Below are 72,089 nucleotides of genomic sequence, written 5' to 3' on the forward strand. Positions count from 1 at the left end.
CTTTCCTCGAATTACACGCTGACGTGCAAGATGTTCACATGGCAAATCACTCCTCATCAAGATGGCCATGTAAAAACACACAGAAGACCACGCTCCTGCCCAGAAGGCCGAATTACTGCCTCCCAGAGCCCCGAGCACGCTCCCACCTGCCATCTGCTGCTGCCTGCCTGCCTGCTGCCCACGTGCCCTGGTATTTGGTGCCTGCACATCAGCCAGGGTTCCAGTTGCTGTGTCCACCCCTGCTGGAACAGAAGACTCCTGACTGGGATACCATCGCTCCACAGCCCAGCCCCAGGATCCAGTTGCCCACCCACGCTTGCCGCGGGGGTCGCCATGTTGGGGCAAACACCATCTGAGACCACTGGCGACCCCCAGCCAGAGAGGCAGAGGGCCACTAGCTTCAGTGTGAAGGAAGTTGGTGTCCTGGTGGAGCATGTCCTGGGGCAGTCTGGTGCCCTCTTTGGAACATCACGCGCCAACAAGGAAGGACGGGAGAGGATCTGGGACGACATAGTGGTTGCCATCAACGCGGAGGGGGTGACAACCCGCGACATCAAGCACGCCAAGAAGCGCTGGGAGGACTTCAGGTCCAGGACCCTCCACAAGGCCCGGCGCCTCGCGGAGGGGGGCCGGGTCAGCATGAGTGACATCCAGATGAGGGTCCTGGAACACGTATGCCCAGCACTCCACGCCCAGATCCTTCGGAGGAAGACCCGTCTGGAGTTGAGCGGTAAGTGGCCAAGCATTGTTGTGTGAGACAGGGCATGTTGCAGTGTGCTGGTAGTCTGATACATTCCTGTATGTGTGACATTGGCCATGTATGGATGTGTGTGTGCAGGGAAATCATGTTCATGCATGTGAGACCAGTAATGTGCTAACCACATGGTTGGTGCATGAGTTCCAATGCAACATGGGGAGCTCTATGGCAAATGCACACATGAAAGCATGCCAGTATCTGTTCTTGCACATGGTGGGGGTGTGAGGGATGGGTGCTGCTGTCATGTATATGTATGGTGCACATGTGTGTGTGTCTGAGAAGTGTTTCTGTGACTTTGATACGCCATGGAATCATGACACATGTCCATGATGATGTGTGCATTCACTCATGCAGTGCGGTTACCGTTGTATGCACTGTGTCTATCCAATGTGTCTGTGGTGTACAAGGCATGATGCATGACCCTCCGGTGATGTGTGTGCATGGGATCAGTGTGAGCCATGATGCATGTGAGTTTGAAGGCAACATTTGGATTAATAGAGGCCCTTGTACATGGATGCAGATGTTGATTGCAGACGCCTTGACTGTTTATGCATGTGTGTTGCGTGCATTCACCCATGTGTTGTGGAGGGACAGGATGGAAGTGACGTTAGACACTGCCACTCATGTGTTATTGTTTCCTGTCTAGGCGAATATTGTACTGTACCCTGATGCTTGTGTTCTATGTCTCCCTCTACGCAGCATCAAGTGAAAAAGAGGGCTGTGACGGCGCTGTGGAGCCAAGCGTTGGGGATGCCTCCACTGGGCGGCGATGCAAGGCCCAACCACCCTCCTCGGACTTGCCATCATCCGGGAGTGAGGGGGCTGGTGCCGCGTCTGCCACTACGGCGGTGGCGGAATGGCCGGGTGAGCCCCCACAGGGTCTTGCAATGGCAGAAGATGGTACGGGGACATCCAGGTTGGTGGTCTCCACAGAGGAGGAGGAGCCTGCTACTGAGCCGCACATGGGGCCTGGTGAGGGTAGTACCACTGGTGCAAGTGGTGCAGTCCAGGGCCAGGGTCAGGAGGCAGCACAGGTCACTGCGGAGGGGACTGTGCATGTCCCTGTCCTGGACCCTGTGACTGCACCACCATGCACCAGCAGGGATGCCCCGTCCCAGGCCCGTATGCAGGTAGGGGAGAGTGCCATGTCATCTGCCTCTCCACTACCTGTGGACGAGGGGTCCAATGAATGTATGGGCTCCATCCTGATTGGTGTCGCGTTGCGCACGCGTGACATTCGTGATGACGTGCATTCTTCTTGGGCGGAGAACGCACGCCATCTCGAACAGCAGCGTCGTGACATGGCACTGTTGGGAGGGGCCCTGGTTGGTGGGTTCCTACATGTGATGCGCACTCTGGCAGACCTCTCCTCCTCTGTGGAGACTATTTGCCAGTCGTTCTCCCTGCTGTCTTCCAGGCCAGATTCCACCAGGGCCCCCTGTGTACCTTGCCTGACCAAGACAGACAGCTTGGTGGAGATCTCATCCCTGCCACAGTCGGGAGTCGGCGGTCCAGCAGGGGTGGACAACACAACTGGAGACCAGCTGATGGAAGATGTGCAGGCATCATCGGACAGGACACATGGACAGCAGCAGCAGCAGGCTCTAGGTGGGAGCAATGATGGCTCAGGGCCATCGACATCAGGGTGGCAGGCATCGGCCAGAGGGCAGGTGAACCCTGGAATGGATGTGTCTTCCGTGTGGCTGCGGTTGGGCCAGCGTATAGGTGCGGAGCGGCGGCGGGCGGAAGAGGCGCGGCTCACCATGGTCAGGGCGGAGTTCTCCATGCGTCGGGCTTTGAGGCGGGCAGAGTGCCTCAAGGCGATTCGCAGGGAGTTGGAACAGGCCATGAGTGCCTCCCTGCGAGACCTCGGGGCCAGGACAGAGGCCCGCCTCCAGCAAATAGACACGGAGTTCGATGATGCCCTGGCCGAAAACATCACTGAGTGAGCCGCAGGACTTGCCCGTCGCCATTGTAAATAGTTTATAGTGTTAGGTTTCCTTTTTTTTCTTTATTTTGGGGCTTTTGGACTATGCCCCACACTTTTTGTAAATAGGTTTTTGTTAGGTAGGTTATTTGATAGGTTTCATTTGTTTCGTTGGGCTCATGGACCCTTGGAAATTTGATTGTACATAGTTGGACGTTGGATTGATTTTGATTTTGTACATGGATTAATGGATTTTCTTTTTGGACAATGGATTGTACATAGTTGGACAATGGATTATTTTGAACTTTTTCTTTTGATTTCACCATGAATCAATGGATTTTTTTTTTACGTTTCCTCTGGATTTGCATTGGTGGAGGGAGAGTTTGGACTATTTTTCTTTTGGATTTCTTTGTATTAGTTATACTTTTCATTTACTCTTCTTTTGCACATGCTTTTCATTTCATGTTTGCTATTTTGTTATGCTTTCATTTCATTGATTTATTTTTGTGAAAATGTGGGTTTACACAATCAATGCCAACGAGTGTGTTTGTGTGATGGACATATATTGATGTACATAGTTCACTTTTGGTTTGTGTCTTGAGATGGGCATGTCAGTGTGGGTTTGATTGGGAAATCATTGCACCTCAGTAATGGGGTGGCGTGCTGTGGTATTTTGGTGTAGAAGTGGGCCATGATTGTGCATCTTTATTTCATGTAGTGGGGGGCATGAGTGGGGGCCTGCTGGCAGGTGCCCCTCACTGCTGGTGGGTGGGGGTGCAGGGGGGCATGAGTGGGGGCCTGCTGGCAGGTGCCCTTCACTGATGGGGGTGGGGGTGCAGGGGGACATCTGTGGGGGCCTGCTGGCTGGTGCCCCTCACTGATGAGGGGTGGGGGTGCAGGGGGACATGTGTGGGGGCCTGCTGGCAGGTGCCCCTCACTGATGGGGGGTGGGGGTGCAGGCGGACATGTGTGGGACATGAGTGGGGGCCTGCTGGCAGGTGCCCCTCACTGCTGGGGGGTGGAGGTGCTGGGGGACATGAGTGGGGGCCTGCTGGCATGTGCTCCTCACTGCTGGGGGGTGGGTGTGCTTGGGGACATGAGTGGGGGCCTGCTGGCAGGTGCCCCTCATTGCTGGGGGATGGGGGTGCAGGGGGACATGTGTGGGGGCCTGCTGGCAGGTGCCCTTCACTGATTGGGGGTGCAGGGGGACATGAGTGGGGGCCTGCTGGCAGGTGCCCCTCACTGATGGGGGTGGGGGTGCAGGGGGACATGTGTGGGGCCTGCTGGCAGGTGCCCCTCACTGATGGGGGTTGGGGGTGCAGGGGGACATGAGTTGGAGATCACTAGTGCAACGTGACACGTGGCCTGGCTGGGGGGCATGGCCATGGTGGACGGGCTGCCTGCGGGACATGTCCAGGGGTGCAGGGTAGTCCCCTGTGGTGTGGGCTGCCTGCAGGGGCCGTGGAGGGGGTAGAGGGGCCACCTGGGAGGACCCACACTGCCAATTCACATGTAGGACTCCCTGTGCACCACACTGGATACACGTAACCCACTCTGACGGCAAATTCACGTGTAAAAGTTCCCACGCACCCCAGTTATACACGTACCCCGCTCGCACAGGGCCAATCGTGTGTGAAAGTTCCCGTGCACCCCAGTAATACACGTACCCCGCTCGCACAGGGCCAATCGCATGTGAAAGTTCCCACGCACCCCAGCAACACACGTACCCTGCTCGCACAGGGCCAATCGCGTGTGAAAGTTCCCGTTCACCCCATTAATACACGTACCCCGCTCGCACAGGGACAATCGCGTGTGAAAGTTCCCACGCACCCCAGTAACACATGGACCCCGCTCGCACAGGGCCAACCGCTTGTGAAAGTTCCCGGACATCCCAGTAATATACGTACCCCGCTCGCACAGGGCCAATCGCATGTGAAAGTACCCGCGCACCCCAGTAACACACGTACCCCGCTCACACAGGGCCAATCGTGTGGGAAACTCCCTGCGCCGGGGTGTACATATATTCGGAGGGGTGCGCGGGGAGTTTTACTGGCGTTTTCGTGGTTCGGGGCCTGTGCGCCATGTACGGGATTTGTGCGCTGTGCATGGCGCACGGGGAGGGGTTGGGGGCGTAACTGGCGCTGCTGCAGGGTCGCTGCGCCACTCTGCCCCACGGCTGGTTTTGGAGGCTAAAATCCATGAATACGCTGTGCGCGGAAATGGATTTTAGCGCACGCAGCTGGTGCAGAAAGTCGCACGCGCACACTGTGGGCCAGCCGCGTGCAACACTTGTGCGCTGAATTCTATGAATTACCCTGAAAGTGTACATAGATGAAACAGTTATGGCATGAGACATAATATTATTTATAAGTTCTCTTTTAAAAACTTTGAATTTCTTAATAACAATTAGCCTATGATTGCAGAAGTCACACTGTGCACACACTGACTCAGTTGCTGATGTAAACATCTGTGGCTCTTTTGGATAAGCAGATAGTAAGTATGAGTAAATATTTACAGCTTTATTTGTAGTGGAAACTCTGAGAGTGCATTTGTTGTTTTATTTAGAGTTTGCTCTATGATAAACTATTGTTTACCCTGCTACAGATTTCTATTTGCAGATTCCAGAAGATCTATATTTTTAACTTTTTTTTTTCTACACATATTACTTTTCAATAAAAAAGAAGAGCATGTAAAGAAATCAATTTACACATGGGTTTGGGGAATTAGTGTCTAGTCATTCTAAGTGTGTAATATATTTCACATCTGTGTTGCAGAAAATTATTATTTAACAATAAGCCTTGAGCCGGGGGGCAGAGGGGCATTACTGTGTCAGATAATGCCCCATACCCATAGTTACAGGTCCAACAAAGGCAAGGCCCTTAACAAAGACCCTGGGGCATTAATGACAGTAATGCCCCCTGGCTCTGGGTTTATTGAGATTAGTACTCTGTCACATTAGACTGTGGTGCTAATAGTGTCTTCATCCGGTTGCAAGACACACCAGCATTTCACAACTGAAAAAGAGTGTCCATCATGGAATGGGATACAAAGTCTGTTCACCCTTTCGATGGTTGCCATTTAAAACAGGAGGCGGTCATTTGCAGTTTCTGTGGTAAGGTTTTGCAGAGGGGACCTTCAAACAAGCCGTTGCTTGGGAACTTCAACGTTAATTCAACATCTTGTCCACGTACATTTGGATGAAGTGGATGAATCTTATAGGAAGGCTCATGTGAAACATAAGATGAAAGCGCATGGAGCAAGATCAGCACAGCAGTATTTATCATCTGTGCCATAGAGTTCCAATACGATTACCAGCTATTTTCCACCAACTAACACCTAACCTCAGTCAATCCTAGTGCACCCAATCTTTCAAACTTTGTGGTGATGTGCAAAACCTATCACAGCTTGATTGAGGTGGGAGATGGCATCGTAGACACTTTGGGCAAGGTTCTTTCAGAACATACGTCCAATTGCAAACACCCAGAATATTTTTTAAGTGTTCATTTTTTTTACCCCATTCTTTAGAAAAAAATACAAAAATTGTACAAAATAATAAAATGGGAAAACAAATGAATGTTCATTTTTTTAACCTTTTGTTATATGTATGAATTCTAGTGTTTTCCCTTCCCAGTTACTATCTCTTTTTTCCTTATGTGTGTGTATATTCATGGGTGCCAGCTTTTAATTTTCACTATGGGAGCAAAAGTACCTGGGCATATGATATTCTTGCAGTTGGTCATTTTTTTTTACTTTTTCAGTATTGCTTAAATGTCATTAGTTGGGGTTGTACAGTGTAGCTCAACAGTCACCAACAGACGGCCATAAAACAAGGCGCTTGTAACACGATGTTTAACCGAAGTGAGATATCCTCAGGAAATAATGTAATCTCACTGCGATTTGCCTAAAAACAGTTGTGGTGATTCATGGAATAAATGTTCACCGAAAACGGGACGCATTAGTCCAAAACGCATGCAAGCGACTGTTTACGTATTCATGGAACACAATGCGCGTGGTTTACCTGCGACCTGCATTGGATCCGCGCGGGTCCAACATGTCTGCGACACCACAAATGCCTTGCGTGATACGCCCAGCGAAGGCGCACACCGTCCAGCGCACATACCTACAAAGGGGCGGAACATGTGGAATGGGGAACAACACGCGAAAATGTGGGCATTGCGGGGGAAGCACCGAAGTTAAATCCTCGCAACGCCCACACGCATGCTAACATCACGTATTCATGGAATCGAACAGGGCACACCAGCGCGTGGCAAAAGACACGCAAACCTGGAAACACATACGCCACGCGAAAGCTGGCGTAAGCACCCCCGCGCACCCCAAAACCATTGCATAAAAGTGTGCGCAAACAACAAAAGCGCATATACAGCTACGATGAATGTACCATTCCTTGCAGCAGTGATCGTGGGACACCGAAGGAGGAGGAGGAGGAGGCGGAGGATAGCCAGGCCCCACATGTTTTTACCCAGGACCAGCCTTTTTGGGATGCCTGTTGACCAGGTCTATGGCAGGTGTAGGTTTCCACCTCATATCATCCTAGACCTGGTCACTGAGTGGGAGGATTACCTCACATCACCCACCCTTTGCTCCCAAGCACTGAGCCCCTTGGAAAAGGTGCTCAATGTACTGTATTTTTTGGTCACTGGGTCATTTCAGCGGACAACTGCCATAGTTGGGGGCCTCTCACAGCCCACGCTGCCTACACCAGGTGTTGGTAATCATGACTGCACGCCCCTCAGTCCGCAGGCACATACACATGCCCAGAACACCCACAGAAAGGCAGGCCGTGGTCCAGGACTTTTACAGGGTTGCACACTTCCCTAAAGTGCTTGGCGCCATTGATTGCACCCATGTGGCCCTATGTCCAATAGGGCCACTGAGCACATCTATCACAATCGCAAGCACTGGCATTCCATCAACGTGCAGGTTGTATGTGATGCCAAGGGAATTATTACCTCTCTCTATGCCAACTATCCAGGGTCCACCCATGGTAGTTTCATATTCAGAATGTCACCCCTAAACCGGGACCTGGAAGCTGGGAGGCATGGCAACACATGGCTCATTGGTGAGTACAAATACCTGTGCACATGCATGCATGTCACGCACAGACAATTAGACAAACCCAACTAATGACCACCATTATCACCTCCCCAGGGGACAGTGCCTACCCTCTGAGCACCTACATGATGACACCAGTACGGAACCCCACCACACCACCCCAGGTAAAATACAACGCAGCCCATATTGCAACCAGGGCCATAGTGGAGCGCACATTCGGAGTGCTAAAGTCACGCTTCTGCTCCTTTGACCACTCCGGTGGACAGCTACTATATGCACCACCAGTAGTGTGCAGGATCATTGTGGCAGCATGTGTCCTGCACAATGTAGCAACATGGCAGTGCGTACCGGTGGACATGGTGGTGCACCCACATCCCCAACCGCATGCATGCCCGCTGCGCATGGGAGGGGAAAGGGCACGTGGTGAGGCTGCCCGTACCCAGCTTGTGGCACAATTTTTCACCTAAAATCCCGCCCCTGCCGAGTGCACACAGGCTTGGCACATTCCAGGTGACAATCGATGATGATAAAGGGACAATCAACTGTCATAACCTTACCACCCTGAGAATGTGTCTTTGGAAGTGCTACATTGTGTGAATACCTAGCTACTGAAACCAACACAATCCCGTGTGACCAAAAGGCACACATCCAAGATCAAGTATGCCACTAAACCCATGCAAAACAGCACAACCAAATACTGGTATGTCACCTAAACCCTCCCAAAACCCATGTCACCCGGCTGACACACCATGCCATGGCATGCAATGTAAAAAGTCCAAAGTAAATGCACAACACATGACATAACTGTCTCAAAGTGCACATTGCCAAATGGAAATAGGTCAGAAGAAATTCCCTCTGACACATCAAAATGAAACCATGCACAGGAACATCCATTTACCAGCATAACATATCATAAACACAGGACCCAACAGTGACAATGTCAGACAGAGACCAATCACACTAGCACAAGTGCCTCAATGTGACAAAGCCACCACATGGACCCCTTTCTTCTTGAGTGTGTCTCTGCTAGCTAAAGGGGGCTGGGTAACGCATACAGCATGAAGGGTATCAATAATGGAGACAGGCAAGGTAATACATGAAGATGTAACATAAACAAATGCCCATTTACCAATATACAAACCAAAATGCATGCTAACCATGCACTGGACAAACAATCATGAATCCCCACTAGGGGTGAATACACAGGGTGGACTTCAGACTGGCCACATAAATGACGGAAGCCAAATGCCTCTGTTTAAGTCACTATCACACACTGCCCTCCTTGCAAGCCCATGAAAAGGTGAAGCAGAAGTGGCATATGTGTCTGGACCCCAAGCCACAAATACAAACATGAGACAAGCCTGTATGGGCCCAGCCGGAACACACAGTGGATGCCTTCGGATGCCACACAAAGCAACACACTGTAACATGAATGCAAAATAGACACAAAAAAAACAAAATAAAAAACAAGGAGGGAGGAGGTGCAGGGTGCACCTCAACACCCACATGCATGGATGTTGAGAATAAAAAAAAAACCTCCATGGATTCAGGGCCTGCACGGCTAGCCTATAGTGGGAGAGCTGTCGCGGCTGTCGCCACCGTCTGGTATAACATTAGAAGGTGTGCGTGGTAAGGGAGTCTGGCCACGCATAGCCCTGGTATGCTCCTCAATGGCAGCAAGCATGCAGGCCTGAAAGGTCTGATTCTGCATAATGATGGTACAGAGGTCCCCATGCAGCACCTCACGTGTAGCACTGAGTTCTGCCTGCAAAACCTCTCGGGTTGCGTGGAGTTCAGCAGAGATGCTGTGTGTCAGCTGCTCCATCTGCTGTTCTGCCCGTCTACTGCTGGCCATCTCAGGTGCAGCCAGATTAGATCTGAGGGAGGTGTTCTCTTCCCTCAGGGCATCCCTTTGGGCATCTCCCTGTGCAGCTATGGCTGTATGGAGATCCCCCATTTCAGCCCGTTGGTCCCTGTTGGCGGCCAACATGTCCAGCCTGTGTGAGCGGCATGTGGACTGCACACACTGCTTATGGAGCTCCATCTGCCTTTCAAGGGGGGAGAATAGAAGTGGCCACCCTTTCTACACCCTGAGCCATCATCTCACATGATGCCCCCTGTTGCTGTGCAATGGCATACATGGAATTATCCCACACAGTATTCCATGATGGCACGCAGCCACGCCATTGCCGAACAGCACACCTGTCGGGCCTGAGGATACCTGGCCCTTGCTGTGCTGGCGCTGCCTGTGGCTGCAGGACTGCGTTCCTCCCTTGCTGAGCTGCCCCAGGAGCAAATAGTGTGGAGCGTGACCCTGCATCCGTACCACCCAGGCGGCCATACCATCACTGACTGGCCCCATGAGGGGTCTACCCCCCTGCAGGTGTGTCAGACAGAACTGCATACACAGCAGAATCACTCACCTGCAACAACAATGAGGGTTCAATGTCTGATTCCTCACCAGAGGCATAGGGCTCTTCAGAGGTGTACTCAGAGACACCCCTGGCCAGGATGGTCTGGAGCACCAATAGATTTTCATGGGCCACCGCACCACGGCCTCCACTGGTGCCTGTTTGGGGCTCTGAATACGTCACCCCCTCCATATCCTCCTCCACTGCATCCAGTGCCTCATCACCTGCAGAAAAATCAAAGGAAGACATGAACACACATGTTAACAGCATAGGCCACACACATAGGTATCACAATGTTGAAAGCCAACACATGAACCAGCCATGTCACATATGACACTAACTCAGGCACGCACTGTCAATGAAATCGAAGGGGAGCCTGAAAGAAAACATGGATACATGTGAAATGGCAAAATAAGACATGTACTGCATGGTGCATAGCACCTGCATCACACACAAGCTTGTGACTGGCATAGTCCTTTCACAAACATGACAGATGCCAACACACAGATGGCACGTAGCATAGCCATGCCCAAACTGTCAACCAGACCCAGATGGAAGCTCAATACTATTGTCATTGAGCCATGTACAATGCATGTCATTTGACATTTCATTGAAATCACGATGATAAAACACACATGTGTCACAGGCAGCAACAACGCAAGGGTGTGGAAATACAGTGAAGGAAGGCACATGGATTCATCAATGGCAGGTCACTTTGACATCACACAAGTGAATATGCATGCTGAAGGGGAGAACAGGGTTCAGAAGTGTGTGGGTGCAGTGCAGTACATGTGTACGGCCTCAACTATTATTGAGAACACAGAGGCAATATTGTGAATGTCGTGGTCTGATGGCAGTGTAATGGCAAGTGCAGTCATTCTGTGTAAAGTGTTGGTAGTGGGTTGTAGGGATACAGTAAATCCCACCCCCAAGGTCGGGGGATGGCTTGGAGGTAGTGCATGGCTCAAAATGGTTGCTCAGAGTACTGTGTTGTAGCAGACAGTGTGGACAGGTGTCAATTGCATTATTTCAGTCATCTGACACTACAGCAGGGGAGAGGACAGTAAGCACAACACACGAGGAAGCATCAGAAGTGCCACCAGACCCTGAGAAGCTACAACAGTTGCATAGAGACAGGGAGGCTGTACCAGAGGGAGGTTTCCGCTGGACACAAATGAGAACCCCAAACTAATGGCCATGAGGAGCAACTGACCCTGAGTGAGAAGGAAAGGGATGATCAAATACCATGAGAAGGAAGAAAATACTGGAGATGGAGGTGAATGAATTGCTTGCCCAGGACCCATATGCACTTGCTGGGAATGCACAGGGTCCAGGAATTAACACTCATAGCCTCTGTGAGCCTGTTCCTTCCGCACAGTCCGAGTGAGATACCCTGCACCAAGGCCAAAGGACGTTCCACACAGTCCAGGTCTGGCAGAGTTGCAGAGGGAAGAGTGTATATTCACTGAAATTCAGGTACAGCCCGTTGCAGTAGTCTGCCATCGGAATCACCAGTCCCATGAAGACAGTGAGCTGCTGGGGGATGGAGAAGCAAGGAAGAATGCCTCTGAGGTGGAACAGCTTGCAGGGTGACCTCACAGAGATGTCAGTCATGTGACAATAGAAGGTGAGTGTTGAGTGGAAGATCATCACAGGCTATCCGCGACCATAGGTTGGAGCAAGAATAGGGCCAATAGGGGCTGCACAGAGATTTTCATGGAAGGAGGGAAAAGGTGTGGTGATGAGGATTGCCTCTGTGTGCAGGACATGGTTTGTATGCAGTCTGTATGACAATAAGCATGTATCAGTCCAACATCACATGGGCCACACATGGCAGCCATGTCAATGTAGCCTGAACTGGCAGACAATCATTACACATCACCCAAGCAACATACACATGGCCGGTGTCCGGACATTTCGTCGAAAAAAAAAAGGTCGACAGGACAAATGGTCGACACCATTTGGTCGAAAACCAAATGGTCGAATTTTTTTTTAATTTATATATATTTTTTAAGTTTTCGTTTAGGGAAAAAAAGGGTTTTTTTAGAAAAAAAAGGGGGTTGAGGGTGGACCCCCCCAAAAAAAAAAGAAAAAAGTGAAACTACAAAAAAAAAAATTTGACCATTTGGTTTTCGACCAAATGGTGTCGACCATTTGTCCTGTCGACCTTTTTTTTCGACGAAATGTCTGGTAACCCACATGGCCTGGAAACACACACGCATCACCACTCACCGGACATTGGGGGTCATTACGACCCTGGCGGCCGCAGAATGAATGGTGCCGGTAAGGGACTGGCACTGTTCATTCTGGGCCGCCACATTACGAGGTCTGCCACGGGTGCCGTTAAGGATGTCTGGCAAGACCAGACGTCCTTAGCGGCACCCGCGAGCAGACCAGGATGCTAACAACGGGCCCATCATTAATGGGCCCGTTGTTAACATCCTCCCCATTCTGGGGGGCTCAAATGGGAATGGGGATGTACCAGGTCCCGGTCCCGAGAATGGGAATTACTGGGCCCGCCAAAGTCGGCATGACTACCTCCAAACTCATAATGAGGCCCATTGGCTCATAATTTGGCAGGTCTCCCATGCCTTGGACCTGCTCCACTGCGATGAAATCACCAGCGATCTCCTCATGTGCAGTGAGTTCATTGTCCTCTGGCAGTGTCCCACTGCCAGTAACCAGAGTAGAGGTGAAAATTGCAGCAAGCTTGTCTTTTGCTCGGCGTCGGAGATCATTCCAACGCTTAACAACATCATCTGCTGTGTGCCTCTCATGTCCCAAGGCACTGATACGGTCTGCGAGGCTCTGCCAGTGGGCCCTACGCTGAGCAGGCGTATGTTTGCTCCCTGCCCGCACCAGCATGTCGCGGCCATGATCCCTCACGTAGTCCACAAGTGCATCCAGTTCCTCATCATAGAAACTCCTCTTCCTTGATGTGTGGAACTCCTGAGCCGTGTCTGGGGTACCAGCCTGTACCGCTGGAGCACGCATCTTCCTCTTGTGAAGTGGTGCGGATCCTGAGTGACTTGTGCCACTCTGGTCAGTAGGGGCTGAAGTGCAGGTGGACTGGCCAATGGAATCAGGCAATGATGTAACAACCGAAGGTCGGACTGCAGGTATTGACAGCTGGGAGCTGTTGCCAGGACCCTGCACTGCACCTGCCTTGGTGACAAGGGCTGGGACCAATCCAGTCCTGGCTGGGTGACCCAGAGCAGGGGTGGTGGTAGCTGCAGCTGCCCCTGCAGCTTCCACACCCTGGCTGCCCGGGACAGCAGATGGAACTGCTGCTTCATATCCATGTGTGCTGGTGCAACTTGCCCCAAACATTCCTTGGCCTCCGGACACGGAAATCGGCCATTGAGTCCCCTTGTGTCTGTTCCGGGACCACTGCAGTCCGGGCTGGCTGACCCTGAGCCCGGGTGGTGGTAGCTTCAGCAGCCCCTGCAGCTTCCACACCCTGGCTGCTCGGGACAGCAGATGGCACTGCTTGTTGGGTCTGACAGGTGCTGGGGATGTCAGCAGCAGCTGCATCTCCCTGACCCGCTTGGGTGGGGGCATGGCAATCCCTGCATGGGCCTGTACACCCGCGCCTTGTCCACCTTGGCCACGTCGCCCACCTTGGCCACCCTGTCCAGCCTGGCCACCTCGCCCACTGCGGCCACCTCAGGCATGTCACCCAGCTTTGCCTCCCTTACCACTTGTTGCCCTCCCAGTCATGGCACTGATGTACTAGCGCAATGGGAGGTGCAGACAACAATTGCCCTGGGCAATTGGATTGAGGGGGCAGGGTACGTGATGGAAAACGCACCACTGTGCTCCAGCAAGGCTGTATGTGACCCCTGGAAAAAAAATAACGGGTTGCGCAACGCTCAGGCACCCCAAAACAAAACCAAATGTGCATGCAAACCCTCAGTAGCCCACGTGCGATGGAAAAACATCCTGCAGTACGTTGTGGCACCCAGAAACACAAGAAATGCATCTGCGTGGAACATGTAGGCTAATTTGACCTTGAAAATGGGGTACCCAACACACAGGGGCAACCACAGTGGGAAAAAGGCATACGCAACTCACCGTCTGCCTGGAAAAATTAAGAAATACACACACACACATGTGCGCATAGGGAACTCCCCCGCCAAAACAAGAAGTATGCACTGCCACAGTAGTGAACAATTTGCGTGTGAACCCACAAAAATATGAATCTCTCGCATCGTTCTCCATGAAAAGCACGTACATTACACTGTTGTCCTACATGGACCTTTAACCCGTACTGAACGGCAACGCCCAACTTCCAGCATGCATCCCGTAACTTACACGCTTAGTGTCTTTCCTCTGATTTCACGCTAATGCGCTGTTCCGCACGTGCGGAGTCACTCTGTATCTGGCTGGCCACGCGAAAGCACACGGAAGACCGACACTCCTGCCCATTTACCTGCCTCCAATCTGCCCCTGAGCGGCCTCCTACGAGCCATCTGCTGCTGCCAGCCCACTCTATGTGCCTGCTGCCCACGTGCCCTGCATTTTGGTGCCTGCACTGAATCCATTGCCAGGGAACGGACTGTTGTGACCACCTCTGCTGATCCTGAAGACTGCCGACTGCCATAGCACAGCTCCACAGCCCAGCCACAGGACCACCTTGCCCACCCACACCTGCCTCTGGGGTTGCCATGTCTGACCCTACACCATCTGAGGCAAGTGGCAACCCACTGGCAGAGATGCAGAGGGCTATCAGCTTCTCTCCTAGAGAAGTATGCATCCTGTTGGAGTAAGTTCTGGGACATTATGATGCCCTCTTCCACGGCCGAGCGCAAGTGAGCAAAGAAGGACGGAGGATGATCCGGGCAGACATCGTGGGTGCCATCAACGTGGAGGGGGTGCCACCCCGCGACTACCAACATGTCCACAAGCACTAGGAAGACTTCAGGTCCAGGACCCTCAACAGGGCCCAGCGCCTCCTCAACCGAGGTGATCGCGTAGTGGGGTGGCCCGGCCGGTTGAGCAACGATGAGAGGAGGGTCCTGGAGTGCATCAACCCAGCGCTGTACACGAAGGTCATGGACATGGAGTTGGAGCTCTGTCTGGAGCCGACTGGTAAGTGTCCATGTATCCCTTTTTAGCGTAGTGCATGTGCATGTTGACGTGTGGCTGGAGTTTGCACCTTGGCCATATGCCTGGCATGCCTCCTGTACAGATGTCTGTGTGCATGTCCATGACAGTGCTGCATGTGAGTCCATTCAGGCGTGTTCCACATCAATGGTGTGTGTGTTGCAATGTGTGATGTGCACCGGCACGTAACAATGCACACATATTTGCATACCTGTGTCTGCACTGGGGCATGCGAGAGGTGTGACACATCAGTGCTTATGTCACCATCATGGACAAGCATGGTGTACATGTGCGTGTGTCTGAGTAGTGAGTGTGTGACTGGCCAACCCCATGGATGCATGACACATGAGCATCTCAATGCTTGATTGACTCATGTGGCCCAGTTGTCCCCAAGTGCACTGTGACGGGAGGTCTACATGGCCTGATGCATGACTGTCAGGTGATGTCTGTGTATGTGATGTGCATGTACCATGATGCATGTGAGGTTAAGACCCTCTTCTGATGTGACCGCAGTGCCTTGTACATGGATGTGAATGTTTGTTGCACATGGTATGCATGTTTGTGCATGTGTGTTGCTTGCACAGACCTGTGTGTTGGGGAGGGTGATGATGGTTGTGACGTTTGACAGTGCCACTCATATGCATTTGCTTTGTGTCAAGCAGACATTTGTTTGGTACACTGATGCTTTTGTTCAATGTCTCCCTATCCACAGGAATGACAGAGGAAGAGGGCGGAGTTGGCGCTGTGGAGCACCGCAGCAGGGATGCCTCCACCAGGCAGAGACGCAGGGCCCAGTCATCCTCCCAGGTACCAACATCTTCCTGGAGTGTGTAGACTGGTGCTGCATCCGCAACAACGGCCGCAGCTGCTGAGGGAAGGCCCAGGAGGGTGAAGTCGGTCCTGGGCTCCTCAGCAGCGGGAGGGACAGGTGAGACCACACAGGGTCAATCCGATGCAGAAGACAGTGGGGAGTCATCCATGTTGGTAGTGGACAAGGAGGAGGAGGCCACGTCAGCCCAGCACTTGGGGCCCGGCGGGGGTGATGAGGTAGGTGTAACTGGTGAAGTCCCGGATCAGGGGCTGGAGGCAGTGCAGGTCACCATGGAGGGGTCTGTGACTGACCTTGTCCCTGACTCTGCGACTGCATCAGTATTCACCTGCAGGCATGCCTCAGGCGGGACCCGTCCTTAGGTAGCAGATGCATCCACAGAAACGGATCTTCCACTACCTGTGGATGAAGCAATTTGTGACAGAGTTGAGCCGATGCTAGCCGGTAGTGTGAGGCATAGAGGCGCCATTCGTGTTGATGTGCAGGATTCCAGTCACTGGTGGTGGGGGGGGGGTCCCTTGTGGTGTGGGCTGCCTGCAGGGTATGGTCACGGGTGGGGGGTCCCTTGTGGTGTGGGCGGCCTGCGGGGTATGGTCACAGGTGGTGGGGGGTCCCTTGTGGTGTGGGCTGCCTGCAGGGTATGGTCACAGGTGGTGGGGGGTCCCTTGTGGTGTGGGCTGCCTGCGGGGTATGGTCACGTGTGAGCTACCTGTGGGTTATGGTCACGGGTGGTGGGGGGGCCCTTGTGGTGTGGGCTGCCTCCAGGGTCTGGTCACAGGTGGTGGGGGGTCCCTTGTGGTGTGGGCTGCCTGCGGGGTATGGTCACGGGTGGTGGGGGGTCCCTAGTGGTGTAGGCTGCCTGCGGGTATGGTCACAGGTGGTGAGGGGGTCCCTTGTGGTGTGGGCTGCCTGCGGGGTATGGCCCCGGGTGATGGGGGGTCCCTTGTGGTGTGGGCTGCCTGCGGGTATGGTCATGGGTGGGCTGCCTGTGGGGTATGGTAATGGGGGTCCCTTGTGATGAGGGCTGCCTGCGGGGTATGGCCACAGGTCATGGGGGTTCCTTGTGGTGTGGGCTGCCTTCGGGGTATGGTCATGGGTGGTGGGGGGTCCCTTGTGGTGTGGGCTGCCTGTGGCGTATGGCCATGGGTGATGGGGGAACCCTTGTGGTGTGGGCTGCCTGCTGGGTGTGTTCTCGGCTGATGACAGCATGTGCAGCCCTTTCCATGTGATTTGGCGGGCGCAAGCAGGGTACGTGATTTCATGGAGGTACGCACAGCCCTTTACACACGATTTGGCTGGCGTGAGTTTGCTACGCAATTTCGCTGGGGTGCTTGTGGACCTTTACATGCAATTTGGCTGGCGGGAGCGGGGTACGTGATTTTGCAGGGTGCAGACGGGGCACGTGCAGGTTTTTGCACACGATTCAGCTGGCGTGAGCGAGGGCCATAGTGTGCACCGTTGAAAGCTGTAGTCCGTAGACATAGCTAGTGCCCATTATTATGTTAGAATATACAGTCGTCATGGCCAAAGGCCATAGCCACTGGCTAGTATTGTGTTGAAGACCATGGCTAGTGGCTGGTTAGTGTATATAATATACAGTGGGCATGGCCGAAGACCATAGATAGGGGCTGGATAGTGTGCTATAATACACAGTGGGCACGTCCGAAGTCCATCGCTTATGGCATATTAATATTTTAAAATATACAGTGGACATGGCCAAAAGATGTACAAACTGTTCATGATCAAAGGTCATGGCTAGTGAAGCCCATATATATATATATATATATATATATATATATATATATATATTCAGTGAAACAACTTTGTTAAAGGGACGTTATGGTTATGGTCACTGATGACATCATATGTCTGGCTCACTCTTTTTTCCTTTACTGACATATCTAGGCCACATGGTTTTCTTCAGTAACAGTCAGAAACTAAACATTTTATTTTATTTGTAGACGTATCCTTCAAGTAGGTTCTTACAGTAATTCCCTTAGAGTCCAGTCACATCATATGAAACATATACATAGGGGAAGACACAATCCTTTTTGTGCATAAAGATAATCAATAGAGTTATCAGCACTTTCTGATAGTTCTGTTGTTTTTTATGGTTGTACTTTCCCTGTATATGGTCATATTTGTATACATTGTACTCACACTACTTTCCTTAGGGTCCAATCACATCAAGTGATACATATACATAGGGTAAATAGCAGCTTTGAAACAGAGCAATCATTTATTTGCATGAAAATAATCAGTTAGGTTATGAATTGTTTCTGCTACTACTTCTGCTTTTTTGCTAACTTCACTTTCCCTGTATATACCCATATTTGTATGTGTTCTTGTCTCTTTGTGTTTTGTCCGTAGTAATGCAATTATGTAATACATGGGTTTTATTAGCTACTTATTACATATTTCACAGTACAAAAAATTCCATTAAGAAAACAATTATCATTTCATTATTCAACATATCAACATTACGAATATTATACCTTCATCTTGTACGCTGCACACAATGCTATGTTTCTGCATGAGTAGCTTAGTATACTAGATAGAACCCCATAATAGAATGCTATTTATATCAATGCATCGTTCAATGCACTAATTAGGGTATGATATTTATTGCAATGATCCTTGACACTTTTTTCTCAACATTATAATAAGAATCCCTGGTACATATATTTTATGAAAAGTAAATACACATGTGATGTCATCAGTGATGTCATCAATGACATGTGTGATGTCATCTTTGATGTCATGGGTGTTAGTCTTAGCAGTGCAAGGTGGTGGCATGAGTTATGGTTGCTTAGCTTACCATAACTGGCAAATTTCAGGGGGTTTTTGGTTTTATTTGGAACCATAACATCCCTTTAACAAAGCTTTTTCACTGAATTTCATAGGTTTTTAGTAGTGCAATTTAATAATAATAACTCTGACTTTATGTACATGTCAAATTGAACATACTGAACCTCCTCTACTGAGTTTGCTGTCTGCGAACTCTTTTAATGTCCGCGGACATGTTCGGACAACAGCACCACTACTCAAAAACTCTGGGGGGGAGGGGGATATGTTTAATTGTTATATCATAACATATGAACATTTTACAAATTCACAAACCAGCACACATACACATTATATGTAGTAATACATAAGAAGTGTAACCCATATTTGTAACACACTAACCATTCATTTAAATACAATATGTTCTAAAATGGAATATACCAAAAGAAGAAAGATAGGCTTCCAACATAATTACCTCCCAGACACTCCACAACCAAGAACAATAGCAGATCTACAGACCACTCACAACATACCTTACATGAAATAGTAAGTGTACTGCATTTTACTCATATATTTATAAACTTTCTGTATTAGATTAAAAAAAAAATGATATTATGTTTTTTTTCTCACAGAAATGTCTAGTACTCTGGAGTGGCTAGAGGAGCATTTCCCACATGAGGAAATGTCAGAAGATAGTGAATCTAATGGTAGACACTTTACAATATAAACCATTTAATTATTATTATTTTATATACATTTAACATATATATATTTTTTTTGTACAGAGCATACCAAAATAGAAAGTGCTACAGAAAAATCTGCTATGGATAAGACTCTTCATATCATACAAGAAAAAATGGATCTATTGTTGGCTAATTTTAATAATTTAAAAACCTTTGTGGAAGATCATTTTAAACAACAAACCATTGTCCTACATGTGCCTGTCCCCCCTCACCATATCCCAGTCAATTATCCCCAAACCCTCTCCATGAACCAAAATGTTTTGATGAGACTTCCAGCCCTTCTTCACCGCATACAAATCCTGTTGAAACCCCTAATTCTCCTGTTTTTGTTTCAGTTTCTGCCTCACCTTCTCTGTCATAAATTAATCATACATGTTAAATAAAGTTACATTTTTATATTGTGTTCTAATTCATTTCATGTTTTATTTTCAAAAGCAATTTAGGTGTCAGCAGACAGCACGGGTGTCCGGCATGTCCGTAAAGAAACGAAAATGGAGGTGTCCTGAAGAACACTATACCTGTCCGTACTGTTCGCTAGCAAGTTGAAACTGTTCTAAGAACACATGCGGTGTCCTGAAATGTTCGTAAATAAACAAAATAGGGGTGTCCTGAGAACAGTATGCCTGTCCGTTGTGTTCATAGGCAGGTTGAAACTTTTCTAAGAACACATCATGTGCCCTATAATGTTCGTAAATAAACAAAATAGGGGTGTCCTTAGAACACTATACCTCTCTGTAATATTTGCATGTAAGTTGAAACTGTTCTAAGAACACATGTGGTGTCCTCAAATGTGCATAAATAAACAAAATGGGGGTGTCCTGAGAACGCTATGTCTGTCCGTATTGTTCGCAAGCAAGTTGAAACTGTTCTAAGAACAAATGCCTGTCCGTAACTGTTAGTTTGATGTGTGACGCACTTTTAATTACTTCAGGATCTGAACAGTGTCCGTAGAACATCAACGCGCATGCGCAAACCAAGGTCCGTGCATTTGGTGTCCTGTGGACAGCCGCTCCCTTCGCAGACATGTTCGCGAAGCGATCATGTGACCGAGCCCACGCTGATCATGTGTTCTGAATGCGGACACTGTTCGTGTCCCCGAACAATTTAAAATTACATTTTCAAGTAATCCACAATATTTTTCAATAAAAAGTCACCATAGCACAAGTCCCACATACTAATCCTGAGTTTCTACATACTTTTTGAACCTTTTTTTGTGTTCGATCTGTCCGCGGACAGCGCGCATGTCCACGAACTGCGTACAAGCATTCCTATAAAAGACCACGCCCTAGAGCTTATTCTCGTTGTGTTTCTGGCTATTCTACAGAGCACAGTGAATTTTACTGCCACCTGCAGATTTCCATCTTGAACCTGATGGCATCCATGGCTGCACTGCTGCCACCTGGTGCTGCATCTGCCTCAGCACCACCCTCACCCCCTCCACCACCACCACCTCCCCAAGGGCCTGAAGAGGGGAACAGGAGTGAGGATGCAGAGGAGGAAGAAGAGGATGACGAGGATGAGGTAGTTGAACTCCCTACTACCCTCACTCGGCGTGAGTCTTGGGTGTGTCGGTTATTTACTATTCGTGGGAATGGTCCTAAGGCTCGTGCAAAGCAAGTCACCTGCAATGAGTGCAAAATGGTACTCAGTCGCGGGAGGCTTGGTTCGTACAGCTTTGGGACCACTACTATCGTCTCAAAGCACGAGAAGATCAGCTCACTGCCCAAATAAAACCCACTCTACATCTTCCTCTCTCAGCGCGCCCTTTCTTATCCCCGTGGTTGGTGTCCCCCCTTTACCCTTCTTTCCCCTCCTCTCCTAGTGTGTCTTGTATAAAAAAGCAATAAAAATATAAATCAACAAAAATCAAAAAAATAAGGCTCTTTTCAGAGCCGCCTTTCACAGTTAAAGAATTGAAGTGAAAATAAATGAAGCAGGCCCCTTTGTATTTTTTAGATGTCCGTGGACAGTCTGCAGACATCTAAAATTCTGGGGTGCTACCCTATCATAACCATTGCAATTTTCTCTGGGAGGAAGTGGTGGCGCTAAAAAGAGCCTTTTGGTGGAGTTTGTGTTTGAAAAATTATAAATACTCAACACCTGCTACAAAATGGATGCTGTAATTCTAAAAAAGGTCGCAATGCATTTTGTATATTTCGCAGAAAAATCTGATTGCCAGCATAAGTTAGATGGACTCCATCTCTGCAAAAAATGTATGTACTACGAAACATAATATTTCCATTGTGAAAAGAGGACATGCCAAAATTTCTTAGAAAGGCACAAACAGCCTTATTGACATTGCGCCTTGCTTTCTCCATTTGTGGACCAAATGAAGAAGAATGAAGCCACATTTATCTCTGCGCAATCCGTGAAAAAATTACTTGAGAATTTGGAAACATGTCCATGACCTTCCCAAGTCCTTCTTTCATTGAAAATTGCAAAGAAATTCCAGACACATGTCCTAAACTGTTCCCACCACAATGAATTATAATTATATCTGGATGTTGCTCTGTCTCCAAAGTAGCACAGAGAGGTAGCAAGTCCAACCACTTCATTCCGCGTACTCTATGCCAGTGTACTTCCACATGTGGAAATCCAAGATCTACAGCTACTCCACAGCTTTCTGCATGCACCTTCAACCAATGTATCCAAGAGTATCCCAAAATCCAAACAATCTGTTTTCTGAAACACACAGCCATAGCTATCTGTTCTTCTCTCAGCAAAAAGAGTATCTGAGAAACTCTCTCCTGGCACAACACCCACTAAACTTTCCTGACCAATCCCTTTCTATGCTCATTCTAATTTGCATGGCTTCCCAACCCAAAAATCCCCGGATGTAACACCCGATGTCCGCGAACTACCGCCATGTCCGCAGACATATCGTAACATGGACAGCCCTTCTACCATTTCTACTTCCCTCTCTGTGCCATTCCCTCATTCGATGTAACTAAGAAGTCACATGACCATCTACCAATCACATAGAAGACCTCTACATCTAACTGCATCATCATAGATCAGCACTGCAAATGTACTGTGAATCTCTCTGAGTACAAGTGTCATTTCATTGGAAAGCACCTTCTACAAGAAATACTGTACAAGTCTCCAATATTTCGACATGCATATCCATATGCATGAACACAAACTACAGGTATGCATATTTTCTGTAAAGTACATGTACAGTTCTTCTAGTATCATATAAACAGATTAACTGACGTTTAGCTTGTATAATCTGTAAAATGAATTTACTGTCTTTTTTTCCATCTCCTAAAATCAACTGTCACCTACAAATCTTTATACTATTTAATTTATTTTTACACACACATATTCAAATCATGTTGAAGTAACATTTTTTAAATAAAATATATAGAATGCATATAGTCCAACAAAATTGCATGCACACACTATGTTCAAATCTCAAACAACAATACTTGTACAATAACATAAACATTTATTTATTTACTTACTTATATTTACATAGCACAAGCAGCCCATGACATTGACATTGAGGCACTATTACTTGCAAGAGCTTAGTTACAGGAATAGTGGTATTCAGTGGTACATTATGAATTTCACAAGGCATAGTAAAGATTTTTTGTTTGCTACAGTTAGTCCTTGCAATACAGTTTATTCATTAAGAACATGTGATATGTATTCAACTGGTGTGACGTATCTTATGTGAATAAGATAGTTTTAATGGTTTTGAGGAAGGTGCTGAGGATGTCAATTAAAAAAATCAATGTCTAAATTGAAAACAGTGCTATATACAAACAAAATTACTAGTTTGTTTCTTTTACAATTGCAGTGAAGACCATTCTCCTGAAAAGAAGCAGCCGAATTTGAAGTACAAAGAACAACTAAGAAGTAACCTGCTCATTTTAGAAAAAAAGTCAGTTGAATACCACCATAATATTTGTATTATTACTCAAACACACTGTAAGGTTAATTCATGCTATTTCTGTGCCTAGAAATAGAGATTGTGCACCATCCTGTACAAAAATCCTCATTTCTTAAACAGTGATTTACAGCCAGAATAGCCCACAGATTCCTATTTTTCAACACACAAATTGCCCAACTCAGCCGCTAGTATTTTGATGTATAGAACAAACAACTGTTTTAATTGTATAGCATTAGATTTACTATTTGTACTTCTCCATACCACTAGCTTACTTTTTTCTGTCATCTGAACCCCAGTTTATTAACACATTAATTCAAGAATACCCATCCCTACTAGTTTTAGTTGCCCAATGCACAATCACACACCATTAGATACATCTTTATCATCTTACTCAAACACTCATGCACACAGCACACATACATTGCAGAATACCCCAACCCATAAGTTCTTTATTTTTTTCAACAAACCCTAAAGAATGACTACCAAAAATCAAGTCCGTAGAAAGCAACGCAGAAGTAGAGCAAATGAATATAAGTGTCCAAAATAAGCATCCATCTCTGGCAGAATTTGTAAAAAAAAGTTGAAACAAAACAGCTAATACAGTCATTTAGTGAAACAAAAGAAGTTTCAAGTACAGAAACTTTGCCTCCTCTATCAAAATATAAAACAAACCAGAAAACAATTAACAAAAAATCAGCTATCACTACAGATAAAACTGCTTCTATAAATCTTGATATAGTGCAAAGTAAGCATACCAAGAAAAGTATTTTAGCCAAAATGTTCCGTTACAGAGTCCTTCAAAATCTTATAAAAACAGGAGAGAAACCAGGTACAACCCTTAAAACCTATTGTAGGGAATTAATATTAGAAGCGTAGATAGACAGTGCAATTCTTCTGAAAAGAAAGTTATTTATTTTAGTGTTAAACAAAATGAAACCACTAACAAAACTAATGACTAAATTACAAAAAAGACTTCTCAATGAACGAAATGTCAACAGAAAGAACATCTTAAATATCTGCGGAGGTGAATGGAGTCACACTACAAGCACAGAACCATACTTTAATGAAGAAGCATACAAACAAAAGCAAAGAAATACAATTGCCATACATAGCAGTGGTCGAGGTTATGAAAAAGTTAATAATACCATAATGGAACAAGAAGTACTGCTTACAAGAATATGCCCTGAAAACTTAAAATTACCTCTCCATTCAACTGAATCAGAACGTCTAGTGTACAAATGGCCATGCACGTCAATGTGTAACATTCCCAAAAAGAATTTCAAGTCTTTATGCCAATTCCTCAATCGATATGTAAAAGGCATATACAAAATCAAAATTAAACTACTGCAAAATATAGACACCTGTCCAGTGCAAAAGTACACAGGACTACAAGGACATTCATTGGCCTGCATTACAGGACCTACTTGCAAAACCACCTTCCATGATATCAAAAGGATATCAACACATCATTCAACTATAAGAAATCTAGTCTATAAACTGTACTATGCTAAAAGTCCTGCTTTAGCACTAGCCAATTTAAATAACATTCTTCTACATGGCACAGCAAAAGACCTACCTGAGGAAATCGACTATATCCAGAAAAAATATTTTGGAAGGGAAAGCCACTTACAGAATGAAATAGCTTTAAACCAAATTAGCAACAATTCTACGCATGGCAACCTTTTACTACACACATACAAAAAAGAAATACTAAAATTTAAAGGTACATCAGCTAAAGTACCAAATCATGTGTGTGTATGTTGCAGCAGACCTTTTTATAAAAGTAACACAAAAACTGTAGACCTATCATACAAAATAGAAGACAATGAAGATTCTAAATGGTTTGAATTAGCTCTCTACCTTATAGCAGAAAACAAATACGAAATAACTGATCCCTTCATACTTTGCAGTTATTGCACTACAAAACTTGCCAACAACCAAACTCCTTCACGTGCTATCACAAATAATTTGGAATTATATCCACTACCAAAACCCCTACAACAACTTAATTTATATGAGAGTATCATAATTCAAACAGTGCACCCATTTCAAGCAATAATACGCCTTCAACCAAAAACAGCAAAAATTACCTCCCTCTGAATTAGTGAAAGGTATTCATGGAAAAGTAGTGTATTTACCATTAGATATAAAAGAAAATGTGCACACTCTAGGAGTGCAACGTCCAATGCAGCAATCTTTAAATATCTTAGTAAGTGGAGTACCTACAAAAGACAAAAAAATATGGCAACAGCTGGTAGATTTACATAAAGTTAGACAAGCCCTGGAATATCTTAAAGAGAATAATGAATACTACAAAGAAATTAATATTGAAGAAAACTTGAAGGATACACTGAAATAATTCAAGAGACACACAAAGCTGGTCAATTTGAGCTCCTAGATCCTGCTACAATATCAAATACCTTAGACCATTATACAATTCATCCATTGCACTCTAATGACACCATAGAAGATGCACTAGAAACGTACCAAATGCATAAAACAAAAGGATCACCAATCAGCATATGGGAAAAAGTATAGAAGCACATGCTTTTCCTCTACTCTTTCCTACTGGCAAAGGAGGAAGGTATGATGATAGACCTATTCAAATATCAGCTTCAGAATACCGCTCATTACGGATGTATTCTGAAGATCCCAGATTTAGACAAAATGTGGAATACATATTCCACCTACTCTTTGAAAGTGAACTAGCAACTTTGTTACGGAGTTGCACATACATTAAAATCAGGATCCCACTTTCAAAATATGTCAGCTACACAATTATTTTAAAAAGTGCAACAAAAAGATGTGGTTTTACAATTAAATATTACAAATCTATTAGCAAATATGCATGGTACTAAAGAGTACTGGTTTTCGACGTCGTGGAGAAGTATGTTGTATGATCAGAAAGCTTGGCCCACCCACTTGGTTTGTTACATTAAGTTGTGCAGAATATGCATGGGAAGATTTACATGATTCCCTATGCATATTCAACAAAAACAAAAGAAACATAGATATACTAACACCTGGAGAACTTTGTTCTCTGGAAGATATTCTCACCATCGCTTCATTGCTATGCTACACTTTATTTGTAATAAAACTGTTCCTCCCCTTGGAGAGGTGCAACACTTCTTTTGGAGAAAAGAATGCCAAGCCAGAGGAGCACCACATATCCACATGCTTTTATGGATTAAAGATGCTCCTACATTTGGTCAAGACAGTGATGCCACTGTTTTACAGTTTATTGAAAAATATGTCACTTGTGAAATTCCATCAGAAGCCACAAATAGTGGCTTCTGCACAAATATTACAATTTCAAAGACACAAATGTGGCAAATATTGTGGTCGTAAATACAAAAACAAAGGGAAATACTACACCAAATGCTGCTTTGGTTTCCCTATACCGGTTACAAATACAGGTCAAGTGAACAACCTCATGTCTTCAGTTAGACATAGTGTTAAAGGTAAGTCACCTAAAATACATATTACATAAAAAGAACAGAAAAAGAAACATATATCAATGATTGCAATGCAATCATTGCCCACTTATGGAATGCAAACATAGATGTACAGTACATTGCAGACAATTCCACTGCAGTTGCACGATATGTTATAGCACACTTAACCAAAGCAGAGAAAACAGAGCTCCAAGACCTCTGGAATGACCTGTCATCAGATAAAACAGTGTCTCAGAAATTATACAGCTTGGGCATAAAAATGCTCTCCCATAGAGAATGTGGATCCTATGAAGCAGCAGATGGTTTAACTGGTACTGCATTGTATGGTAAATCTGAAAATATAGTATGGCTAAGTCTTGGTCCTGCTAAATCTAGAAAAAGAATTCTAAAATCATACGAAGATATAGAAACAATAGCCAAACATGATCACAACAGCCAAGACATTTTAAAAAACAATTTATTGGACACATACTACCCAAACAGAAGTAATACTTTGGAAACCATGTGTCTATACCACATAGCCCAAAACTTCACATACAAAAATAATATAAAACCTGATGAAAAATAATGTAAATACAGAGTGACAAACTGCGAAGGCAGCTTAGTAAAACTCACCAAAACAAATTTAATTAATCATATCAAATTGTCATTAAAGACTCCTCAACGTAAAGAACTATATTACATGTCCCTGCTACAACTCTTTAAACCATGGAGAAAAGAAGAAGAAATACTAGATAACTATGACTCATATGAAGACGCTTTCAAAGAAAATGAAAGCACTATAACTGATGTAAACTTTACACAGTACAAAACAATGTTGCACAATGAACAGCAGCACGAAGAAGAACTCCAGGCCCAACTAGATAAGGACACTCCTGACAGTAGTCAACCTTCTGTAACAGGAAGCCAAGAACCACTGGGAGAACCACTAATAACAAATGAGGCAGAATTAGCTATGACAGAAGTAGAAAACACCATGTGTCAGTATGAAGATAAATAAGACTAACCTATACTACAATCAAAACTAAACAATGAACAACGTAGCATTTTTTAAGAAGTAACAAAAGAAATTGCACATGGTGTACAACATGAAAACAAAGAATGCACCTGCCAAAATTACAAACCTATACTACTTTACGTCAGTGGTGAAGCTGGTTCTGGCAAAACATTCCTAATCAAAATCATCAGTAAGTTCCTTCAACAATTGACAAACAACAAACTGCAGCTGCTGTCATTGCCCCCACAGGTTTAGCTGCCTACAACATAGGCGGTGTCACTTTACACCGATTACTACTCCTGCCAGTAGAACACCAAAACAAATTAGACTATTACAAACTTTCTACAGAAGCTGCAATGGAACTACACAGAGTATTAAAACAAATGAAAATGCTACTAATAGGTGAAGTGAGCATGGTGTCCAACCTAATGTTGGCTTTGATTCACCTCAGATTACAAGAAGTACTCAAAACAAACTACGAAGAGCTCTTTGCAGGAAAACACATTATTGTTTTCGGAGATCTTCAATTGACACCAGTAAAAGGTGAGCCTATTTTTAAAACATTAGGACACAAACTCTGCCGTAAAACTGTTGGCAGCATTGGGAATGTCAACCTTTGGCAACATTTCCAATACAGAGAATTAACAGAAAACATGCAGCAATCTGCAGATCTCACTTATGCCAACATCTTAAAAAAGTATTAGAGTTGGTATACTATCTAAAGAAGCACAAGCAATATTGAAAACCCGGCACATTCATGCACTTTATGGCGATAATGCATGTGTTACAGATGTTATGGAACAATTAGCCCATAAAAATGTCAAATGTATGGCCTTAATGCCAACTCTTGCAAGCTGTTTCAAATTCAATGAAATAATGTTAAATAAAGAAATGCAACCAATAATGGAAATTAGCGCCACAGACAAACTAGATGTACATGGTATGACACTACCCATGTGTGAGCAAGCCACAGCAAGACTAAATAGTTTAGAAAATTCAATCTCCAACACAGCTGGGTTGGAAAAGATATTAAAATGATCCTTAAATTGCAGAGTAATGCTTAAACGTAACCTTGACGTGGACCAAGGACTAGTTAATGGAGCACTGGGTACAGTTGTTGGCTTTCAAACATACCCACGTGACGACAAAATTCAGTTTGTCAATATTCTATTTGACAAACTTTCAGAAGTAAAAAGGATAGGACGCTCAACAGCTCGATTCCTTTGCTTCAAAGACATGTATGTACGCAGAGAACAATTTTCTCTAACTCTTGCATACGCAGTCACCATTCATAAATCACAAGGTCTTACCCTAGACAAAGCAATGACAGACATTGGTAACACAGTCTTTAAAGAAGGCATGAGCTACGTAGCACTATCATGCTCACGTACACTTGACGGTCTATTTCTAATCAACTTTGATGCAAGTAAAGTAAACGCTGATATTCCTTGCATTTTAGAATACAATAGACTTCGCTCACTATGCACCCCACATCTAAACACATGTTCTGTTCCACAAAAAGTAAAATGTTGTAAAAGAAAACTAAATCAAACAGAAATGCAACAGGATGTCACTGCAAATCCTCCAAAGAGAGTAAAAGAAACTAAAACATCATCAAGTACTACAAACATAAAAGAACCAATTAGGGAAAGTAAACCAGGTACTTCGTCAAAGAAGGAAGACAAATTAAAAACAAATCAATCAGATGCAGAACTACCTGGTCCATTTAAACTCTCAAATATAGTTGGAGTAAGTTGCTACGCAAATGTAGCAATGAACATTCTATGTCAATTGCCACCAATTGTTGACAACATTTACTTACACAGTACAGACCAATTGTATTTGCAAATGTTAGTACTTCATAGAAACGCAACAAACAATCCTGACAACATGTATAGTGTTTATGGAATAAGACAACAATTGGACTACTGTGCTGGAATGGTTAAATTCACTATAAACTCACAGGAAGACCCACAAGAATTTCTAATGTACTTACTACAAGTACTGGAAAATATAAACATACCTATAAATGAAATCTTCCAGATTTCATACATGTGGAAACATACACGCACTCTCTGTAAAAATGTGACACAAGAACAAATCCCCAATTAATGCTTTGTGTATATATAGCAATACCTAATTTTGAATCCATTCCATTTCAGCAACTTGTACAAAATACAAACCATGGTAGATTATGTACTACCTGCAATTCGGATAATCGCTCCATCTTATTAATACAAACACATAGTAAATACGTAATACTAATGCTTCTACGTTACAATGCAGATGGTACCAAAAACAACTGCAAGCTGACTGGATTCACACATGGTCAAGTATCACTTGGTAAGAAAACCTTCACAACAATAGGTATAATCTACCACGCAGGAACCACAACCAATTCAGGTCACTACACTGCATATATAAAAAAGAAATGTGGATGGTTTGAATGTAATGATAGTACCATTACTCTAAAGCAGAGATTACCAGCAAATCTTTCAAACACTTATTTAATGTTCTTAAAACCAAAATTTACTAACTAAACTATACTTAAACCTTCACTAAACTTGTAGTAAAACAATGTAAACTGTTAGAATATTCCAACAGGTATCTAACTGCCCAAAGATTCTACAACAACTAATCAGATAAATGAATACCACTAAATTAGAGCAAAACATAGATAGTAAGAATACACCAACTGGTATCTAACTAACCCAAAATTTTACAATATACAAACTGATTAATCAATACCACTAAATTATATCACAAAATAGACAGTTAGAATACGCCAACTGGTATCTAACTGCTACAAAATTTTACAATATCCAAACAAATAAATGATATGTAACTGCTCCAAAAATCTGCAAAAAGCCAACATATAGAGCATTAGCCAGAAACAACAAGTGAACACTGAAAACAAACAAACAAATAGACTGTAGCATAACAAAAAAAGGTTTTTTTTTAAAATCCAACATGGATTTTTCTTTCTCCCACAGACCCAATGATTTTAGCAACAAACACAGAAACTGAGTAAATTGCACAGTACACTGGTTTGTACTAAATATGAGGGTAAAAAAAAATATCTTGATTATTCAATGTTATAAGTCGTTACAAAATACCAATACTAACATGATCTTTTCTTTTATCACAGAAATGAACAAGAAATACATGTACTCCAGTTACTAAACCAAACAGTAAGTATATTATAATAAGTACAACCATCGCAGCATATCACACCCATAGTGGCTTATAACTTTGTTCCTTATAAATTTGTTTTTGGATCCCAAAGTTATAAGCCACTATGAGTGTGATATGCTGCGGTGGTTGTAGCCAGGGCATAGAGTCTTGGGCGCATGGCCATATGGCCATGCTCCCAAGACTCTATGCCCTGGCCACAACCACCGCAGCATATCACACCCATAAAGTCAAACATTTTAACTATGCCTTATGGGAACTTTTAATGTCCGCGGACATAATGAGTGCTCTTAGAACACTTTCAACTTGCCAGCGTACAATACGGACAGCGTCCTCACAACACCCCTATTTTGTTTATTTACGAACATTTCAGTACACCGTGAGTGTTTTTAGAACAGTTTCAGCTTGCTTGCGCACAACACGGACAGCGTCCTCAGGAAACAACCTTTTCGTTTATTTACGGACATTTCAGGACACCGTGAGTATTCTTAGAACACTTCCAGCTTGCAAGCGAACAATACGAACAGCGTCCTCAGGACACCCCAATTTTGTTTATTTACGAACATTTGGCGGACACCACGAGTGTTCTTAGAACACTTTCAACTTGCCAGCGAACAATATATTATTTATTTAACAACATTTCAGGACAATGGGAGTGTTCTTAGAACAGTTACAACTTGCTTGCGAACAACACGGACACATATTGCGTCCTCAGAACACCCCCATTTAGTTTATGTAGGACATTTCAGAACAGCCGTGTTGTCCGCAGACAAATCGAACACAACAAGAGGGTCTACCACATAAACAAAAAAACATTTAACCCATCTCATAATCTCCCACCCTCCCCAAACACTCTTACACACCAACACACTCCACTAAATACAATTTTTCAACCAAGTTTCACCGCGCTGTCCGCGGACGTCCGTGAATCCAAGATGGCAGGCGCTACCGAAAATCTGATGCGCTTCACGCTCTACGCCGTCCAATCAGCGAACATTTCGCATGTCCGCGGACATGACGTAAGCCGATTGGCCAATCAGGACACTGTCCACGGAGCGAACAGGCAAGTGTGTCCGCGAACCGAACACAGATATCACTATTTTTTTTTACCTACTTTTTGGTCATTTTTAAAAAAAAACTACTGGACGGATTTTCACCAAATTTGCAAAAGCACGCTTTCGGGACCAAGTTGCTACTCCTGGACCAAATTTGGTGAAAGTCCGTCCAGCGGTTTGGGCTGTAGGCGCAAGCAATATTTTTTCCCCGTTCAGTCTATGGGAAAAAAAAAAGTTTTGGGACCCCCCTTATAACTCCCCCCCCCCCCTGGACGAATCCTCACCAAACTTTGCAAAGAAATTCAGAGTGGGCCTTATACTTTCTTTGCAAAGTTTGGTGAGGATTCGTCCGGGGGGAGCAAAGTTGTAAGCTGCCCAAAAAGTGCTCTTCCTATGGAAACAGCAACTTAACCATAACTACATGGCCACTGGCGTGGCCATGTAATATATATATATTATAGTGGGCACAGCCAAATATTGTGGCCACTGGCCAGTATTGTGCTAACGCCCATGGCTAGTGGCTGATTAGTGTATATAATATACAGTGGACACAACTGAAAGCTGTAGCCACTGGTGAAAGCCAAAGTCTATGGTTGGTGGACTGTTAGGGTTGTAAAATATACACTGCACATGGGTGAAAACTGTGGCAGTGTCCATGACGGAAGGCCATGATCAGTACCCATTCATGTGTTTAAATATATTTGGTCATGCACACTGACCATGGCTGAAAGCCATCCTTAATGCCGGTTACTGTTGTAATGTACTTAGTGATGTCATCAGTGATGTGATCTGTGATGTGATCATTGTGGTCATAGGCTGCACACCAGGGGGCATGAAGTTAAGGTGGCTTTAGCTGTATTGCAGGGGTTTTACTGGATTAAGTTCTCACCTTAATGTCTCTGCAACTAAAAATGTTTCCTTGAGTATATACATACATACGAGTGCAATAATGATTAGGCCCCCGACGCTACCAATACATGTGTGAACCGGGTTATCATACATGGCAGTCTATATCCCTATTGCGTTAGCTTGCGTAAAGTGTGTTTTATGGTTATTATGCTCCTGGTAGCAAAAAGAGTAATTTAGAAGCCAGAAGGAGTGGGGGGTTTTCGGTAGTAGGAGAAAAATGTATTTCCAACTAGACTGAGGTTATATTTTCAATGCAAAATGTGGCAACTTTTTTTAAACTAAAGCCCTTTCGGCCTGATCAGGAGTTTGGCAGTGGTGGTAAAATGCCCAGTCATTACCTTTACGGCGTGTTCAACCACACAGTAAATATAACTTGTTACAAAACCTCTTTTTAAATGTCTGCTTTTGTGTGGCAGATTTTTCTGCCACATAAAAGTAACACTGCATGCGCTAATTGCTGGGTGTGGTATATTCACACCCAGCAATACCCCAACCCCATGGAGTCGTAGGGTACTCCAAAATGGGCAGTGACAGAAAGGCCGGCATGACTTGTAATAATGTGGACCGAATGACCACCTGGTCATTTCTGCATTCGGTAACAGTAAACGAGTTTAGAGTAATACCTCGAATCTCGTAATCAGGCCCTTTATATTGTTTCCACTTGATTGCGAAATCGCCATTGTTCCTTTGAGGGCTTGGGGAGAGCACATTCATCTAAGACAATCTACTCAGGAGAGTATCCAGTAATGCAAGAGTGGGGGACCGATACACAAATAACGTCCTGCTGCGTTTCCACCAAAATGCAGTGCGCGCAATTCCATACGATCTCATTCACATCCCCAAACTGCCCACCCCTGCCCTAATCTACTTTTTTGGTAACATTAGTGGTGGATGGCATTTTAACACATAAAAAAATCATTATAGATTCAGGAAACTCATTTATTAGAGCTCTGTCCTGGCACTCAGGGGCAAAATACATACAACCCTCCTAATTTGCATATGCATTGCACCAACAGAAATGACTTCACAGAGAAGGACATCGCAAAGAGCATCATCAGTCTTTGATACTTGGAGGCACCATGGAAGTGACTTTAGAATAAATTCCCATAAGTAAGCCAACCGGCAAATAACTTTGTGGTGCAAAATACCTCAATTGCACTATTATTATATATGGAGCAACTCTATAGTCTTTATATTTTTTTTTAAATGACAGCATGATTCAACATAAGCTATGAAGTGAATCACTTAAAGAGCTGGAGTGCCATTAAATGATTTGCCCAGGATCACACACTTTGGTTAAATGGTGAAACCGGGATGTGGACAAGTTAAGCAACTGAGCACATCTTTCCAGGTTTAGTTGCTATAGATATGTATTAAGGTTTTGCTTTGCATGTCATGTGCTTAAATGATACCTTATTTATAGCAATGCCTTGGAAGCTAACCACATTACATAATAAACTAGCCGTTCATAGTAAACTAACCACACACTATATACATTGTCATAGAAATATATGAGCAATACGAGTATGGCTTTAGTTGTATTCTCCCCATCCTGCATGCAAAGTCACAATAGCATCATGCAGATTAATGTGAGCCTAACAAATCCCCCTTGGTCTTTAAAGCCATAGTGATTATTTCATAAAGCATGCAACATTATGCACCCTTCTCACTTCTGATCAGACCCTCCCATTCCCATTTCTTAAGGAACAAAAGTCCCAGCTAATAGTATCCCCTCCCTTCCATCAATGTCTAAAGGCGCCCATTGTAATGCTCTGTTGACACAGAGCAACGCGAGAGCCCCTCAGCTGCGTGGAGCTCCTTGAGACATTGTCCTAGCAGTGGGGCACCTCTCCCGTTCGGAAAGGGTAAGGTGACCTACTGCCAGGACAATGAGCGTGCTGAGCAGGAATTGCTCAGCACACATTGTCCTGACAGCTAGGGGCGGACTGGCCTATAGGCAGCTCTGGAGATTTCCCAGTGGGCCTCTGCACCCTGGGCCTGTTTTGTGTGGTATTTCCAAATGTTCTCATTGGTAAAGGGCTGTGCTTGCTGAAAATGTGTCATATGGGGCCACTTTGAACATTATTTCCAGTGCCTCTTTTGGTCCCCAGTAATTATTTCCAGGGCCTCTTTTAGTTCCCAGTCCACTGCTTCTGAGAGCAGAACACCTTTCCCGTTGGGCTCCTCAGTGATGTGCGGAATGAGAGAGGTGTCCCACTGACAAATGTCCCGGTCTGGCTCTCAAAAGAGCCTCTGGGGATGGGGGGCGCGGCAGCTTGCCCCCTCACCCCCGCCTCCCGCCGCTGACTCTACTTATCACCCAACCTGTTGCCTTAAATTGATGTTGGATGTGCGTGAGATCAAAAGTGAAAATTCTTCTTTTGTGTTAAATGTTCAAGTAAGTGTTCTGCGGCGCGTGTTAGGCGGTGGCGCTCTTGAACACTTAAGAACACGTGCTGCCCAATATAAACTCAGTCAATCTTTTTTTTTTTTTAGCGAACGCCGACGATGACAGCAAGAGACAACATTTGACGTAGTAAAGGATTGTCTGTGGTGCATTCAACGAAATCCTAAACTGATAACCCACAGCGCGCCTTTAAAATTATTTGTAAGCTTGACAGGTGCAACCAAGCATGTTTTAATTTCACAGATTTCCAACAATGTATTGACTTTCGGAGAAGAGCAGCTAAGCGAGAAATACCACACGTATTTCCTCTTTCAATATCGACGGACGGAGGACATTAGTATGATCAATCTCATAGTCGTCATCTTTGCTTTGTAGCGCCATCTAGTGTTCATTTTCATGTAGTGCACCCGTTTAAAAGTTGCCACTAGCTCTATCAGAATGCACTGCTTGTGCCTGCATCGTCCAAGAACATGCAAATATTTCATGACTGGAAAATTCACAGGTGCGCTGTGGTCCTTGGGGAATCGGTACATGGACCCGTGCAGCTGCGGTACATCTGTATGCACGCAACACATCTTGGGGCGCGGGAGGGGGCGTGGCGGGAGGGGGGGCGTCAAATGAATGCATATACATTATGTAGGATGGAAAAATATGAATACGATGGAAGCGAAATAAAAAATCTCCCTGCCTGGAAACAGGGACACATTGCAAATCTGCAGTTGTCTGTATTCTCAACCACACGCACTCTACACACCAGTCCTTTAAGTGGGATACGAAATCCAGGGGGGTTCGAATGCCTCGTGATAGTGATACAATATTTGAGGGTGGGCCTAAAAAGGGTCTCGCGCAGTTTGAAATCCTAGTAGCTATTAAAGCTTTTAAAGAAGAGTGGCCTGTGTGGTTAAAGGAGTGGCCTAACTGTGCCCCTCAAGTTTACAGATGTGCAATGCAAGGGCAACCATTCTAGTTTAATAGATGTATTTAAATATGCTTTATGTGTGTAAACATTTTGACCAAAATATAGTCAAATATGAAACGGCATTAAATCAAAAAGGGGTCAGTACACTGTTCAATCCCACAGTTCTTCGGAAAGAAATCCATTATTTGTGCATATAAAGGCCTTCTAATTATAATATTTGAATACGATTTGTGGCAAAAATCAAACAATGCATTCCCTTAAATTTTCACTTTACTGTTTGGAAAGTACCTAATTCCACATTTCATTAAGTGATGTTGTGATGCTAAACATTGCTGAAGGTGACATCTACTGGCGAAGAGCAATATTGCCACTCATATTTTTTTAAATATTTGGTGAAGGAGGTCAGCTCGGAGAGCCCTGGCTCAAGGGCAATATTTTGAGACTGCCATGGCTGAGCGCCGGCTAACCCTGGCCCACTTAAAGACCTGCAATACACCCCAGAGGCAGAGCTGGGCAATTCTACGTTGCCATGACAGACATTTAAATCATTGTGGCATTGAGGCGGAGTGCTAGCAATCAGAAGCTAGCAAGAGCTATCTGGCTCAGGATTGACGAAGCCGGATATATCGGTTTTGGCGACTGCCATTTCGACATGCAATGCCTTGGGCACAGGTCCCTTTTAGGCGCGCCCTGTTTTTATTTATTTATTTATAGCATTTGTTACACAACCAAACCTGGAGGTATCACGGAGTGTGTTACATAAGAGTGCTTTGTCTGGTTACAGAATAAAATTCAGTGCAGTCAGGGTAAAATGCAGAAATTAGGTACATACAACAACATATGTTGGCCGTGTCCAGCGGGGTGCAGGGACCTACGCGCCAGGATATAATGAATTTTGCTTAAATGTACTGTCACTTAAAGCACCATAAAATGTGGTGCTTTAGATGACAGTGGGCCTCATTACGACCCAGGCGGTAAGTTACCGCCTGGGCCGTGACTTTACCACCATGGCGTAAACTACGTTTACGCCATGGTGGTTGGCGGACTTACCGCCCCATTCCGAGGTCGGCGGGGCGGTAAGTCCCCAATCCCCATTTACCCTTCCCCATTCCCATTTTTGCCCCATAGGGCATAATGGGAGTGGGGAAGGCGTTAATTACGCCACCGTAAATTACGGTGGCGTAATTAACATCAAGTTCCCTTACCGCCATGGTTTTTTACACCCGCTAGAAGCAGGTGTAAAATCCGCCATGGCGGAAAGGGAACTCGTGATTGGCGGTAAGGGGTCGGCGCAGCTAACGCTGGCGCTAACCCCTTACCGCCAGGGTCGTAATGAGGCCCAGTATATTTAATCGAGCACTAGTCGCTCAGTACATGGTGCCGTACTGTGAGTGAACACTGTATGCAAAATAGATTGTTGTGCCTGCACGCATGTGGCCAGCTGGAGTGATGGTTGGAAGAGAAAGGTGGGAAGAGAGAGGGGGAAGCGGCAGATCATAAGGTGCGCTGGGCTATGTGCTTGGATTCCCATGATTTGAGTAGCAGACAGAAGTAGCCTCTCCTTGCAATAAAAGGTTTTGTGTGTGGAATGTTTAATGGTAAGCCCTAGAAACACACAACTGAGGACTAGTGATGGGTATTACCCCTGACACCACACCCAATATTCTTTCACACAAAAAGTGTCAAGTCACTGATTATTTTCTTTACCTGTTTTAAGTTACCCTTCGTGTAACTGCTTGCCCTCCAACATTCTTTCTAATCCCTAGTGTGGTGACTCGTACTGGATAACACTGGTGAGCCGCTTATCTATCTAGGGTTATGGGATGGAAAAAAGAGACTTGCCCTATACCTATCTGGGGAAAATCACTGTTATTTTTGATCACAACTAAAAAGCACCACCTGTGGCAATTTGCCCAAGTATGTACATCAAACCTGTCAGGTGATGTAAACTCATTTATTCTTTTTCCCTGCTTAGGCTACTAAAATCAGATTTAAAAAAATTGAAAAAATACCATTGATATTTAATTGCTGTTACGTAAATGTCCCAGATAATTATTGAAAGATTACTCAAACAACATCTCTCACACAGTTGTTGTACTATTCACTGGTCACAACCTCTGGAAAGCACCAATTGCCCTTTGTTTTTAAGAGGTCTAAAACAGGCCAAAGGTTGTGCTTTTTAGTTGTGATCAAAAATAACAGTGATTATCCCCAGATAGGTATAGGGCAAGTCTCTTTTTTCTATCCCCTAACCCTAGATAAGCGGCTCACCAGCGCGGTATAGGGCAAGTCACCACACTAGGGAATAGATAGAATGTTGGAGGGCAAGCAGTTACACGAAGGGTAACGTAAAACAGGTAAAGAAAAGAAACAGTAATGGTAAGCACTGACTGCTTTGTATTGAACAGGCGTGCAAAGAGTTGAGGTGCCAGACTTACACCAGAGACACTAGTGTAATAGTTTGCATTAGGCATGTGCAGTGTTCAGGGCAGCAGAGCTGTGCTAGTGCAAGTCGCACAGGGTTACCAGCGTCGTCCCCTTTAGATGGCTCAGGAATGTGGCCACCACCTCTTGGTTTAGCAGGTTGCCCCATGTGACACAGCACTCTCTGAAAGGGTGTGCTAGCCTGAGCTGTTTTGATTTTTGCAATGCAACATTATGGTGATTTACTCTTTTGGAAAGGGGAGCTCTGCTAAATAGGACTCACTTTTAAAATGGTGAAAGGTACAGTTCACAGATGTGTACTGCGGCATGGGGACGGCGACGCCAAGTGTGTGGCGAATCCTGTGGCAGGGAAAACCTCTGAAGAAAAGCTCCTTCTTCCTGCCCTTTCCTCCGAATGCTCTGCGTTCCTCCCACCCCCACTTGCCGGTGGCGACTGAGCGTGCCGCCTAGTTGCCAGCTGCTCTCCCCTCACCTTCCCCTCTCTCCCCTGCCTCCTGCATATATACCAATTACTGCTACTAGAGTCACAGAGCCACCAAGGGTGAGCAGTAGCATCACACCTCTGCAGGAGCAGCAAGACACAGAAGCCTTGGTATCCAGTAAGTTTACTGAATAGAAAACAGAGAATAACATTAATAACTAAACAATAATAACGAAAATGGGGGTGGGGTACCGGGTTAAAACAATTGGGGAGGTGGTTGGGGCGGGTTTAAAAGCATGGGGAAATGGGGGGGACACCCAAATATTATTCTTTTTTTAAATCGATTTTTTTTGTTATAAAAGTTGATTTAATTCTCTGTTTTTTTAATTTGTTAAAATCACACATATCTGACAGCCATTACCACAATGCCAACCACCACAGTGCCCGGTGCTGTGATGCTCCAGGCTCAGCCAGGGATTTTCACGAAGCCGACCGGCCTCAGCAACAGCTTACTCACCCAGCAACCCAGGTTTAGGAGATGAAGGTGGGGGAGGGTAAGATACCGGCCAAGTCACCCTTTCGACAGCTGGATCTCACTTACCAGTCCAGAGGATGCCAAAGGACACCACTGTTTAAGATGGACTCAACCTTGGAGTTGGCACCCTAGTGGGCGTTGCGCCCATCACTCAGGAACTGAAGGATGGCCACATGGCTGGGGCCGGCGGCAGCAGAACAGATTGAACCAGCAACTGCAGCACAGACCGGAAGAGCATCACAAATACTGCACCAGCTGATGATCAGGTCGAAGCAGCTGGGGCGCAGACTGGACCAGAAGAGGGGCACACTGGCTGAGACGACCAGCACCCTGGACATGGCATTCCTTCAGCCTACCAGAAGGAGTTGCACCAGTACATGTGCAGCCAGTTGATCCGGAGGGGGCGGCACTGCCCAGATCCAGGTTTTCACTTGTCCAAGCCCATTCACCGGAACAAGCACTACAGCATTAATCAGAGGCCTGCGGTGACAAGTAGAGTGACAAAGACGAGGACGATGATGACCGGTCTGGAGGCAACCAGCACAGTGACTTTTTCAGCACCATCAGGTCATAGTTGGCTCGAGGGCCTGCTTGAAGCACTCTGGTTGCTGGGCCACAGCATCTAGTGCTGGCCTGCTCTGCTATGTTATGTTATCGTGCATTTGTATAGCGCCTTTTATACCATTGGTGTATATCAAAGCGCTGTGGGTTGAACGCCCTCGGGGACCATCGTCCAGGTCAGTGGAGAGAGTAGGGTAGTATATAGTGCTTAGGTGCACTCAGTATGTGTGCAGCCAGTGCGGTTTGCGTGGTGTGTAGCTGAATTCTAACATAAGGTGCAGTGGTTGTGTGAGATCAGTAGAATGTGTCCAGCAAGGCCGTTGACCTGGGTGTCTGTATTCTGGTGTGCTCGAGCTTGTGCACTGGGTTGTGAATATTTGGGCACTGGGTCAAGGGGAGCATTGCACAACTTCAGAGTCTAATAATGTTCATTTAGGCCCTTTTGAGAACCAAGATACACGGCCTCAAAAGTAAAGATAGGTTCTACCATCTCACCTTGCGTGTTGCACATGGTAATTTGGGAACAGATGTTCTGGCTGTGACTTCTCTTGTGGAACAAACATCTAGGACAGGATCTGGGCCAAAGCAACACAGAAATATCGTCAATAGAAGCACACAAATATGTACCAGGCTAAAAAGTGGGCAATGCAAACATTGTCAAAAGGTGTCAAACGCTACAAAAGTTAATTCTGGTGCTTTTTAATCCAAACAATAGACCCCACTAGCTCCCAGGTCCACAGGAAAATGATCAGTGGTATTCAGCCATTGCTTCTTGCCTTTCCCCCTGTACCCAGAACCGCCTTGAATTCTGTGGTGGCCATAATCAGCCAACACTGCCTCACCACCAGCATATCTCAGGCGAGCTAATGCAAAGGACCAGGAAGTGCCCCGGAGCAACTGGGCCACAGTGAATAGGTAAAGTATCAGTCTGCAGGGCTTTGCAGGGCCCCCTATAAATATTACTTTATGGGTCTTAAAAAAACATGAGCTGGTGACACTAAAAAATAGTACCTGTCAAACTCTTGGAAAGCTCAATGCCAATTTCTGGTGCACAAGAAGACATTTCTGCATCGAAACAGGCGAGTCGATATATACACCTATTGTGCTTTGTTTGCAATCATTTTGCCAAGGCCCTTCTTGTATTGTGGTGCCTGGAAACACTTGTGTGTAGGCGCCAAACAAATGTCCAATAAAAAAACAAATAATGATATTAATAAATCCTGAACACCCTCATAAACCACAGATGATAACTGCTGTTCATCAGCATGTCACACAACCACTCTAGGCTACAACACTTAGTATCCATGTCTCACTGCACCAACAAGCAGGCCTCCCAAGGGTTGTCTGCCACCATGCGCTGTGTCTGCCTTGATGGGCTGCATTGCTAGATGGAGAGGCGCACCCAGCGCACCCACAATGCCACAAGGCATTACCATAGCACCATCTGCCTTCATCTGCAGCGAACACAACACACACAAAATGCAGATGCACTCCGGGTAAATCAATTATAGATAAAGTAGTGGGAAAGCCTGTGTGCACGGGGTAATTGTGCAAAGGAAGATATTTTCTGAGTATAAATACATATGAAGTCAAAGTTTAAAACGTACATGAAGAATATTATTGATATACTAATAAATACCAAGGAATATTACAATGAGTAATTACATAATACAAAAGTACATTGAATAAAATGTCATTCAATTTGTTAGAGAAATAGTGCTGAATCAAATGAATTTTTGTTTATACTTTTTTTCTTAAATGTATATATTTTCTTAGTTTGCCTTTTCTGCAGATTTATATGTTATGTTATCATTGTTGAAGTACACATGGCGATCGCCTGGAAGATGGACTTGAAGTCTTATTGTTGTATACGTAAGGCAACAGCTCCCCCTAGCAGTGATATGGTTGAACTATACATTTTGTTCACCTGGAAGATGAATTGAAGTCTCCCTATAGCGGTGATAACAGATGAAGCGGGCAGGACGGCTTCAGGCTCACATACATCTGCCCGTTTATTATATAGTATGATATTGCATACATTCAATGAATGTATAGGTGCTCAGGGTTAGAACCTTGCCTAGAGGACCTGAAAAACATCTGAATATGAGCACAATAAAACTTATTGACAAACCCAAAAGCACACGTTCAGAGGGCAAAACGTTCAGTCCAATTTACTAAGAAATCAAAACCACGTTATACAAGAATTTACTAAGATCTTTTTTCCAACAAATAATTGCAAATCACAATTAAATACAAAATCAAAGTTACAAGTCAAATGTTCACATCATAATGCGAGCATTGATTTTGTATTTAATTGTGATTTGCAGTAACTTTTTTTTAAAACAAACTTTGTAAATCCTACCATAACATGGTTTTGCCTTGTGAAAGTGTACTTTTGGGTTTCTCTCTAAGTTTCACTGGACTCATATTCATGTGCAGAGACCACTGATGGAGAATTAATTAATGTTTTTGTGTGCAATTGATATTGCACACGTGGTTCATCAGCCCCCAAACTCTCTTCCCCACCTTGATTGAGCCCAGAACTACCTCCCTAGTTCCATGGGTATCTGTTGCCCTTCACCAGCACTCCCTAACAGCACTCCCTAACACCCGCTTAACCCCAGCGGTCTTCCCCACGGGCCTCTCTAGAACCCGATGTGCTTAGGACTAAGAGAGGGAGGCAGGGGTGCCAGAGATGGCGGAGTGAACCCATACCCAGGAAGTGGGGAGGAGAGAGAGAGCGGTGGCTTCTGTACATGAAGATGCTCATTCACGGGGACTGGGCACATTGAAATGAAACATCTGTCTGCCCAGTCAGATGTTATAGCCAGCAGCACTCACATGTGACTCAAAAGAGACTTGGGGTGATTAAGGCTAGAGGGGATCGTACCCAGAGCACAAATGAAAAACGAAAAAGGACCCTGCCATCACTACACTGTTTTTAAAAAAAAACTTTTTAAGAAATGACCAAGTAAATCTTCAATTAGGCTTCATCTCATCAAACATCGAGTATAAATTAATAACAAAACACAGAGACATGTTCAGTCTAAATGGGACAAAAGATTATAAGACAGATTTTTATTGAATTTTACAGCATAAAAGCTAGTAAAAAATACATTTAATAAATCATTTACAGTGACAAAGTGACAAGTGCATCATGACATCAATTTGATACATATATTTAAAAAAGACTTTTAAAATAAGTTTGCATGGAGAATTTTGGTAGGTGTTATTTCCCTCACCAAAACGTTAGTTTAGAATAGTATGTGCCTAATAAATAACAATTGTACCTTACTACCGGGTGACAAATAGTTTTAAAAGCGTAAAGGTCAAATTGATTTTACTGCTAATCATTGCAGTAACCAAAACCCAACATGTTTCATTTTTTTAAATGTTTTCATACAGATGAAAGAACTTCTTCAGAGGATTTAATTCTTATAATGTCATGGACTGTTCTCAACATTCATCTTTCTTAAACCAGATGCCCACTTCCAAAGAAACAGGAGATAAGTTCTTCACTCCTATAGCATTAACTCACTGCGACGTTTTCAGTATTTTCACAAAACGGCAGGTCCGGGAGCCTTGATATTAGGCGTGTAATCATTCCAAAATTGACATAGGACTGCTGTTTCTTTCTTTAGTCTTGCTTCGTCTTATATTTGGTTTGACAACTTCTCAAATAATGTCAAACAAAATATAATTTTTTCGGTGGCGTCTCATAAAGTAATATTCCGCAGTCAATGAAGGTCCAGTTGATTTAACAATTTAGCAACATGCCATTAGCTTTGTGGTTAGGCCTACTCAGGTCTATGCTGCCATCTTTGCATGTCGACTTTGAGCGCAGCTGCTCCGTCGATAGGGTATCATTGTTGCATGGAACCCATGGGTGTGTAGCACTAAAAAGGAGGTTATAAAAGGTTATAGGATAATAATAATGTATTTTCTATATAGCGCTACACACCCATAGGTCTCAGAGCATGGAAACAACAGAAGACATTATTATCCCACAGAGTGGTACTCAATTTATTGACCTTGGAAGGATGAAAGGCTGAGTTGGCCCAGCTGGGATTCAAACCTAGCAGGCTGCGCTCAGATATCAGGGGAGAGTGCTTAGCTCACTGTGCTATCTGACCTGAGGAGAGCATAATCATTAAGCTCTTTCTCTTCTGGGTCCCAGGTAGATCTTCTTTCTGTGCCTCCTCCTGATCACCCTCATCCATTGTGTTCTACCTATATTAGGGGGCAGGGGATAGCTCAGTGAGTTAGGCACTCACTTCTCTTACCTGACTTCACATGGCATCCGTGCCCCGCGGGCCCACACAGGACTCCACCCTTAAGAGTATCATAAAAAGTGCACCTTTAAATTGGTATAATACCACTGTTATTTACTGCATTCGGATATGGCACAAACCTTGGTGGCAAGCACTAAATAAGAACTAGACTCTTAAGTTGCAAACATTAACCACTGCAAACCACTTAATGTAATGTAATGCAAGTGGACGTGTATAGTACCCGTCTGCCATTATCGGTGGCCTCGCTCCTCAACCCCTTAGTTACTCACTTCTACATGGGGATAATTCGAGGATCACTAGGCCCTATTGGCTTAACAAAACCTGCACAGAGACTTAAAAATAAAAAAATAAAATCTGTACATGGCCTGGCTATGATAAACTAGTCCACAAAATGCACCATCAGACTACTGCAAGTCACACAGGAGTGCAGTGACAATTTGAACACCACATGCTAGGAGCCTTTGTGAACTCATACAACTTTGTAACTATTGCCATGCCCTAATAATGCATAGAGTTGGAGGTATGTAAACCAGGCTGGTCTGTGCTGGATGTCAATCTGAAGGGAGAGTAGCTGAGCTCCTGCCATTAAAGTTCATGCTGACAGTCACCATTGAAAAGTTACAGCCGGTAAAGTGCCTAGTCCGGATTTATGTGCAGGTCTTTATAAAGGAATCACAGCAAACCATGAAGTGGCATTTATTTATTGCATTTATGTAACGCTCAGACCCGTGGTTATCACAGCATTGTCATTATTATTCGGTGCACCTACCCACCCAATGCCGGAGGCAGCTGTTTCTAAAAGTGTCTTCTTTCAAATTGTATGTGTATTGCATTTGTTATACAGCTCACCTTATAACCCAAGGCCTGCTGGCATACAAGGGTTTGTAGTGCGTGCCAAGGTAGGACACTGGTTGGAAAACTGTGATAGCGAGAGCGCAAGTTCAGTTTTAAGACAAGATACGAAAGAACTGCAATAGGAAGAGGAAAAGGCCAAAAAAGGACGATGATCTAGGTAGAAAACATCAGGAACCAAACCCTATCTATGCGCTAATGGCTGGATGTCTCTTGTGGCAGGTGTCGCAGAGAAACCTAGAAAAGTATTGCGCCCCTCCTGACCCAATACGTAAACAAGGAACCTAGGATATGATTTGCTGTGCCTGACCATGGTCTAAGTGTGAGACAAAGCTGGATATGGCCGGCATGGAATCCGGTCCTTCGAAGGGTAGATCCATTGAGTGTCTTCCATCCTTGCCGAAGGTTGAGGGTGTGGCTTTGACAAAGGAACTCTGTCAGAGGAAAGTACAAGTTCAGAGGGAAGAGGGGTGGTAACTCCACACTGAATCCAGAGGAGGAAGTGGATGGGTTACACTCCCCATGTAGATGTAACGCTCACCTGATTCCCGCAGAGGCACCGGTCTTGACTGGGTGAAAGCCGTATCTTCAAAGGTGATGTGTAACACTTTGTTGGCTCTTTGGGCTGGACCTCTGTGCACTGTATGTCTGACTCGAAGAGTAAGATGTCTGCAGATAGAAAATATGGGATTAATGAACTGGGGTTATTGGGTGCCTCTCTCCTCTTCCCTTTCTCTTCTCCTGTAGAACCCCAAAGGTTAACGCCCTCACCTTAGGTAAGTGAACGCCGAGCTCTCCATCTGCCTCGGGGCAGGGTGCCGTAACCAGTTTCTTCACTGGATAAGGGTGCAGGCCTCTTGACCTCAGAGGACTGCTGTCCGTCGTTAACTACACGAACGTTAAGTTCTGGGCACTTCAAATGTCTTAAAAGTCTTTTGTAATGATATCTCTTGTTTTGCAGGGTTCCGGCGATGGCGGATGGCGGGCTGAAGAGAATTGAGGATCGAACCCGCGTGAGGAATAGAAGCGCCTGGAAGCACGTAAGTAAGCGCTTGTAGCCTGCTTCACGATGCGCACTAACTGTCCCTTTTATCTTGCAGGTACAAGTTCGGAGCTTTAGAGAAGCTGAAGGGTGCTGGAATACCCACTGGATTCGGCGTGGGAAGGAGTAATGGCACGTGAGTAATAAAGTTGCCCAATGTCTTTAAACGCACCTTCTTTTGTCTTTCAGATGCGGGATGCAGCGCCGAAGGCCTCCGGAGCGTGCAAAGAGCTGGTAAGCCTTTGACTTTCAGATGCCGGAATGCAGTGCGAAGACCTCCGGAGCATGCGAAGAGTAGGTAAGCCTTTGTCTTTCAGATGCCGGAATGCAGCGCGAGGCGTTGGTGACTGCCGATGGACCAGGTAAGAGATGCGCTGCCACTGAAGACCGTAGTGCTAACCTGTTCTTTCTTTGTCTTTACAGGTGCTGCTGAAGACTGGATTCCAGGATGGTAAGCCTTTGTTCCCTTAGGCCCAGGATCAGAAGCAGAAGACACGATGAGCGTTCTGCTGCAGAGAATGCAGAATAACGCAAAGCAAGATTCATCCATCGGGTGTGGTTTAAATAGCCTCCTGTAGTGCTTAGGTGTCTCCTTCCACAGCCACGCCTAGGTAAGAAAAGAGTTCCTGCTTTCCAGAAGAGTTCCAGTGTTCTGAACCTAGGGAGTGGCTCCTGCCCCACCCAACAGGAAAAGTAGTCCCAAACAGAAGAGGATCAGGGGTTCAACTAGCAAGTAAGTAAGCAGCATGGTCTGCTGCAGGTAAGTCCACCCAAGCATTATGAGCCCAGCGCTTCCAGCGCTGGGACTGGGCATCTTTATGAGCCTGGTGCCACTGGCGCCAGGACAGGGTCCAAAAGGTCCCAATTGGGACTGGCTGGCACTCGGAACCGGGGTTATGGGTCTGCTTCCAAGGGAGTCGGGCAAGTCCTGATCTTTTGGAAGCAGAGATCATGACAGTAGATCATAACTGCGGTCTAACAGTCCCCTCCCCCTCCAGTCACACACCAGCACTGCCGTCCTGGCAATCCCCTCTCTTGGGGACTGTTTTTCTGCATCCCTACAGTCCAACTACCAGCACTTACACTGATGTCTGCACTTACCTTGCACTTGCCACCTGCTGGCCGTACTTATTGTTATTTATTCTTTTATCCCATGTACTGCACTGTCCCTGCCCCCCAAAACTCCCCCCTCCCCCCATTCCATGGTCTTGCGCCATCTGAATGCCACCTGGCCTAGTAGGATCGCTGTCTGTCTTCCCTCTGTTCCCCCTCCCTTGCCTCGTCGCGCCTTGAAACACTTGTGTATAGGCGTGTTATAAATGCCTTATCATATCATATCATAACGGTTTCTACCAAGTAATCTTGGGGTCGCCGTAACACATGTCGGCATGGCAAGGGGTTGCTAAAACCCCAAGTATTAAACCCTGGGTGGATTGTGCGTTGATGGAACACCCCCTTAGTGGTGTGGGATCTTTGGGTGAAGCGAGGGTGGAAGGTTGCCAACACACAGTATCCAGACCACCGAAGGCCCAGGCAGGAGTTTGAGAACTTGAGCACGCATCCCCAAGTGATGGAGGCCGCCGCTGTCTTGGAACGATGTTAGTAATGCCACCGTCATTCTGGCTTCACTACTCCACCGTGGAGGCAGATTATGCATTCTGCTGTGATTGACATGCCATGCAACAGCCTGCCCGCTGCTGCAATCCAGCCTCACCGCCTCCATGGCTCCAACCCAATGCTCCCTCCAGCTTACCACGTAGAACAGTCAACTTGCTACTGTGACTGGTGGAATGGCTAAATGCTAGTGTGCTGCTCCAAAAAAGTGCTGTCCAGTATTGGTTACATAAAAGTGCTGTCTCCTATATAGCTGCAAAATATATCGGCTTGCACTGTGGGGCAGAGGTGTTGCTAGGAGAGGGGGCTGGGGGGGCTATAGCCCCGGGTCTTTTGGTTGCAGCCCCGGATAAAAGCTCAGGGACTACAACCGAAGGGCTATAGCTATCCCGAGTCCTGACAGTCTCGACATTAGCATAAGCCCAGATCTTTTCCAGACCTAGCAACACCCCCTGCTGTGGGGCACAGAGTACCATCATGAAAAAGCAACGTCATCTGTCTGTTTCCATGGGCCACTGCAATCTTTTATGTTGGAGCCTGAAGGGTACATGCAGATTTTAACCGCACTCCCCCTGGTGGCGGCTCTGACTCCCTGCACAAAATGTGGGTGCAGAGGGCTATGCAGATGTCATCAGAGCAACCAGTGGGATCACCTCTGCAAGACTGATTCCAAACACCATTAGGAAGTGGGTCAGAAAACCTCTACACTGTCTCCATACCTTACAACCATTTATGAAACACTCCCTCCACGTTTGCGAAATGTCTACGAATACCCAACATGTCTCCCAGGCAGGGCTTTAAGTGGGCCAGACAGGCAGGCTCTGAGATTTCGTTTTGAGGCGGGGCCCTGCCGGGGCCCACTAATCTCCCCTGGCAGCCACTACACGAAAAGGCTTTTTTTTCTACAGCCTGAAGCTCTCGCTCGTGTACGAGAGCTTCAGGCTTCAGAAAAAAATGCCTTTCAGCTATAATGGTGGCGCCGCACCTGCGAGGCATCCCTTTAAACAAGTGATGCGTGTGGGCTGGCGCCACCATTATGGAGAAAACGTGAGGCCGCTGGAAGCAGAGGCCTTGCTTTCTAAATACTGAAGCTCCCGTGGATTCGCGGGAGTTTCAGTCTTCAGGAAAAAAGCCTCTGCTTCCAGCGCCCTCATGTTTTCAGCCGTAATGGTGACGCTGGCCCTCCCCTGCTGGCGAGGGACAGCGCCACCATTAAGGCTAAATAGGCGAGGCACTGTCCCCTGCCAGGCAAGCCTATAGAGCATAAATGCAGCGATCAGCACCCGCTCCTCCATGGGGTGCACGGGTGCCAGTAGCCCATTGAGCCGAGGATCGTCAAGGGGGCGTGGCCTAACGGGCCAGCAGGACCCCTGCCGTTAGGCCACGCACCCTTGATGAGCCCCGGCTCATTTTGTAGTGCCACTTACTTCCTCCAGCCTGTACACTATGGTTGGCCCGGTCCCTCCTCCAGAAGATAAAGTAGGTGTCCCGTTGTTTGGCCGAAGTAAATTACAACATGGCCATTTCCTTCCTCAAATTTGCTTCGATGGGAGAATAAGTATATATATTTTAAGGGTAAGGATAAACGCGGGGTGGGGAGATTATGGGGTGGTACTGATGGGGAAAAGTGGGTTTTGGGGGGACCCAACATTAAAAAAAACCAGGCAAATTGGCTTAATTTTGTTGAAATAAATAAAGTAAATTATGACATTGAAATAGTCCGAACTGTTACCACACGCTACACAGTCTATGCACCCTACAGTCAGCATAATGCTTTGGTTACTATATATCATACAAGGTGCCTAGTCCTTTCCTCTAGGCGTTCCAACCATCTTTCCAAACACCGTAATTTTTCGCCCTTCAGCATCTGTTTGTGGTTCCTCGCTTTCTCGGTTACCTTTGCAGTCGTGCAAGCTTCGCGCACTGCACAGCGGATCGGATCACACTTGTTCCTAGGGATGAGCGTGGGTGGCTCGGCGCATGCACATACAGCCCTTGGCTTTCCTATTGAGGCTGCCCAAAAGAGTGGCCCACTGGTGCCCGCCGCGACGGTCTCGTGAGAGTGTGAAAGGGTAGAATGTCCATTGTTATCCAAAGACAGGAAGTGCAACAGGAAGCAGAGAGAGATGTAGGGTAGAGGGGAGAATTGGGGTTGTGGGATGCGGCTTAGAAGCATTCAGAGATGTAGCGAGGGTGAACATCAGGTCGCTGGGCACACAGTATGCGGCAGAGTTCTGTGCCATGGCCACCACAGGAATGGGACGATGTGGTAGGTCACAGTTCACTGCAAACTGATTCGCCTTTGATGCGGGGATAGTCTGGCCCCAAGGTTGTCTGCAGTGCCAGAAAGCTGGCATGGTGGCAAGGATCCCTTCTCGGGCACACTGGGGGGAAGAGCAGAGCATTTCTCCTGAACGCCAACACTTTATTCGTCTGTCTTCCTCCACAATATCGGATCAAGCCGATGTCCGCACCAGGCCCTAATCAGGCAATGGCAGGCTGCCTTTACTCCCAGGTACCCGCGCATTATAATGCCAGTATGAAGGCAAAAAGGGAAGCGTTGCCTAGCAACGTAATAGAATTCTTATTCACGCCTTATGGGTAGGTGCAAAGTTTTCACTGCTGCGGGCAAGGTGTCACCGAGCCGAAGATGTTACAAGCCGTGGAAGTGTTGGAAATAGAATGCATCTTAGAGGCGGGTGCAGTCTAAAATGAGAAGAATTGAGTTCCATGGAAGGGGCTCTTCCTCGCTGCCCTGACCCAATCCTCCAAACCCGCCAGGATGCCCAGGCCACCCCTCCCACCTGCACTTTGAATGGACCCCCTACACACGATGAACCAGGAAAAGATCAGCCCTCGTCAATTTCCTTGCTATCGCCTGCGATCAATTTACTGTCACGAGCAAAGGAAGGCAGAGTTGCAGGTTGCGAACAATTGCCATTGTCCCAAGCACACTGACACCTGTGTACTTCATGTTGCCCTTGCGCAGTCTCATTCACCGGCATCACACACCAGTTTGACATGTCAGGCAACTAACACTAGCCACACATGTTTCTACACATATTACACGTCAACCTTACCGGGACATTTTGCAAAATAGCCTATTTCTGAACTTGGTGGACTTCATGTTGTGATAACTCGGTCATTATGAATGCAATGTGTGGTGTGTTTGCAAGTAGGGTTTGTTGGGGACCCTGATAGGTGCATACATGCACTACCAAATGATTATCAGTGATGCAAGGCCACTGGCAAGTTAGCGCTTTACAAATACCAAATAACGTAAAAAAAGTCACAGCCTAGTCACTGTCTTGCCTGATGTATACAATCAACAATTCAAGGGAAAAAAATATATATTGAGAAGCCACCATTTCAACCCCACCAATGAGAAACAGGGAACATATCAGTAAGTTGGGAAGTGACACACAAAAGAGGCACGAAAACGAGCAGGGGTACGGGGTGAAAGGGGAGACGTGGTGGGATGTACAGAGAACTGGTAGTGGGGATGGAGGATGAAATGAAAACAAATTATCAAAAAAAACAAAGTAAAAATTAAGCAGACATACAGCCCACTACCAATAAAGGGGCATTCAAGTTTCTGACCCATACACTTGCCTTGCCCACACTACTACCAAACCAGCAGAGATCCCAATCATAAAGGTGAAACAGGCACATCTCGACTGGCATACCTCCTTCACATCTTTTGGCAGCGTGAACTGGCACAGAATCACCCAAACAACAATAGTAATCTGGTATCAAAATAACAGACAGAACGTCGAGATATGGTTTATATAAAATAAGATACTTTAATTCAGCTAAATTTACAAATAACTGATTAAAACATAATATCCCACCCATGTAAAAGAAGATACAGACTATGCAGACTTTGTAATGAAAGGGGCACTCTGGGCCTGAAGACAGGGCTGTTCAGGCAATCATTTCAGCAGCAATGTCAAGTTCACAGAAGATGTCTTTTCAGGAGGTAGGGAGAAGGCTCTCGTTGGTAAATCGGCCCCTTTAAGCCAGTCAAGAGGGACAGAATCGCTTCCAATACCTTACACGCTTGTTTTTGGGGATCAACCGTATTGACCAGGCATCTAGGCACTTTACAATGGGTGGTGTTGGCATCAATGCGTATCGATTTGATTGTTCCCAATGGATCATGGGCATTGTCTGTCGGGTTGGCTTGAGATGCTGGTGGCCTGGCTACCCTCAGAGTCGCATATGGTTCCAGGCCCCATCACGACCAGTCGTCCCTGCACTTCCTTCAGGCCTTCCGCATGCTAAGGGACTGTACCTGTATCCCAACAGTCCCCCGCCCCCTTGAACTTACCCAGAGCTGCGCTGCCATAGCTGCACTTACTCAGAGCAATACTTCCCTGATTGCACTTCCTCTCGTCCCTCTCCACTGCACTTTCCCCTCCCCCTTGCACTTTGCGCTATCGCACTTGCACAATCTAAATGACACAAGGACTAGTAAGATCGCTTATTTCGTCCTCCCTCCGCCTTCCCTCCATTGTCTTGTCACACCTAGAAACACTTGTGTACAGGCGTGCTAGATGACTTATCATATCACATCATATCATGCTCGAGCGATGCGGTCCTGCAGCAGGGACACACAGGGAGTGAAAGGCACAAAGCAAGTGAGATGCATACAGTGAGGGAAAGGCGCACACTGAGAGGTGCACAGTGAGTGGTGCACAGTGAGGGAGAGGCGCACAGTGAGGGGGAAAGGCACAGAATGAGGGCGAGGCACACATGGAGAGGCACACACTGATTGAGAGGCACACAGTGAGAGAGAGGTGCCCAGTGAGGGAGGGGAGCCCAGTGACGGTGGGAGAGAGAGAGAGAGAAAGAGAGAAATAGAGAGAGAGAGAGAGAGAGAGAGAGAGCATGAGAATGCACAGGGGCACAAGAGAGAAGGAGACAAGGCGGCCAGGGAAAAAGCAGGGGGAGCAGGGCTGATAGGAGAACTAGAGCAGTCTGTGGAGAAGGGGGAGAAAGTGAAGGGTAGAAGGAAACAAGGGTACGTGCTCAAAGGGCCTCTCTGGCCTCAATCCCCACGGTCAGCAAACAGCATCACCAGCAGCCAAAAAGAGAGCCCCAGCCCAGATCCTCTGTCGACCTATAAGCCAGTTGATCCACTCCTATAGAGCCAGCTCCACTTCCCACCTCAATGAAAGGGAGGGTAATTATAGGGCATAGAGGACTAGTTTCTTTGTGGTACCCAGAGGAGGGGAGATGGGATTGCAGGACAGGTGGGCACACCTTCTCATGTAATTACAGGGCGTGGGACAAGTGGCCTTCCAGAGTCCATCTCTCCACCCATGATGGACACAACAAGTGGAATTAATTCTGCAGGGCTTAGGGAGGACAGGATAAGGGGGATATAAATTACAAAAACAGGTGGTGGGCATACATTCTCAGGTAATTACAGGGTGCAGGCAAACACAGTCGGGGACAAATAGATGAAGAGTGAAGGCCAGTTTGTTAGCTCAAGAAGAGAAGTAACAGGCCAGCCCCATTCTGTACGTTACACTGTAGTGGGTTTCTGGCTCAAGGAGGCTGAACAGTTTTTCCAACAAGGGGAGATGTCCAGGCCTTTGGGAGGAATGTGATCCCTTCATCACTGGCTATAAGCTGTTTGCCTAGGCTTGGGATAGGGGAAACTGTTTTTTTTTGGATGGAGTGGAGTCCCCACAGTTGGCAATGTCCATTGTGCCAGAAAGAAGCAAATGTAGGGATTATGAAGGTACAAAATATAGTGATAAGGCAATGTTGAAACCAAGCACAGTGAAGTGTTAATGCGAGAACAAACACAGGGGAACATGCAAGCATTTGACAGAAATAAACAGTGAGTATAAGCAGTGCAGAAACTGATGATCCCAAGGTTTCTTGCCTCACAGGTTGGAGGGGGAGGTGGCTCAAGGAGGTTGGCCAGAGTGTGGAGGGGGGAACAAGTTATAGGCATCCCAATAGGAAGGATCTACATCTTAATGGCATTTTGTCAGAGATCATTGGCAGAGCACCATGCCTGAATAGCAGTCATGCAGTCAGGTATGAGAGAGGAGAGAGAAAAGGTAGAGGATGGCAGCTCAAAGGAGAACTGTTTGTCATCTGCATAATATCGGAAATGAGCAGAGAAGGTGGAGATCACGTGGGCCAGAGGGGCTAGGTAGATGTTGAAGAGCCATGGCAATAGGATAAAGCCCCAAGGGATGCCCCAGGTAGCGCGTGAGGTGGAGGAGGAGAGAAAAGGACACATTTGCACTTGGAGGGTCTGTTTGAAAGGAAGGCCCACCTGATCTCTACCTTCTCTCTTCACTTCCAGGTGCTATGCAGATGACACACAGCTCTCTTTCAAGCTGCCATTCTCTACCCCCTCTGCCTTATCCCTCATACCTGACTGCTATTCAGGCATGGCGCTCTGCCAATGATCGCTGCCTTAATGCTGGTGAGACAGAGATCCTATTCATGGGCACACCTGCTCCCTGTTTCCTCCCCACTCTTTGGCCTGACTCCTAGGGTACCCTCCCCTTATCCACTTGCGAGGCAAGAAAACACCTTGGGATTATCTTTGACTCCTCTCTCTTTCTCTCCACACATCACAGACCTTGTTAAGAAGTCCAACTTTCAGCTACACCTCCGTGGAATTCTACCCTTCCGCACCTTCCACCAGAAACTCATTGTCTCCAGATCCCTGGTTCTCTATAGGCTGAACTATTGCAACAGCCTCTTCCACAATCAGCCTCTTTCCTCCCTCCACCCTAATAAACGAATCCAGAATAGAACTGCAAGACATCTCCTCGTCCTCAAGTCCAGGGACCACATCTCTCCAGCCTGAAAGTCACTCCATAGGCTCCCGGTGACTGCAAGGATCAAATTCAAATCCCTATGTATCATTCACAAGGTTGTCTGCTGCCTGGGACCATGCTACATCCAGCTCTTCCTCCCCGAAATACCTCCCGGACAGAGGCCTATGGTCCTCTGGCTCCACCTCTCTATACGTCAAACTTTTCTCCAAGCAGAGAGTGGGAGGTCGATCCCTTTCCTTGGTTGTTTTGTCCCTCTGGAACAACCTCCCTGCCCTTTTCAGAGTTGAGCCGGATCTTCTTAGGTTCTGGAAACTTCTCAAACTTTCCTTTTCTCCTCTGTCTTCCTTCTCCCTCTCCCGTGCTAACTCTCCCTCTGTTGCTGCGACTGGGGCCTGCTCCCTTCAGAGTCATACAGGTACCAGACCACCCCCTACCAGTGTCTCCTGCATCCCTTGCCGGCACTTGCTTCGGGGTCCCTTACCCTGCTAAACCAACCTGTTCCTCCCTGTCAACCGCACTCATCCTCCCTTCCTCCTCTTCCCCATGGCCCACCAAGCAATTGCCTGACCCCACCCTTTCGGCACCCCACTCCTGCACTTCTCCCTCTACCCCCTGCCCACAGCACTTACCACAATGTCATGCACTTGCAGAGTAGAATTAGCACAAGTACAATATAACTGTTTTGTTGTTCTACTTTTGTGGTTCCCATGCCCCCTCCCTCCTTCTTGTCCTGCAGCGCCTGGAAACACTTGTGTATAGGCACCATACAAATGTCCAATAAACAAAATAAACAAAACGGAGGTCAGGCACACCAGTGCCCGGTCTGTAATGCCTAGGGTATCATGGAGATGATTTATGAGGTTGGAGTGATTGACTGTGTCAAATGCAGAAGAAAGATCGAGGAAGATCAGAACAGAGGGAGTGTTTGAGTCCAGGTTTGAGAGTAGGTCTTCACGGATCTTCAGTAGAGCAGGTTCCATGCCTCTGGATGCCCTGAAACCAGACTGGTGGTCATGGAGGCAGCCAATCATTTCTGTGTGGACGTTCATTTGGGGGGATGGCCAGCTTCTCCATGAGTTTGCCCAAAAAAGGGGTGCTAGAGATAGGGTGATACTTAGGCAAGCAAAAAGTGTTAGTAGATGGCTTTTTTAGGAGAGGGTGTACAAGAGAGTGCTTAAGGGGTTGTGCTAAGGAGCTAGTGGCAAAGGAATGGTTGCAGAGGTCAGCCACGTCTGGGGCGAGAGAGGCAATGTTGTCCTAGATGGTTCTGGAAGAGCAGGGGTGCACCCATTTAAGAGAGACTTTCATAGAGCGGACAACTCTAAGAGATCTCGCATGGTGCAATGGGAGAGAAGGAGAAGATTATGGAGGGGGCAGGGCGGCCAAGGGAGGCAAGATCGGGGGGCTGGGGAGGGAAGCAGATGACAATGAGGACAGGATGTCCAGGGTTTTGGAGGAGAAGTGGGTGGCCAGTGCAGTGCAGAGGGCCTGAGAGGGAGGAGGGGAGGAGGAGACTGCAATAGGATTGGCAAGTTCCATGAAGATTTTAAAACGTTCAGCTGTGTTATTGGTGGCTCCAGAGATGCAGGCTTGGACATGAGCCCTCGTCTTAGAGCAGAAGGCAAAACAATATTGCCTTTGAAGTAGGTGGCAGGCGAGTTTGCTAGGGGATGAGCTAGATGCCTGTCACATCCACTCAGCAGCTTTGCATTTGTGTTTCAAAGCTGCCGAGTCAGAGTCATACCAAGAGTTATATTTGGAGGCAGGCGTCATGCGGATAATCATGACAGAGGCAAGGATATCCAGGGTATTAAAGATAGAGAGATGCAGGTTAACTAGAACAGAGTCAGAAGGAGAGTCAAAGCAAGGGGACGGAGAAGGCATGAAGGAAGAGGCAAATTCAGTGTCTGACACACGCTTCATTGATTGAATGACGGAAGAGACTGGCAGTGCGAGTGAAGGCATCATCAGGGGACAGGAGAGGTCAAGATGTGGAGAGTGATCAGACCAGGAGAGAGGGTTGGAGAGTGGGATGTCTCTTGAGATGAGAGCATCCAGGGTGTGTCCAGCAGAGTGGGTTGGGCCAGAAGGAAGGATAGTGAGGGAAAGAGAGTTGCAGAGGTCGTGAAAGAGTACAGTAGCCACATCTGGAGAGTCTAGATGGATGTTAAAGTCCCCAAGGAAGATAGGTTTGGCGGAGGAGGCAAGAAGAGAGGGGGAGTTGTCTGTCCATTCCGAGAGGAAGAGGGAGATGGGTCTGCGGGCCTGTAGTTAGTAGCAAGAGTAAGATAGAACGTAATTGAGACAGATAGCCTGCAGAGTTGTCTTTCAAAGGGTGAGTCGGTTTGAGTCTGAATGATGGTGGAAGGAACCCACTCAGGGAAGATCAGAGCCACTCCGTCGTCGTGCCGGGAGGGCCTGGGTTTGGACAGGGTCTTGTAGCCCTCAGGGAGAAGAGTGTCAAAAGCAGAGATGGAGCTGGCCTTGATCTCGGGGAGAGCAAGGACATCAGGGTCTTCATGGAGGAGACAGATGTCAGGAGTGTTTGCTAGCAGAGAGAGAATTAAGGTTATCAAAGTGAAGCCGGTGCCCTCTTTAAATGTTTTACAAGGGGGGCAGAGGGGTGAGGTGCCACCACTGAGGGTGGGGGATGGGAGATGGAGGGGTGGCAGGAAAGGGGGGAAGTTGAAGAGAGATGGACAATACCTGTCAAGAAGGAGGAGGTTGGGCTGAGAGCCCCGGGCCATGATAGTGCCATTGTGATAGACATTAATTGTGCACTTGGAAGAAGCGTAGTGAGCCACAAGCATTTCCCATCTGATGCCAACAGTAGTGGGTGAGGAGGAAAAAAGGGGAGAGGAAAGAAACTATATGGGGAAGAGAATGTCAGTGATAGTCTGTCTGGAGGAAGCATTGATGTAGGTGTCTGCAAAGAGCAGACCAGTGTTGGAGCACAGGAAATCCTTTTTTCTTTTCTTCCTTCCAGACTTCGAGAGAGAAGGAGGATAGATGATGTAGAAGCAGTAAATATGGGAGACGGAGAGCACTATGGGGGCAGAGAAAAGGGGTGGAGAATTGGAGGATAGCAGTGGAGCCGGTTAGAAAGCACAGTGCATAATAGAATTTACCCCGGCGGCCCGGCAGACAAAATCAATGATCACACTAAAAATGGCCAGATTCAAAAAAACATTTTACACCCTAGAAATGTCCAGATTAAAAAATCATTAAACACCCTAGAAATGCCCAAATTCTAAAATCATTTAACGCACTAGAAATGCGCAGATTCAAAAATAAAAAAATTGGAAATGCATAGATTTAGAAGGTCACTTAATACAGTAAAAAACCCACGTGCCGAGGGCCAGTAGACACAGTGAGATGAGGGGCAAAAAGAGATTTTGGGGAAAAAAGGAGATCTGAAAAAGATAGCAGCTGCTGTGAGCTAGACGAGGGTTACAGGAGAGAAATAGCAAGGTTAGGCAGTAGCCCTGTGGCCAAGAGGGAGAAGAGTGGCGCTAGCTTGCATGGGCAGAAAAAGCAAGGCTGGTTATGAAGGGTCAAAGGCAGCGTTCATCATGATTGCCTTACCATACCATAACGCCAACGGTTTCCTCAGTGATTTAGGCAGGGAGGCAGGACAGGCAGTGTGTAGTACGGCGGTTACGGCCATTAGGCCACACAGGCCAGGTTGGGGCCTTCATATTGGGGGCCAGCTCTCAGCTGTCGGCTCCACATTGGCCCTGATGTTGGACTGGAGGGCCAATCAGAATGCAGGCAGGGCAGGCATCCGAGCACTCCGGTGCTCAGGGGAGGCGGCGGCCATGATGTAAGGCGCAGAAAGAACAAAGCACTACACGGGCCAACGGGGCAAACAAGGTCAAAGCAGGCACTCAAATTTGGAGGATGGTGAAAAGCACAGCTTTACAAAAGCAAAGCCCATCAGGGCTAGTCCAAAAAAAATGCAGTGCTCGCCGCCACGCTGGATGTTAATTGCAAGCAAAGTAAGCCACAAGCCCTTCAGTGCTTACCGCGTGTCTGCCGTGATGTTTCATTTACCCTGCTGCCTCATGCAGGCAGCTGGATGATTCCTCTGGTTGTGTGGAGGAAGTGAGAACGAGTTTAGGAGAATCTGTCTCTAAATGGCCACTCAACATAGTGGCGTCCAAAACCGGCGCGTTGACGTCATCAACAACTCCCTACTGTATGACTCTTGTCCATAGGCAGGAATGTATACAGCAGCCCTGGGCTGCAGGAATCACAGTCCATAGAAGTCTGACCACCCTACAGAAGAGAAGGCAAGATAGTTGGTATTCACATCTTCTCATAGCCTGGATCCTCAGCGCTCTGACTTACTTGTTCAACTTAAGTTGGCTCGTTTTAAATACAACAATATCTCTGTCTCATATCACCAGGAACTGAAGGCTTACCATTTGCTCTCATCAGCATCGACTTTCCTGTATCATATTGGTGTAGTTTGGACCAAGGAACTAATGAGGTTCACATTCATACTTATGGTATCCTAATGAGCTATGGAGCGGAAAAATGATTATTTTGATTTTGGAATTTGAACACATCAGATGAATATACCTATACAATCTTTTGGATTGTTTGTAGAATTTCCCGAAGAACAAGACCCCCGATGAAGAGATGAACTCCCGAAACACGTTGGGTTACACATTAAAATATTTCTTCGTATATTAAAAACACGTTATTTATTTACTATGTTGAATTATATGGAATTAAGTCAATAAGAGAATAAGCCTTGAGGATTATCCGCGGATACACTAGCAGCTTTTGCCAAGTATGTATTTGCATAATATACTTTATTCTCAATACACTAAAATGTTTGGCTAGCTTAGCCTTTGCTAATGTGCTGGGGACGTGAGTTCCCTAATTTTCGGAACTTATTCTCACTATTATTCTTACACATCCCATGTGCCTGGACTGTTTTCTCTCCCCTGCACCTGTATCTTCTACTGTACTTAACCTAACCAGCACTGTATGAATTTTATTCTAATTGTATATACTAAGATGTGCATTGTGCAGTACGACAAGTATTTGGACCTGGCTTGAAAAGAAGCAAAATCTAATTTCCTAAGTGTGCTAAATATACAATCATTATTCACAAGTCCAAAATCAATATAAATAAACATAAACATATCTATATTTAGTTGAAGTTTCTATTTTCATATTGTTAGGAAGGAAATATATATCTCTTCTGATGAAGAGTTTCTAGATGAATTGCAGCACGATGAGCACACAGACAAACTTAGCAAGATCGACACTCTGATATTTATTTGTTTTATTTATTTATTTATCCATTTATAATGCGCCGGAGCCCGCCGGCATCAGGGCGGAGAAGGTAAGACGGGAGGGGACAGAAGGGCCATGTCTTGTCTTTGTAAAAATACTTCCCTCCCAGTTGTTTACATTGCATCAGGCTTTCATTACAGGCCACTGTGGGCATAGGCCACACTACCCTAAAGAGCAAGCAGCACTGTGTGTCCCGCGTATAACATACTGTCCGGTTAGCCCACCCTGATCAAAGCAAGAAGATTCATAAAACGGAAATATGCAGGAAGAACTATAAGCTCAGAGAGGTCCACGCTCTGGATCAACGTGAATTATGCAGTGAGATCTAAGAAGATCGAATGGGGTCCAGGAAGGGCCTAAACATTCTTCCCTGCAAAGAATTGTTCAGCGGCTAATTTTCTCATTTCTCTCTGTACTTTGTTTTGCACTAGGCCCAACATCTCCAGCAGTAAAAGTTGCTCTACTCCCTGGTTTGTATAGCTGGAATAATTCATAGGGACTCATTACGAGTAACCCGGTCTGGAAATAACGGTGGCGGTAAAGAGGGAGGTGTCATTCCCGCCAGGTCCTATGGGACTCAATGGAAATGGGGAATTAGCGGCCTGGTCCCCTTAGGGGACCTCGGAATCGGGCGGTAGGGGATTACCGGCATTGGTCTCCTTACCAGTGCCCGGTATCCCCTACCACCCGACTCATAATGACCCCCAAAGAAATGTGAAGAAAATTGTGGGTATCAGGAAATGCATCATGGGATACACAGCGTGCATCATGTGCGACGGTGAGCATTACGGTGCACTGGACTGCATTCATGATTTGCATAGATTCATGGAAAGCGAAGGCAGACTTACACAAGCAGTGCCTGGTCTGTGTTCTGCTACTTTTAGGTGCATTTGTTATATATAGGCATGCATGCAATGAGACATGAGTGAAACATCAATAGGTGAAATAACAGTGTTTTTAGTTAACTTTTTGAATGTATTAAAAAGTACCTTTATCTATTGGTCGATGCCTGCCAAACATTGTTAAGGCTGGGGAGACAACATCTTATATTTTATTGAATGACACATTTATGAATGTATTGGGTCTTGTGTTCTGGGAGAAATACTTGAGTTATTTTTATAATTCACATTCTTTTGAGAAAACGTTTTTTTATATTTAAATACTAATCATTAACAGTTCCTTTCTGGTGATGCATTAAGAAAGAAAACTATTTCTTTGCTACAGCAGGCTTATTTGTGAGTGGATTCCCGAATCTAAGTGATCCGGCCGCGGCTGAAATTACAGCGGCCGGAACGTTCGCACGAGAAAGGTGCGAACTACAAAAAGTTTGCACCTTTCTCATGCGAACACACTTACATACTCACACCCACACACACAACACACCCACACACACAACACACCCACAACACACACATAACACACCCCCCACCCAGACCCTCATCACACCCTTACCCACACCCCCAACATAAACATACCATACTTACCTTCTTCTTCACGCTGGTTTCCTGCGGCGCCAGTTCCCTTTCACTCCTGTGATCGGGAACCCACTGTAAAGTATAGTGAGCGGGGTGTTGTGGGGGACACTCCCACAGCCCCTGTTTTTTTCTCTTTTTTTTGTGGGTGTGCTGCAGGGTTATCTCCGCAACACCCCGCTCACTATAGCACACAGCATAGTGAGCGGGGTGTTGCGGGGGACGCCTCAAGAGTCTTTTTTTATACTTACCTACAATGCTACCCCCAAAGGTTCAAACAGTTTCGTGATTCGAACCTATGGTGGTAGCATTTTTCATACTTTTAGTCCATGCAAACTTTTGGATGCGGTCCGTTCGACGGCATCCGGATTCCCAATATGCAGTGCATGCTGTTTAGAGCATTGGCCAAGGCCGTGTCCCACGCGCACAACCTGCCCAGAAATGTCGTCTAACCACCTTCTGTCACTGGATCACTCCTCAACTGGGCAAGAAGGAGCGCTCAGAGGATGAAAGAGTTAAAGTTTCACTCCATTGATCCTGCAAGGCAGGAAGTTCAGGGAGCACCCCAGGGGCGAGCCCCCTTACAAATAAGATGGCGTCCAAGATACCCAAGTACAGGGAGGCCCTTCCAGGAAATCACCATCATTACCACCCTACTCACTTTGAGTGTTCATGGACAGATAGCGGTGAAAAGATACAACACTGGCCATTTGGAATATAGGGTTGGGGTACTAGAAAGGATTACTCTTATTTAATGTGCAACCATATCATTGGTTTTCTAAGGGAGGCACTTCGAAGGAGTGAGGTGAGCAGGAACCCGGCACCTAACTGGCAAGTCTAAATGTCGAAAAAAGGGCAATCACACCAGACTACCATGGGTTCAACGACAATGGGAAGCTTCCCCTTGGAGAATGAGAGTCTGGTGGGAAATGTGTGGTTGTGCAATGAGGAGGCCAGGGATTGGCCTGGATTTGCATATCTGACTGGGAATCATGTGGTACTGGCCACAGGCTTGGACGAGGGGCCGTATTTGGGTTTAAACTGAGGCTTGGTGTTTCGGACTGGAAATTTAGATACAGGCGAATAGGGTTTCGGTGTTGGCCTTCAGATCGTTGAGGAGATATGTATTGGTTATCAGTTTGGTATGAGCTTTAGGTATCATCTTTTAGTATAGGCCCAGGGCATCTATTTATTTGCATTTTTAAAGCTTGATGAATGGGCTTGGGGATAAACCAGATAATCAGGCTGAGGGATTATGGTATGGAAACATCATGGGATAAACTCATGTGTGAGAAGAATAAGGTTTGGGATCGCAGGAAGTATTGCTTCTCTACTCTCCTGAGAGTAGTCTTTCTGGGAGTGGACATATAGATATCCATTCGAAGAGTATAGTGTAGAACAGCATGAACTTACATTCAGTCAGCAAACTGTGAGAAGGCCCTGACAAAAGTATCCTGCGGTGCTGGGCCTGGGACTCATACATGCTAGTACCATGCCACCTCCATTCTTTTTGAGTACTTGTGAAATATCTGACAAGTATGGAAAAGGAATGGCTCCAGTCCAAACCAGAGGAAGCTCCAAAGTTGTCCAAACACCAATTGGCTGCAACTGGTCTGGATCTGCCATAGTTGCCAACATGATCCTTTCCATTCTGTAGGTGCTTATCCAGTCCATTTTCTTTTAAATTCTGGGACCTGTAGTCTGAGTTTCATCATGGGAAACACAGAACTAAAAGCCCCAGAATGCAGAGAAAAAACCCGGACTGGATAAGCACCTACAGATTGGAATGGATCATGTTGACAACTATGGGACCTGCTGAGGTGGAGAGAACCAATATTCATCAATAATGGAACAGACTTAAGAGGTTGCCTTCTCATTCCCTTTAGAAAAAGGGTTCATGCAGGTGTTAAGGTGGGTGAAGAAACAGGGGATATCAGTTTTCAGGAAAAGAGAAAGGGGGTGGAACTCAGTTCTGATTCACTGAGGTTAATTTTAAATGATAGGGACCTCAAGAACTTCCTAGAAGAGTTCCAGGAATAGAGTATGTGGACATAGGTAGATACCGCCAGGCATCTCTGCTCTCAAGGAAGAGTCAAGCTCGATGGAATAAAGGCAATTAGTGAACTGAGGTTCATTTTGATAAGAGTCACCTTCATGCACATGTAACCATTTCTTTGCTTTACATTTGGCCGACTCATGCCACTGTTCCATGGAATACTAAGGAAATAATCTGGAAATGGGTATGTACAATATTGGATATTTACACTAAATCAGTCCGTGGCAAACCAAAAGAATAAGCCGGACTAAGTACTGACATGTTCAGGGGTGTTTATTTCAATAATGTAGTGTTAGCAAAGCCATTAGCACCGTGGGTTACCAAAGTGGTAACCCAGCGATAAAAGCCTTCATTACCTCCACCGGCATTGACGGCAAATCCCCTCATGGAGTCCAATGGGACTCCATGATTGGGGATATACACTGCACCACGGGTACTCGTAATCCGGCAACAATGCCGCCTGACCGAGTGCTGGATACAGAACCAGGATACCCGCAAGGTTGTAATGAGGCCCATGGTTTTCTAAATACAATTTCACCATTTCCTACTTGGTGCTCAATAGTGTCCTTGTTTTGTTTTTAAGCACTGGAACCCTCCAAATCCATTCTCCTCCCAGTTCTGTTCACTAGGTTTTGTGTTTCCAGGACTTCCCAATGTCCTCTAGCCTTCTGAGCGGCTTACTCCAGTGGAGTCTCGGTGGGGCGTCTGCCCGATTAGGTTTACTGGGCTCCAGTAACCCTTGTGGCTCACCAAGCCTCGACTATAAATGTCTCTCAGTATTTCAGGGCTCTCCAAAGCCCTCGACTATGAATGGCTCTCAGTTTTTCCAGGCTCTTCAAAATCCTCAGGCTCTCTACTAGGCTTTTTATAGCGTGGTTTTGGTAAGGTGTCTCCAGCTCTGTTTTTCTCAGCTCCTCTAACTCGTGTGGCTTCTGTAGCCTCGAGTATTATTGTTTTGTGGTTTTCTTCAGAGCTCACCAAAGATTTCTGGTGCTCTGATAACCTTGCTTTAGCAGGAGCTCAGCAAGGCGTCTGCCAGTTCGGGTTTTGTCGACTCCTGTAAACCTTGTGGCTTCTCCAGCCTCGAAACATATTCGTTTGTGGGTTTTCAGGGCTCTCCAAACCCCTCTGGCTCTCTGATAAGATTGCTTTAGCCGGGCCTCAGTAGGCCGTTCACCCATTTGGGTTTTGTCGGCTCCCGTAACCTTTGTAGTTTTCCCAGCTTCTGCTATCACTATTCGCCCTCCTCAATGGCGTTACCTCTTTGGGAGCGTTTACTTCCTTTCCGCTGCTCGGCTAAGCAGTTAATGTGCTTCTAATGCTGCGATCGGAGAGCCAGTGTAGTCACTGTGGCCTGGTCTTGGTGTCAGTTAACAGGCCCCAGCACCACCTCAGCTTCCGTTTTGTCACACCACCAGGCAAGACGGTCACTTTACCATTTACGTCTCATTCTCCACCTTGAATTCTTGGCCGCTCAGGACGCCAGCCTTCCAGCGTCAGTCTAGTGATTTGCTCACTCTCCATGCTACGGCCAGCTTCGCGATCTAGCATGGCTCTGCTCCTTTTTTGTTCTTTTTTGCACGTCATCACAAACAAAAGGGGTGTGTCACCGCTCTTTGACTGTGGAGTTCAGGTGAGATTCAGCATTATCTGAAACCAAAGAGAATGGAGAAATGTGGGAGAGTTGAAAACAGAAGTAACAACAGTCTTTCCAATTCCCATGTAGGCAAATAATGTACTTTTGGCCAGGAGTTCCTTACAGGAATGAATGGGAGATCTTGTCCAGAGAGGGAGTCAATCCCATTGAGTTATCACTTGCCCAGAACACTAGAGAGGGTCTTGCTTAGTGGGCTCACCTCCCTAGTTTCAAAGGGGGTGGCTCCCCTCTGGGGAGGAAGGGCGAATAGTCCAGACTTGTCACATACCACTCCCGTTAAATGGGAGACCCCACTTCCGAGGCTGCCATTTCCCCTTGAAGGGCGAGATCCTCCCAGAACCACACATGAGGAGGGGGGGGGTCCTTCTCTACCAATGATTCCCAGGAAGATAAGGGAGAGTATTTCTTTGAGGGATTCTCTGCAGGAGGTTGGGTTAGTAGATTCTGCAAGATTGGAAAGTCAGCACCTGTGATGACTTCCTCCGGTAGGCTTGGTACAACTGCTGGCCTTATCTGGGTGGGACATCCTCTAACTTTTAGTGTAATGGGGATTTGGGGGTAGGATTGTACACCCCTATGTACACAAGTTATTCTTATGGCTCCCTCCCTTTTGAGATCCTCAGGGTAAACTATGGCTGATCTTACAGCCGTTTGTTTACTTCCTGAGTCAATTTAATCTTTTTCTCAGACATCATTGACTCTGATATTCTCTTGGGTTTGAAAGGACTGGGAATGGCAATAGAATATTTCTGCTTCTTCCAGACCTTTCTTTTCATTTCTCTCTCACCACTGCCCTGCCCCTGCCCATCCTGTGTCAATAGGTTCTTCCTGGAGGCATTTAGGACAACCTCTTGCAAAATGTATCTTTTCTCCATAGGAGAAACAGGTGGGTATTGTGGTCACAAGGGGTTTTGACCTACCTCCTTCTTCTCCCGGGGTTCCCTGAGTTTTTAGGCTGGGAAGAGACAAGGGTCTATGGACAGTCTCTTCTTTGGTGTTCCTAGGTAAAAAGGGGTTTCCTGTGAGAGATCTTGGGGGTTGGTTTAAACTCCTTTTTAGTTTCTCCCACTCTAGTTATGTTCCTAAAGTGTTAAGAGGCTTCAAAATGAGCTTGGGCTATTTGTACACTGATGTTTTGGGAAAGCTGGGGTTGTTGTAGTATTGTCCTCCGAAGGAACTGAGGCAGAGCATTCATATACTGCTCTAAGGCAATGGAGACCAGCATTTCTGGCGGGCTTTTCTCTCCTAACCATCTAGTAAGGCTGTTTTGGACCCTATCAGCCAATTCAGGTGGATTTTCACTTGGAAGCAATGGTGTGTCATGAAACCTAGATAGAAAAAAAAGTGTCTGACTATCTCACCCTTTCTAGAAGGGCCCGTTTTTTTTCTTGGAAGGGGGTGGTTCCACAGGAGTTTATATTTTGATAAGACAATTGCAACTCTTCTCTCAGTAGAGGGCCTGGTAGCAAACCTTAAGTGATTCATCCCATTGAAATTGGGTGATGAGCATCTCAAAGTGTGTAAAGAAAGCACTTAGGTCTTCCCCTTCATGATATGGTTGTAGGCTGCAATGTGGTAGGACCCAAGGTTTGTGACCTATCCCTATTCGGTCCAGGTTCTCTTGATGTAATTGGGATCATTACAATACCGGCGGTAGCCGTGCCGGTATAACAGCCACGGTTGCTGCCGGTATCATTTTTTTTGGCGCCCGCAAATGGGCAATTACCGGGTCATGACAGCCCTGCCGGACCCGGTAATTGCCCATCCGCTGGCGCCAGAAAAAAATGCTCCCCAATCCCATAGGGCTCAATGGAAATGGGGAGGTTGGATGCACCGGCACCATTCAGAATGGTATCGGTGCATCCGACATGCTCTGCTCGCGGGTGCCAGCGCACTCGCCAATTCAGACCTGGCTGGTGGGAAAGCACCCGCGAGCAGAACTCGTAGTTTGCCGGTCCGGTAACAATGATACCGGCAAGCTTACCGGTACAGTTGTTACCGGACCGTCAAACTTATGAGGTTCAATTAAACTTTCTAGGAGACTTTCGAGGGAGGCCATTGCTACTTCCTCTCTGGGGTTCAGGAGGTGAGTAGGAAACTTTTGGGACGTGGAAGCTCACCCTCTTCCTTGTCCTCGGAATCAGGTGGTAACCTGGCTGAAAGGGGTCCAGTCTCCGGGTTTCTTGGTTCTATATTTATTATGGGCCCCTCCCAAAGAAGGTTTTATCCCCCAATGCCCAATCGGTGGAAGATGTTTAATGGGTTTGGCCATGTGATCTAGACAAGATCGGGACTCTGTGTTGGTTCACTGACATCCAACTTCTGACACCATATGTGGTGAACCAGAAGAAGGAGTCGGACTAAGTAATGACATGTTAAAGAATGTTAATTTAAATAATACAAAAAGAATGCCTATACACCCCTACTGCTATGAGTGAAGTTCCCTGCCTAACAAAACTAAAACTAAGGGTGCTCGTCAAAGCCCAACATAATAATAATAATAATCATTATTATTATGATATTTATTGAGCGAGGACCTAGCAACGAGAAGATAGAGAGGGCTACTGAGGTATACAACAGAGTGGTTCACAGAGGTATGTATACAACGGTACAGATGCATAACAGTGTGCTTTTCAGAGGTAACCACAGAACAGATTTACAGTGTGGGGGTGGGATACAGATGGGTACAGAGGAGGGGTACAGCAGTACAGGGGGGGCAGGGAGGAAAGAGCTGGACAGCATCCAGTGAGTAAGTTGACGAGGGGGCGACATGGTGGCCTAGACATTGATAGTCCTTAGTCAAAATCCTACTAGCGAACTGGCCCTACCACTTAAGAAAATATAACAAAAGGGAGGCTGCAGCACTAGCCTCTGTCCTTGGCTTCTTGCCTTCCCCAACACTTGGATTTCAAGAAGGCTTGTTTTTTTAAAGTTCATCAATTTCTCACAATACAGTCCTCAGCATCTCTGCAGTTTCTGTATGTAAAATGTTAAGTATTTACATGTACTCCATACAGTTCCCCTTTCCCAGGAAAGACAATGTTTTTAACACAATTGCACCATTTCTTACTTGGTGCTTGATAGTGCCCTTTTTTCATTTTTAAGCACTGGAACCCTCCAGGTACACTCTCCTCCCAGTTCTGTTCACAAGGTTTTGTGTTTGCTAGACTCCCCTAAGTCCTCTATCCTTCTGATAGGCAAACTCCAGCACAGTCTCGGTTGGCAGTTGCCCGTTCAGGTTTTCCAGGCTTCCTTATCCCTTGTGGCTCTCCAAGCCTCGACTTTGAATGTCTCTCAGTTTTTCTGGGCCCTCTAGTGGGCTTTCTTCAGCATGGTTTCGTTAGGGCGTCTACCTGCACAGGTTTTCACAGCTCCCGTAAAAGTGTGGCTTCTCCAACCTGGAAGAAGATGGTTTTTAGATTTTTCAGGGCTCCCAAAAGCCCTCTGGCCCTCTGACAAGCTTTATTTAGCAGGACCTTGTTAGTGTGACTGTCCGTTCGGGTTTTGTCAGCTCCCTTAACCCTTCTGGCTTCTCCAGCTTCAAAGATTATTATTTCATGGTTTTCAGGGCTCCCCAAAGTCTTCTGGCCCTTTCATAATCTTGCTAGGGGATCTGCTGTTCATGCTTTGTCAGCTCCCATAGCTCTTGTAGCTTTCCATGCTCCGGATATCACTGTTCACACTCCTCAATCGTGTTACCTCTTCGGGAGCATTCCCTTCCATTCCGCTGCTCAGGTTAGCAGATAATACACTTCTCATGCAGAGATCAATGATACGGTGTCTATGCTGCATCCTGGTCTCAGCATCAGTTAACTGGCCCCAGGCCCATCACGGCTTCTGTGATGTTCACGCCACGAAGCGGGATGGTCGATTTACTATTTCCATCTCGTTCTGGACCTTGGTTTCTTGGCCGGTCAAGGCACCATCCTTCTGGTGTCAGCTTAGTGATTTGCTCACTCTCCATGCTACCACGGGCTCCGTGGTCTAGCATGGCTCTGACCCTTCATGACGTCCTGCCATCAGAGACTTGCCTCTGAATAGGATTCTCTCTCAGCCATTCCAAGTTCTCCTTTCTTTTATGTACGTCATCACAAACAAACGGGGTGTGTCACTGCTCTTTCACTGGGGAGTTCAGGTGAGATTCAGCATTACCTGAAGCAAAAGAGATTGGAGAAATGTCACTATTGAGAGAGTTGAAAACAGAACTAAAAACAGTCTTTCCAATTCCTATGTAGGCGGATAATGGTTATTAAGTGAAAAGGTATTTTTTAATTTCTGGAAATAAAAAAAGACAGATTTAGAATGTCTGCTCAAGAGACCGCTCTGAGCTGACTTTCTAAATCAAACTGTCATGCTTCTGCCATATACAAGTTCGTGTCGGGGGCTGACAGGCTCAGGTAGGCTAGGAAAGTTGAGAGAGTGAGGTAAGTAATTTTGGGTTGCAATTAAAATGTGTGTATATGTGTGTGTTTGTGTGTGTGTGTGTGTTTGTAAATGAGTGGGTGTAACGCTCACCTGGTATCCACGGGGACGTCACTCAGCCTTTTCTGACCTCTTACGACCTCGAACCCTTCCCTGGAGGCTATTCGACTGGAGACTGGGCCTGAAACACAGGATTGGTAGAGCTTAACTCCCTATTGTCTCTGTGTGCTTGAACCCCTTCTTCCCCGGGGTCCAACCCTTCCCTTTGATCCACAGTTCACCTTGTTTTCTTGGGTAGTGTGCTCTCCGTCCTGCTTTCAGCGCAGGGGCGCGTTGATTGATGCAGGCTCGTTGCTGCCTAGTTACTTCACTGGCAAGAGTCCGACAGGTAAGTATAAAGAGTCTTTTGAACAGTTCTCTAACTTCGTTCCTTTCCTTCCTTAGATGATGGCCGGAGTCCGGGGATGGCGACGTGCTGCTGAGATGAGTAGCGCTGAAGGTGAGTGAGAGCGCGATGCGCGATGAACCCCTTTCGTATTTGTAGTGAAATGAGTTCTTTTTCTGTGTCTTCTAGGTGCTGCAACATTTTCAGCATGGATGCCGGTTATTAAGAACAAATGCGGTTGGTAAGCACGATATGCGGCGCCTCTAGATGTTTCCACGCTAACCTGGAGTGTCTTTTCCCTCTTGCAGATGGATGAGAAGTTCCCGAGACAGAGTTCCCCCAGAGCAGCTGGGATTCAGGTAAGCGTTTGAAGCTCGTACAGTATTTAAAAATAAGCGAAGATTTGCAGAATGCTTACTAATGCCTTTTTTCTGTTCTTTTCCCTTTTCCTTAGGAAGCGGTGTGCCGGGATGGGAATGACACCCCCGAAGATGCCCGCAGGAAAGAAGGAGCGATGAATGATGGGCAGAAGTGCCGCAAGGTAAGGCTGTTCCTAACCGTGTTCTTGTTCTTGCAGGAGCTGAGCGCAGAAGAAAGATGCAGGCCTACTGGAGACCGATCCGAACACGGTGAGTGTCACGCTGCAGGTGCAGAAAACGCAAAGCATGTTTCTCAGCCTGGGTGTGGCTTAAATAGTCTCTGGGTATCCCAGGTGTCTCTGGGCTGAACCACACCCAAAAGACTAGACCGCACATGCAGTTCTGGGAACCGAAATGTGTGGGTGCATCCATCTTGTCCCCATCAATGCACTACAAGTCCAATCCCCAATGTTATCCTATGGGAGTGAGTGAGTCTGGTGCCACAAGCGCCAAGTCTGACTCCAAGTGGGTCTTTGGAGGGATGGAGAGGCCCTTGAGGGCCATGTAGGTGATCGTGGCCTGGCTCCAGCCTGACATCTTGGAGGGCTGGGGACATGAGGGCAGGAATCATGACAGTGGGGAAGGGGGGAGCTGGTAAATGTTTGTTTGTGTGACTGTCTGTGTTGGAGGGGAGGGGAATGCATTCGGCTGGGCTGACGGCAGTGCAGAATTAATGCGGGGGCTGGAGGGAGAATCCCCACAATTTTCTAGTATTCCTGCCATTGTGGGAGAGGGTGGGGGCATGTTTGCCTTCCAGGTGGGAGGGGTTCAGAATGCAATTTTCTAGCATTTGAAGGGCACTCAAAATCGGCTGAAAGAAAGCTGTTTTTTTTGTATTCACCCTTTCAAATGCGAAAAAATCACATAGAAAGGAATGGGAGTCCTTGTCCCCGAGAGGGGAGTCACTCGCCGTGAGGTCCCAGTTGCCCAGACCCCTAAGGTTGGTCTTGCTGAGCAGACTTACCTCCCTAGAATCAAAGAGGATTTCTGTCAGAGGTCAAACTCACTTGTGACTTCCTGCAAGATGGAGTGACTGGAGACTGGCTGAGTTGCCCTTTGTGACTTCAGTGGGTGTCGTGACGATAGGCGGGAGACTCTCCGGACGCCACCCTGCCTGATGAACGAGTAACCCATGGCGGGTGACTACCAGAGTAGACTGCCAAGAATCAGGAGAAAAAAAAAACATAACAGAGGGAAAACGCCTGATCGCTCAATGGCAGGGGATACTGGAGTGCCGAGATCCAGAGAGGCAGCGAGGCAAGGCAGAAACAACGTAGCAAATCCGATGACAAGGGAGGTCAAGGAGGAACAAACAAGGAAGACAGCATAACAAGG

The sequence above is a fragment of the Ambystoma mexicanum genome, chromosome 11, assembly GCF_040938575.1.
Source record: "Ambystoma mexicanum isolate Mex_15411 chromosome 11, UKY_AmexF1_1, whole genome shotgun sequence".
Taxonomy (NCBI): Eukaryota; Metazoa; Chordata; class Amphibia; order Caudata; family Ambystomatidae; genus Ambystoma; species Ambystoma mexicanum.